The sequence below is a fragment of the Pagrus major genome, chromosome 8 (genome assembly GCF_040436345.1).
Source record: "Pagrus major chromosome 8, Pma_NU_1.0".
NCBI classification, from domain to species: domain Eukaryota; kingdom Metazoa; phylum Chordata; class Actinopteri; order Spariformes; family Sparidae; genus Pagrus; species Pagrus major.
This window is the reverse complement of record NC_133222.1, coordinates 21,766,199-21,827,146: the sequence shown is the minus strand read 5'-3', so window position 1 is coordinate 21,827,146 and position 60,948 is coordinate 21,766,199. Positions and strand designations below refer to the sequence as shown.

At 40.6% G+C, this 60,948-nt stretch overlaps 2 protein-coding genes across 2 annotated transcripts; both read right to left on the bottom strand.

Moving 5' to 3' along the window:
* Positions 1–7,700: 7,700 nt before the first annotated feature.
* Positions 7,701–20,046, bottom strand: cav1 (caveolin 1). The gene is made up of 3 exons (XM_073472552.1): positions 19,920–20,046; positions 18,787–18,954; positions 7,701–9,862 (listed from the first exon to the last, which is right to left on the bottom strand). The coding sequence occupies exons 1-3, from the start codon at positions 19,953–19,955 to the stop codon at positions 9,521–9,523; spliced, it is 546 nt and encodes a 181-aa protein (XP_073328653.1). The 5' UTR covers positions 19,956–20,046; the 3' UTR covers positions 7,701–9,520.
* A 3,610-nt stretch (positions 20,047–23,656) lies between these two features.
* Positions 23,657–29,293, bottom strand: cav2 (caveolin 2). The gene is made up of 3 exons (XM_073471786.1): positions 28,955–29,293; positions 28,491–28,678; positions 23,657–26,137 (listed from the first exon to the last, which is right to left on the bottom strand). Exons 1-3 carry the CDS (start codon positions 29,102–29,104, stop codon positions 25,987–25,989), a joined length of 489 nt encoding a protein of 162 aa, XP_073327887.1. The 5' UTR covers positions 29,105–29,293; the 3' UTR covers positions 23,657–25,986.
* Between the last annotated feature and the right edge of the window lie 31,655 nt (positions 29,294–60,948).

Sequence of the window (60,948 nt, the reverse complement as noted above, 5' to 3'; positions counted from 1 at the left end):
TAACCATAAGCACAGTGTTGCCAAAATAAAATTAAAAATGTAACATAAACTAGTGTAAAGTTTCAACATATCTATGGTTTGCACAAAAGTGCTGTGCAGTGGCAACATTTATTGTTGCAATTGTCCACACTGGTCATTTTTTCATTGGAAAAGACGCCTTCACAGAGGTTGATTGCTGGCTGATCTCTGGGAAAAGCAGCAGAGAGCAACAAAACCTGAGACAGAATCAACAGAGGAAGATCTCACAGATTCCCTCTGTGAGATTTGTTGCATTACCTTGTGGCAAAAGTGAAGTATGCTTTCAAAGAGTGCACTGACTGACTTATGGAGAACCAGGTGTGCCTTGAGGGGGGGAGCGAACATCTGTAAGGGGCTGATGCGGCGGACGCTGAGCCTGCGGGGGTGGATCTCTGCCAGCCTTCCACTGGCTTGATGTCATTGCACGCTTCATCATATTCACTATTCACTGCTGTAACAGCTGAGAGAGAGTGAGGCCAAAAATGATTCAGACTGTCCATCTGAAAGTGTTGGATTTTCCCTGTGTGTGTGTGTGAAGTCTTGTTTTCATGACAAGTTTGATTACAAAGGAGCTTCTGTACATTTTTCAACGGCCAAAGCAAATTCAAGAGATAGGGGAAAAACTAGATCACAGCATAAAGCATTACAAATGTGGTGCAACTGTGTAAAAAACAAACATTCCTATCATCTGAGTTTGTATCTCATTTATGTTAAATGACTCCTGTGTCTTTTGTGGTATCTTTTGTTTTTATGTGTATTTAAATAGACGTTATATAACTGCTGTAAGGTTCATTTCCAAGGAGTTGTAAAGAAAATCATTTAAAGAAATGCAGTCGGAATTGCCTCGAGTATACTTGAAAAATCACATTTAACTAAAAACAAATCCAGATACAATATCAACACAATAAAAAGGATAAGAGGCAACTCACTGTGCAATATGTGAGATAAAACAAAGCTTATTCAGACATGATGCTCTGCAGGGAAAACAGTCAGAGAGCTTGTTGTGTGTTGTGTGTGAGGTCGGGGCAAACCAGGACAGCAGCGGCTTCCCTGAAGGTTTGTTTGTTGAAACCAAATAAAGAGGACATGCCGGAGAACACAGAGGGCAGTGTGTGGGATCTGACCCTAGAAACCAGCTTTGTGAAAGGCGTCAGAAATGTGTTTCAGCTGCAGATGTCTGTTATCAGATCAGGAAGGACAGAGCTCATCTGGATTTCAGATGAATGTGCAGTCAGTCAGCGCCCACTGATGGTTTGTGAGTCATCAGCAACAGGCAGCACAATGTAAAAAATTAACTTGTGGAAACAGGATAAACATTGAGTAATCTTTAAAGATGTGTAGGTATCAAACCCCAAAAATTGGAAAGCTGGCCTTAAAAAAGAAGAAGTTGTAGAAGTCACAGCCAAGAGGAGGCATTCACATGACCCAGATAATTATATACCAGGTGAAACAAATACAAATTAATGAAGCAATGAAACAACATACAAACATACAAAAAATAGACATGCACAAAACAAATATATAATATGATACCCCAAAAGGCTGTGAAAATAATGGGAAGCCTATACAGAAAAAAATATTTGACAGAAAACATGTCAGAATCTTCCTCTGTATTCTGTCCCCTCCCCCGACTAAAGGTTTGATGAGTTGCTTCCAGTCGTCAGTTATTTACTTGATTACCTAAAAACACTTGGCATGTTATCCATAAATAGTTTTATAAATGATTTTCCATATTGCCCACTAGAGGATGAAACAAACAAGGGGTTGCTCTGAACATCCAGTGCGTAACCCTAGCCCTAGCCCTTGGGCAGATGACTAAATTGCAGTGTTGGTTTTGTCTCGCCCACTTTCAAAATTGTCTTGCGTTGGAAATTAGCCTTCCAGCTGTTACCACCGTTCAATCATCTCTTCAGACTTTTTACTCGTCACCTCTAGCTGAGAAATAGATTGAAAACCCTCTTAGACAAACGGCAAATTAAAACAAGTTTAACCAACTGTGCAAATGGTGCTTTACATGATTAATTCTTTGGTTAGAAAAAACTGACTTTCTTGAAATGCCCTTATGGCAGTCTGCTGATTAAAAGAGAAGTGGAAGCCATGCAGAAAGGTGAAACATTTTCTAACAAATTATTGGAAAAAGGATTGTGTGAACTTTTCAAGAAAGCAGTAAATGGCAAACACAGAATGCACATTAGCAAAGTAAACATGAAAAGGCAAATGCATAAACTCTCAAAAGGCGGTAATCCTGCAGCATGACAGTTAGGTCAGGTCAGGGTCAGGCCTTAAAAGATTTTAGCTCACCAAAGCTTACAGAGCTGAAATGACGTAGCTGTGAAAGTATCCTCTCAAGCACCATCTTCAGGGAAGGTGAGTGTCCATACTTGATGTATTTTGACAGCAACAAATCACACGGGGGGACTGAGAACTCTCTCTAATCATTGATGCGTCTGCCGCAAGAGGAAACAGCTGCTGATTCTGCATCCTTCCAGGTGGTTAAAAGCCACAATGTTTACGCCGCTGATCTCTGACTTTCCACTGACGTACACCGCTGACACCGACTGAGTCAACATGGTGTCTACCTTATGTTTGTTTCATCTGTTTTCTAGCTGCTGTCTCATTGTTTTACCACAGGTTGCTGTGGTGCCGCACTTTGTTGAGGGGTTATCCGTCTAACATGTCATAAATCATCTGAGGTGGGAAGATAAAGCAGTCAACACCTTGTACGCTCATAAAAAATATCAGTGTTGATTTATTTGTGTTTGATATGCAAAGCCTCTCACCACTCACAGTGTTATGTGAAACAACACAGCAGAATTAAAGCAATTAAGATAATAACTTTGCACCATTTGTGGTTGGGTTGGTTGTATTGATACACAAATATTAAAACTTCTTGTCCTTTCCATGACTCAATGCGGAAAGACCTGTTGGCATCAAATATTAAAATACAAGCATGGAAAATAAGTTGATTATGGCAATTAAGATACAACACACAACATTATATGGTCAAAGGTATGACGTTGTCCCTGTGCACATATTATATCACATATTTGTTTGAAGGCATGGGATATAGGGTGACATAATTTATATGCATTCCCCTGCGTCTGCTCCTAAACTTCTTCATGCAGCCTGTCATTCTGCCCTTAGCTTCATTTGATGGGATTGTTTCAGAACACATCAGTGTTAACTATTTGAGAAAGTTGGTTGGCAGTGAGAAGAAAATGGCACAGCACTCCGTCTGCAAACCATCTTTTGGCAAGCTACCTGAGTATCCATCATGTCTTTTTAACTGTAAATCAAGTTCACGCTGCGTGAGCTCTTGAGAAAAATTGGCCCTCGAAAAATATCATATCAGTCCTGAGATTAGGAAACTGACTTTGACAAAAATTTGCACCACACAAGTGGCACAATCTGCAGGAACTTTTTAAATTAGACATGTCGATCCCCTTTAATCAATTTCCATTGATAGACTTTTTCTTTGACTCGATGCTGTCTTTCATGTCCTTGGTGTTTTTGTTGTGCAACCTGTTGATGTATCTTCATGTGCCTCTATTGGTTTATATTTACTGTAATACTGCCATATGTGTTAAAATATATTTATGATATGTTGTGGAATGGGATTGTTAAATATATATCTTCTCTACTTTTTTCTACCAGGTCAATCTTATGAGGAAATCCATGTGCTCTGATATATGTTTTTGTTAAAGAAACACCTGGTGACAATGAAGCACAGAGCAACTCTCAGGAATATGCAAAGTGCCTAGTTCGCTTCTTGTTATTATTATTAAGAAAAAGGTGTCAGTTGAATCCTATTGTGTTATATTGTATTTAATATGTACTGTAATTAAGGCATCACTGCAAAAGAGCTTGATCTCAATGCCCTTTACTCTTTTTAAATACATTTAATATGAGTACCCCTGAACACTATTACATCTTAGACAGTGTTCTTCCAACCTCCTGGCAACAGTGGGGAAAATGTCCTTTCCGGTTTCAGTATAGAAATGCAGCCATGCACAAAGGTCCATTAAAAAACAGCACTTTGGTGTGGTATAACTTGATTTGCTTGCACGTATAACCCAGATCTAATCTGCGAGCCAGTCCTTATCACCCAATATCAGCATTAGACCTCGGTAATGCTGATAGTGCATGACTGGATGGGAGCAAATCCCTACAGCAAGATTAAACATCTGGTGAAACCAGAAGATTGGAGGCTGGTCTAAAATTGTCCATGGTTTTAAGTGTAGCCTGTCTACATATTTTCGGCCATAATGTATCCATATGCATTTGTCAAGTTATGCCACTAGAGGGAACTGTTGCATTGTAAAAAACTGAGCCAAGTCCCTCAAAATGTAAGTGAAAAGACATCATAACAGATAAAAAACAAAACCCCTTCAAAAGATTTTATAGTCATATGACATTAGGTGTAAAACTTTTACTTCCATCCACAAAGATTCTTCTACTGTATTATCTCAATTCATAGTCACAGCATGCTGTAGCCTTTCCCAGCATAAGATTGGCAAAAAACAACAACAAAAAAAAACACTACCCAAGGCTCAGCACAGATATCCAGACACTGATATCCATATTTATTGGTAGTTTAGAGTCTTTAATCCACCTGACCTGTGGAGGCCTGTGAGCTGGCAGAAGACCCTGAAAACATGAAGAGAACAGGATCAAACTCAGGAATGTCTCTCTGGGAGGGAACAGTACAGACAACAGAACCACCGAGCCAAAAACATCTGCATTATTGTTCTAACGTGTGCTCGCTCACTACAAATCATGTATACTGTACTTTATATTTAAGTCAGATGGTTTCCTTTCATTCTAAGCATCTACTGTTTTGCTTTCAATTCTGTTTAGTATGAAAATAAATGAGCAGACTCTTGAAAATTGAGTTGTTCAGCTGCACCAATCAATATGGAAGACAATATAAGTACAAAAAAACAAAAAACACATTGTTTTGCAAATGTGCGTTATAGGATTCATGCAAAATTGGTAAAAACTTGCAAAAACCCCACTTTCACTTTTTCACCAAGCAGGTAGGTTTGCAGCAAAGCTCAGTACCAAATGATTTCTGTCGAACATAGAAACTCACCACCACCACACAGAGGAGCATTTAGGTAGCAGCTGGTGGTAACTTCTCACTCTGGTTGTATCAGGTCACTGCAATTAGCTCACAAGTGCCACTGTCCAGTCCTGTCGTCTGCATGGAGGTAACAGAGCCGTCTCTGTGTTCTGTCATCCTCATGTTATGTCTGCTTTGGTCCTACACTGGAAATTTCCCCTCTGCAGTGAGCAGGTTTCACTCTGCCAGGACCTTTTGCATCCTGCTCACAAGTTTTCTGTTGTGATTCAACTCAGATGTGTTACTGAAATGATGTTTGAGTGCAACAGCCTCATTTAGTTTACATGGTTCGGGTGTTCAGATGATACCAGAATCTGTGTTCTTTAGCTTTCAAACACATTTTCCTTCTGGATACTTTCTTTCCTTTCTCTCAGCGTCTTTCTGTGATTTAAATTCACCTTGGCTGAACTTGACTATATTTGGTTAGATAATGCTCAATTGGCTGCCTCTAGCCCCCGAAACATAAGGTTTCCTGATAGTTGCTGGCAATATTTGATAACACAGAGGGTTGTTTATTGCAGTTTTTGAAGTTTGAAGTTTTTATTTCCCAAATCTTCTTCTGCCCATCTGGATCAAAAATGATTCCTTCAGCTGCACAACAAAGATTTCAACCTATTTCTTAAGTTGTGACTCAAGAAAAATATAAAGGTTTTACTATGTTTGTACAAAGTGGAAAATTCTATTAATACACGTAATAACATGTCGATAAAAACCTTTCAATAATGTTGATTCCAACTGAGCATTTTGGGCAACTATTATGTGTTAGATTAAGAAATTGTTGCAGTTTAGGGAGCTGATTAAAAATAATGTTTAATTATGCACCTTTTTTTTTTCCCATACTGTCAAAAGACAAAAAATGTGCACACTTCACATCGTCCACATACACTTTAGTACCTTTTGTCTTGAGTTAATATGTTTCTGGGCTTCCAAACTTCTAAAAATAACACTTTGGAGAAGACTGTGCACAAGGCCAGCTCCGTAAAAGAATGACCTTCACAGTTTGCTGTGGGAGAAGTTGACTGACGTGCACAGAGGCCTTGACCTCAACCTCATTCAACACCTTTGGGATGAACTGGAATGTTCTCTGACTGTCTCTACGGGAGCAGATCTCTGCACTCTGGTTGCAAAATCTTGTGCAAAGACTGAATCAGAAAAGTGAACATCAGATACACCCTCATGTTTTTTTTTTTTTTAAATGTTGAACGGTCACACATGGTTGTGATGTTTAGCTGTCTACATACTTTTGGCCATTTAATGCAGCTCTGTGTCTCCACTGTTATGTTAGTACGTGTGGGGCACATACTAGGACAAGGCCACGGCCATACACTGAAATAAAAACCTGGAGGCAGCATTCTATTGTGTCCATTGTATCCTTGAAAATCACTATCGTAACATTAAAACAATGCAGTACTGTTCAGTCGACTTCATTCTCAACATGTTACTGTTGAACGCTACAGTACACAATGAGAGTCCAGGCTTGCCTCGGGCTCTATAATTATGTGCCTGCTTTTGGTGTAAATTAACTTGAATGCAGTCAAGAGACTCGACTCCAGTCTCACGAGCGTTGCCTAAAACTTTTATTTGTTTCTCGAGGTAACCATGGAAACGTTGTGCCAGGCTCTGGGGGGAAAAAAAAAGCCTGTGAGCAGCACTACAGGCATTCGACCTCACTGACACAGACTGTGATACAGATAATACGCAGGGTTTGGAGAGCACGGCTGCTGGAAATTATTTTTCAGCCTGCCCAGCTTCATTTTTGTGTATATTTTTCCACAAGTAGCTTCAACTGGCCAGTTCCTGCAGTACACATGAATGAAACCAGTCACCAAGTTTACTGTGAATCGTTACACAATTAGATTTGCTATGACTCAATATCACAAGCAAAAAAAAGAACAAAAAATCTACTGTTTATTTCTGACTTTCATTTAAGGGCACATGTTAGTGATCACGGTATCCATCCTGCAGCCCAGTCACCAGGATAAAATGTTAGCAGTTAAAATTTCTGCAAACCACAGATGCGTTCAAATTTGTAGGTTATGTACCATAATGACATTTCTACTAAATGTATCATATCACAGTCACAGTACATGTTTATTACCTGACTTTCATGGCTGGAGGTTGAGGGGACAGTGACCACGATTCAAGTCTACGTTTCAGCACTTGTAAGCAGGCACCACTGGATATTTTTAAGGCGACCTCGGGTTAATTTCCAGCCATGTTTGTGGCAACGATAACCAGATATTTTTTGACAGGAAGTTATATTTGTGGCGACAAAACCAGGTGTTTTTAACAAGACCTCAGGCATCTCCAGCTGCATTTGTTGCAATCACAACAGGTATTTAAACACAAACTATGACGTTTTCCTAACCCTAACCAAGTGCCTCAACCTAACCAGACCATAAGCACAGAAAAATTGAAAATTGAACCTAAAGAAACGTAAGTTGCAACGCAACATTTTAACTGATCTGTGTTTTTGCAGAAACATACGTTGCCAACATTTATTCTGGTGTTTGGGTTGCATCCTGGTCAAGATAGATAAATGAAACCAAACAAATTCACACTGGATTATATTAAACTTTAATGTGCACAGCGTGATATTATACAGTAAAAGCAAGGAAGGAAAAAATTCTTATAAAAAATATCACCTTTAGAGCTTAAAAACACTCAATTCAAAGAACAGGTGCTATGATATTACCATCCCTGTGAGAAGACAGCAGGTAGACCAAAGGTGACGGAGTCGAAACGAGCTCAATGTCTCAATAAAACATAACCCCTCCCACCCCACCCCATTTCAGAAACCCCACCCAACCAGCTCTCCCTTCACCCATCTCTGGGGTGGGAGGCATCAGTTTTGATGCTTTTCAGCATCGTGTCCACAGTCAAGAAGCCGGGCAGCAGAACAAACTAATTAGGAGGGATTAAAAAAAAAGAGACACAAATACAGGAGGGTGCAAAGTTTGATCAGATGACAAATACAAATCAATCTAAAATCACTCATTCCACCTCACATTGTCCAATTCCAATGCATTAACCTGTGTAAGTACCACAGTGCGTAAGAAAAAATCTCCATGCAAGCTCTGAACTGCACATCCTAAGTGCAGTGTGTGCAAAAGTAACTGTGAGTCTTCTACTACCTTTGCGAATATATGAGGGAGATCTTCATGTGCTGTTCACTAACAATACTTACCCAGAGATTAGTGCACTGGATTGAGGCCACAGCCTGTAAAGTCTCATTTTCTGCATAAACACCCATACAGTACATACAGGAAGTTAACCCCTCAAAGTTCTTCATATCCATAGTGTAGAAAAAAGAAGAAGCATTCACTGTGGAGCTACGGTGATGAGTATTTAAAAAGGCATTGAGCTTCACTGAAAAAAAGCTAAATTGGTCAGAAAACCCACGTGGGAGTAAAAAAAGAAAAGTTCTTGCAAAAATTAAAATGCTAACATTCTCTGTCACACACTCATGTCACTGTGAGGATAATGGTGATGAAGGTGGAGGTGAAGTAAGAAAGCTGATGCACAGAGCAACTGAGCTGAGATTATTTGTGCATCTTAATGCTGTGTGGCGGGCGTGGCGGTGGCGGACGGCGAGTTGCTGGCAAGGCGACGCAGGTGCATGCAGGAACGAGGGCAGGTTCAGTGTGTGAGACTGCTGGAAAGCCGGGTGAAGGGGTGGGGGGTGGGCGGCTTGTTTCGGTGGGCGGGAGGTCATGCGGGGCAGAAAGAGTTGTGCTGCTGTGCTTGTTTGGCCTGCACGGTTGTTTTGTTTTTGCTGAGTCAGATAGAATTTGGCAGCGCTCACTCTTTCTCTCTGCTTCGACCTTCCCAACCCCCCGACGTCCCACCGTCCTGCCCTGCATAACGGCTCCAAAAAATAAACACAAATAAGCACGAGAGAAGACAGTGATACACCCTGACATCCCCTCTTCACATGAATCAATCAAAGAGATAAGCTCTCCACAGAAGAATGGAAGGAATTTACATCATGTGGCAAAACTAACAGGAAACAGACATGGAGCTCGATTGCTTGCTTGACAGAATTAACAGTGAGGAATAAAAAAAAATCTAGAGAACACAAACAAAATGACAACATAAACCCCGGAGAATGACAATTTGATTTCCTGTGCCCACCCATTTGGTTACACCAACACTGGAGAGAAAAAACAGCTGGTGAAAAATGGCGGAGTCAGGTGCCATGTGACCACGCCCCTTCACTTCCAAACAACCTCCGCCCAGCTCTGGAAAAGTCTCACCTCTCGTTTTCCAGAGGTCTATTTTTTCTTCTTTCCTAATCTGACTTTTCCCTCCATCTGTGTGGCTCCAGCCCCCCCATCCTCCCTCCCCTCTTTCCGTTAATCCTCCTCCTCCTTGCGGGCGCTACACCTCCTTGGTCGTGGTGACCCGGATGCTGCTGAAGCACTTGCCCATGGCCTCGAACAGCGGGTCGCAGAAGGTGTGCACGCAGATGGAGTAGACGCGACTGACGCAGTGGATCTCGATCAGGTAGCTCTTGACGCACGGCACCACGGCCCAGATGTGTATGAAGGACAGAATGGCGAAGAAGATTCCCCAGATCAGCGCCAGGGGGATGCCGACTAGCGCCGTCAGCAGCCGGTAGCACCAGTACTTGGTGACGGTGAAGGTGGTGAAGCTGGCTTTCCACACGCCGTCGAAGCTGTAGGTCCCTGCAGGCTCAGCAATCACGTCCTCAAAGTCTACCTGAAGAGGGAAGAAGTGGAAGAGTCAGAAAATGTGGGCAATAAATCTCTCTAGAATTACACACTGTATACACTGTATATAATTCAATATGTCGAAACTGTTTAACTATACAAGACACAATAAATCTACACTAAACATATAATACAAGGAACATTTAGCCGTTATGGCATCAAAAATATTTGTGAATAGTTGTGAATTATCTGTCTGCACATTTTTAGCAGGACATCAACAACTTAATTCAGAGAGAAAATATTGAGAGAGATGAATTGAAGTGTAGTGGCCGGTGGCTTGATAGGAAATACGAAAACTTAAAGCAGCTACAGGACACTTTCATTTTTGTTGATTCTGGTGCCCCCTGTGGACAAAAGCGGTATCAGCACCACAGTCTTGTGTTGTAAAGATCTTTTGGAAGTGGAAAAAAGAGGCAACACATTCAATTCACATACTCTTTTTTTAAACACAGCTGTTTGCAAGACTCATGGCGATGAGGTAATGTATCTTTTTGTGTCTATGTAAGATAAATAACTGCAAAAAAAGATGGTGAAACAAGGTAAACAGCCCAATTGCAGGCATTAAGAAGAACTAGAATAGCTATATAGAAATATAGCCCATCCTCTCACTTATCATCTTCTTCTCACTGTTTCATAACTAGTTCAAAGTTCCTTGTCGTATTTTTAAGTATTAATAAAGCCATTATTTTCAACTTACAAACCCTTAATACAGGGTGCTTTATTAGAAATAGATACCCTTGCTTTGACTTAATAAATTCAGATTCAGAAATTGACCATTTATAACAAATCTTTATGCAATTCGATAATGTAGAAGAGTCTCTTCCGTTTGAGGGAGGTCTCCGAGAAGAAGTGAGAATTCTATGGGAGACTGAATTCAGTCTTAACAAACACACACACAAACATTAGCGCATATGGAGGCGGTTGGGGTAGGTGGAAGGAGCAGCAGCAGCAAACTGAGTGAAGCAAAATGGGAGTATTATAATGATGATGTCAGCTTATAATGGTAGTGCTGTACACCTGCATGATTGTATGTTTCTATCAGCTGATAGCTGATGAACAAGCCACTGATGGTCAAGCATGAGTAAAACAGCTGATCCTAATCAGTTAATCCAAGTCCGACTGCAGTCCTTTGCCTGAGCTCCATTTTCTGTTAATTTGATCAAAATGTAATTTTAGAATGTTTCAAGCAGTAAAAACTAAATCTCTTCCACTCCCATTGTGTTTGGATAGCAGCAGGAACCTCATTAATGCATATTTTAAAACGTTCTGATATCAAAATGATTAATGGCACTAAAGTTAAGTAAGTAAAATCTTGTGAAAGTGAAAACCAAACACCAGAAACCATCACACACCAAAAGTGACATGCACCGACACATTCGCATTAGACTCATCATTATGACTTGTCAAATACCTTCATTCACCGCCAACAGCATTTCACAAGTACCCTGATATGGTGCTAATGAAACCACCACACAAACTTTATAGTCCTTCAAATCTGAACTCGTTATTTCCACATAAATCAGCTGCTTCACTCCCTGCTGATACGTCAGTTTGCTAAGATGGAGGGTGGAAATCCTGACAAGATTTACATCTCCCCTCGCAGTGACTGGTACACAGTCTAACCACCAACAAACCTCCCAAACCGCCCAAAGTACAGATTGCTACACACACACACACACACACACACACACACACACACACACACACACACACACACACTATCTGGCTCCAGAGAATCTTGACAACACCCAACTCCAGATAGATAGACAGATAGATAGATAGATAGATAGATAGATAGATAGATAGATAGATAGATAGATAGATAGATAGATAAGATTTCAGATTCAGGAATTAAACACTTGGAAATTGATAAAACAGCTGTTCTTCAGAGGCTAAATTTGGACCTAAATGATCAAACTAAAGAGTCAAGTATTTAGCTGTTCTTAGTTTAAAGGATGTACGCAATAAAACACAGTCAGGACTTCATCTGCTTCGTGGTTTAAAGACACCATGTCACAGTTTGATATCTAAATAATTATCAGGCTAAATCTAGTTCCTGGAAGCTTTTGCATCTGCCAGCGTAAATACTGTGTGTGTGGTATGTCTTTATTAGGAAATTCTGTGGTGCAGGAAGTGACGTGGTTCACATTTCTGGTTTCAGTGGAATAAACAGAAGGAAAACTGCTCAGTTAGTGTGACCAGCGGTCACCATGATTGGAGAAAGATCAGAAAGAGTGCTACTGTGCGAAAGAGGAAGACATCTCTGTACCGCCCACAGTGTTTGATTGACAGGTGATCTGTGGTGCGCCTCCTCAAGAACATTGTGCTTCTTTTCACTGTAAACATGTCTCTCAGGCCTCTAAAGGAGATAATCCCTGCAAGTTGGCATCACCTGACCTGAGGAACGGAGGGAGAAGTGGCAGCTCGCACACTGTAAACACAATGCCGACTCTCCCTCTCTCTCTCATCCTCTCCACAGGCTTCTGAGTGCAGAGTCAATATTTATTTTACAGTTACTTGGAGGCTGTGTCTCGTCTAACAGAGCAGTTGGGCTACTGAGGTCTAATGGCTGCAATATCAATAAGTCAAGCGGATATTATCCAGTGTCGCACTGACGGTGAAATGGAAAAGAGTTTGAGACACTATCCATTGTTGAAGACGTGATGTCCACTGACACAAGCTGACTGCTGACTGACTTAGATACTGACTTGAAACTCCTTTGAAAGTTTGCTGTCCTCGAGCTGAGAAGCACCTGCATTTTGCTGGAGGATGTGATGAGAACCCTTCTTCTAATAGGAATCAAATTCTATTTTGTAATGCCATATCCCCATGTTTGAATAGAGATATGTATAACCATGTAAATGGAATAATCTTGTTGATGGAATACCTTTAGGTAAAATGCTTATTCGCTTTCTTGCACAAAGTCAGATGAGAAGGTTGATGCAACTTTGGGAATATGAAGCAGGATCCAGGAGCCAGTTAACTTGGCTTGCAGTAGCATAAAGACTTGAAACAAAGGTAGCCAGCAGCTCTGGGGCTAACTAATTAACATGCTACATATAATTTATCGAATCAGTACAAAAAACATATAAACCCTTGTGTAAAAACAGGGTTTTACAGTAGGGCCAGTCCTGCATCACCTCATAAAGCCACAACATAACCTTTTTACACTTTTTCTCTACTCACATATATATGTTATAATGTAAATCAGTTGCACTGATAATTCAATATTAACAACTCACAATAAATATGTAATATACTGCCATTGATAAAACACATTTTTCAACTCGAAATCTTTCAACTATAGTGAGTGCAGACTATAAAACACATCTTAGGGCTTGAGTTCACAGTGTTTTTATATGATGTAAGAATACATGTCATGTTTTTCCATCCTGGATGTGTTATTTTGGAGCAAAGCTCTACAAATATTCCAACAGAGCTCCTTAAACAGCAGCCTGAGAGTCCAATTCTTTTACGCCGTGCAGGCAGAACAAAGCCTCTCACATGGCACCAACTGGCAGAGCTCACTCCAGCCTTATAATATAAATCTGACTGCAGCCACAAAACCAGCGCGGCCTCCGTTTAATTTTTCCACAGCTACAAATTTTAAAGTGGACCCACTCTGCTTCAGTTTCCAGAACTTTGATTGAGACTAAATGAGGGCCTTCAGCAGAGAGGCACAAACATGACCACAGCAGGACGGTGGAGGGTTTTGACTTTATATAGTGAAGCTGTTTGCTGCTTTTTTCTTTCCACAGTTTAAGTTTTCTAAATACCGTTATTTATGCAACATCACATGGAATAATTATTATCATTATCATGAAGTTTGGCACTTTAGTATCTAGTCTATAAAGAAAAATCATCACCTTTAATTTCAACAGTGTCTGACATTTGTTAGAACAACATTTGATAACCCTTTAGCTAACGTTAGCATTCAACCACTTTCTAGCTCACATTACTGTTTGATTACCGCCAGTGTGACTCACTTCCAGGCTTGTGGCCTTGACATTTTAGAATGAATTTCCATCTTTTCTATTGTATCGTGTAACACTATCAAACAGTAATGTTAGCTAGAAAGTGGCTGAATGCTAACGTTAGTTGTTAAACAGAAGCTAATGGGTTACTAAAAATGTTGTTTTGTCTTTAAATATGGCCCAATGTCCCTCGAGATTTTCACTATCCATCGTCTTTACAGTTGCAGGTCAATCAGGAAGCAGTAAAATGCTAACAATTTGTCAGATCCCCAACATTTATAGGACTTGCAACCAGAGCTTCTCATCCTGAGTGTGATGGCTGCTGTGTGAATATGTTACTACTTCAAGTTGAATCCTAATTGGAATAAAGAAACTCAATTATAACCAAATAGAAACATCCGCAGTATGAAAAGCATTTAAAACATAAGAACTTTGCTGTAGTTGGGCGAAAGCCTGGACCGCTGTGGTCCAATAAGAGGTTTGATATGAAACAACGAGTCTCGGGGTCAGCATGTGACCAGTTGGCAAGGCGACTGTATTATTGAGTAAATAAGGCGAAGGGCTATTTCCAGAGCTCTATCTCCAGGCTGTCAACTATGCTTGAATAGACAAAGTGGGTCTCTGGAGGAAAAGGTCAGAGCATACCACATTAATGGACCCTTTTGTTGGTTTGAGGGCTTTGGTAGTCAGGGGAAATGTTTGGTTTAGTTCAGGGGAGAGATTAGGATGATTGACAGCGGAGACATACTGTGAATGACCAATATGCAGGGTCTGTAAGCACATGTTACTCACTTAAAAAGACTTTAAGTGTACTTTTGATTCAGAATCCTCTTTTAAAACAATGAAGTGGCTACAAGTTTCTATCATTTCTCACATTAAAGCTCTAAATGCCAATTCACAAATTAATTGAGCACGCTTTTTGACCTAAGATGCTTTTTGCAGATTCTAATGTTTTTCACTGATTTCGTAAAGCCACTTCAGACTCGCCCTCTATAATTTTCACTTTTAGGAAGAACTACTTGCCAAATGTTTAATCAGTTTTAATGAATCAGTGAAAAAAGATTTGTTGGATGTTGTTTATGTGATGCAACCCCTCTTTTGCATGTATTTTTGTGACTTGGCCATTGGTTTTGGTACATTTGCATGACATTTGGATGAAAACAAATCACACTGCACTGAGTCTGAAATGGTTTCATAGACCTTTGACTTCATATGCAGAAATTTTAGGGGCAACAAGGTTAGTGATTACATGTTAAAGTGTGTTTACAGGTCTCAAAAAGTATATCCCTATTTCCCTATATGTAAAAGAAGTAGTACAAAGCCTTTTGTGGCTCCAGAGGAAGCTCCAAAATGACCTCCTGATGTCACTCAGAGACTACGTTGCATTGTGGGTAATGTCGGTTTTGAAAAGGAAGAAGAATGCATGGAATTAAAAGGAGGTAAATCTGGTTCTGCTGTATTGATTTTGTTGATTTGTTTATAAATTGTCAATTTTGAGTCCAACAGGGTTTAAGGAGTGGAGCCTACAGTACCCACAATGCAACTTAGACATTACTGGAGGCAGTTTATCAGATTACATGCAGCTTCCTTTCACATATGAGGTACAACTCTTCAAGACCTGTAAACCCACTTGAATGTGTAACTTTGTCGGAGTTACCATTTAAAACAAAAGATGTGTCTGACACTTTTATTTACTTCTTCCACTCAATAGAACACAACACATTTACTGTTATAACCTGCGTTTAGTCCGTGTCATGAGTTATCTCTTGTTGTGAATTGGCGCCATACAAATAAAGATTGATTCATTGATTGATTGATAAAAGCACAGAAGCCAGTGGTATGATTTCATTTTTTTTCTCGAAATGACAAAACGTATCTGATTGGATCAACATCCCAGAGTGATGTAGTCAAGCATGATCAAGAGTCAACCAATCATAGGCTTTGCAGTCCCAGAGGGAATGTCTCATTCCTTCAATTTGACCTTCGGTCTGCTGTCCGAGTTCAAACTTCTCACAACTCCTTCTCAAAAATTGTCTCCAGTGGGGGCATTTTTACTCCACTGACCCCTCCTCGCTGCTATATAAAGACTCACTTAATCTCCAGAGGCAAAATCTCTCTTTGCAGGGAAAACTCCACATGCATGTTAGTAAAGGAACTTGTTTGATGTGGGCAGGTGATTGAGGCCAGCTGCAGCCGCTACAGGAGAACAGCTTGTATTCCTTTGATTAAAAGAATGCATTGCGTGTGTGTTTGTGTGCGTGTACACTACATACAGAATGTCTGCATGCACAGTACACGCATTTACGTGTGAGTACTGCATGCGGGGGGGTGTGTGGTCACGGTGGATTGCAGAATGAGGCTCGCTGGAAGGGATTCCCTGCTTGTGCTTTTCATTGGGGCACACCAAACACGCTTCCAGTTGGCAGATCTGTTTCATTGACCTCAAAGCACCTCCGAGCTGCTGTATACAGCACACTGTAAAAACTACAGGCTCATCAGAGTTTATTCTGACATCCAGAGGGAGGCAGTGAGTGCCTCTGGGTTCCTCACGAGAGGACATAAACTAAAAGTATTTCTCCGCATGTGTCGGAGGTTTTCTCGAAAATACTCATAAAGTCTGCACAAAGGCATTTCGTCTGCTTTTCCAAACAGTTAAGAGCAGTGGTGGAGGAAATATTCAGAGCCTTTACTAAGTAAGTAAAATTAACCATCGGACAGTGTAAGAAAGTAAAAGTCCAGCATAGTGAAGCGAGTAGGTTGACCTGGGTTATCATTTACGATGCATTATCATCATCGCATTGGAATTTTCTTGCATTAAAACTATTAAACGCAGTGTTCGGTGGGTTAACTTTGACTATAAGTTGTGTACTTGTTTTGAAACTCTATAACCTGAAACCTGGAGCAGATGCATAAAGTAGCATAACTGTAGAATACTTGAATTAAGCAAAAGTACCTCAGAATTGCTCTTGAGTGCAGTGTTTGAGTTAATGTACTTAAGTCTCAGACTGTCAGCAGCTCCTAGCAGCGGTTTTAATTTCAACAGTGTGCACGCATGTGATTTTAGATCATTTCACCAGCGTCTGCTGAGTTGATTGGAGAGGGGCGGGACAATCATAAAGCTGCGTTCTATTCTGAGACTGGAAGGAGACTCTGAGTCACTGTCACAACGGAGGAGAACTGGGAGGGAGAGAAAGCAGAGCGGTGGAAGAATTCGAGACAGAAGGCAGAAAACAGGAAAAGTAGAGATTGAAATCCATTTTCTCATAGAACAACAAACAGATTTTACAAGTTGGATGAAAATGTCTTTGCTTCTATTCAAAACTATTTGGTGAAACTGTTAATGTTGCAGAACTGGAGGAAGGATATACTGTATGTGCTGGTCATCGTAGAGGCTACGTGGAGCACTTTTCCTTCTTTTTTTTCATACTCCAGTTTACAAAGTGAACCATCTTTCATTTACTAAACAGCAAATGTTAATTTATCACATGTGAATCATATTACACAAATGTATCACATGTGAAGCAGCATGTCACATGGCAAAAATTAACATCCTGGTACATGTGGTTTCAGACATTTCCCAAATGATGAAGTCACAAATTATAAGAGCATATGAGCTGCAAATACTTAATGTCACCTTTGGAAAACAGCATTTCACATGATGAAAACTGACATTTCACAAGTAAAAGATTCATTCTAAGGATTTCTCACTTTTAAAGTCATCAGTATCTAATAGTTTTATTTCATATATGTACAAATCACTATTTTTAAGGTATGTATTTACTCTGTTTCTGCATTTACTTTGGCAACAGGCCAATAAAGCTTCACTGAATTTATTCACAGAATCACCCAACAGTAAAAGGGCTTCTACTGCTACTGATTATCTTTCCAATCAACAGAATCAATGATCTCAGACTGTCAGTTATCAGTTGGAACCTGACAGCAGCCAATTAAAAGCAACACATGGGGAATTGCTCCACTGACTCAACTGCAGGCATGTAGGGAGGCAGAGGAGGGATGGAGGGAGGAGAGGACTAGAATGGGAGGAAAGAAGGGGAGGGGAGATGGGGAGTGGTGAGGGATATCCCCTCCGTCTAACCAGCTATTGGGTGTTTCCCTGTTTTAACAAGGCAGAGTTCAGGCATTTCAAAGAGCTGACCCCTCCTGTCCCACGCAGAGAGCCGTATGACCCCACTCTTATGAAAAAAACTGCCCCAGCTGGAGAGGAGGGAGGCCGGGCTCAGACAGCTGCTGCTCCCCGCTACCATGCAGACGCGTCAGGTGGCTCCCAGCGCGCCACTCCTCTGCTGCTGCAGCCTCTCTCCCTCTGCTAACTCCTTGAAACAAAATAAACGCTCCCTATTTGAGCAGTCAGGCTGCTCTCTTATGGAAAGAATTCTGCTTTCCCTACAGCAAGGCGTGCGCAACAAGGACTGTGGGAAATGTGTGTTCCAACAACAGGAAATTCGTAATGTTTCCTCTGTTGAAGCGAGGATGTTCAGGTTTTCAAGTCCGCTGCTTGTGCGGACGCGTAGATATTTACACGTGTGGATAGCTTGCCATTGTATCGCCTCAATGAACTTCAATACCTCTGCAAAGCTTCTTCCTAATAGGGGAAAGTCTCTGAGGGGGAACACTGCTGGAAACAGCACTGGAATACCAGTGCGCAAAAGAACTTGCCGTGCGCCTCTGATGCGCACATCCGCACATAACACCACTTTGACAGCTCCTACAGCTCGGCACAGGTTCCACAGCTTATTTAAGTTTACAGTGACTGTCAGGCGGCTCCACGGAGCAGAAGTAAAATACAAACTCTGCAGCAGGTATTCTGGTGAAGTTGCGGTTTCATTGGCCATATAAAATAGAGAGAAAGCTCACAACAGCTGCAAGTTTAACCTCAAATATAAAGCTCAAAAGTTTAAGCTCTCCAGGTTTGACTCACCTTGACAACGTCGTCGTTAACGCGCTTTGGGTCCCGGTTGACCAGGTCGATCTCCTTGGTGTGGACATCCTCCATCGTCTTTTCGTTCAGACTGTCGTTGTCCATGTCTTTGTTGTTAGGTTTGTATATGTTCCCTTGTTTTCTGATGAACGGCGAATGCAGAAACTCCTGTCAGGATCCGGAGGAGGCAGAGAAAGAAGAGAGTCAAGAGGAGGAGGGATAGTGCGCAGCGCGCTGAGAGGGAGAGAGACTGGAGCTGCGAGTTACCAGCCTGCCCCACAAACAGGGATGGGTTTAAATGAATAGAAAGTGAAGCACCACACCCCTCGATCCAGCCGCAAGGGGTCCTCACCACCCGGACAGAAACCTAATACCCTGACTTGACATGTAGTTGATTCAACATGTACCTGCGAGCATGGCAACAATTTTAAGAAATGCGTAAAAGCGCATATTCCGACTTATTAAACATTCTCTCTTGGGCTTTTTCTAAACACATTTAAGATATTTTTGAACAAAGAGGGATTATAAAATATATTTGTAGTCTTACTTGTGCACATATGGACACATGAAAGTATGTAAAACACGTTGGTTTCCGCGCCCATTGCTTTAAAAACAGCGTGCGTAAAAACCCTTTCAGCCCCCACAGTCCTCTGACCTTCGCGAACCTTTCAAGCACATTCTAATTTATTCTCACAATCATATGAGTTCCATAAATAGTGCTAAGGTATGTTCACGATTTATGACTGAAACAGTCTGTTACTAAAAGGTTGAAGGTTTTCTCTCCTTTGCGCATTTACGCACAAACATATAAACGTTTGACGCGTAAAAACAATAATCGGTGGTTATGTTTATAAAGGTTTTAGCAGGTAAAAATCTCACACCCACATGCTAATGTATACTCAGTGGTCCTTCACATTCCCTGAGCGTGTGTGGGAGAAGCGTTCATGACTAGGTGCCAGAGAGAATGATAACGCTTGAGACACAGCGTTCTGGAGTTGGAAAAACATCCAAATTTCCTTCATGAATGAAAATCATGAGCGAGAATAATCAGCTCCCCGATGAAGAAAACTCCGTGTCAGCTAAAAACGGTCAACTACAAATAGCGCCAGCAGTACATGAGAGCCATACTGTACCTCTTCTGTTTCGCCGTCCTTCGGTCCTCCTGTCATGCTGTCCTAAAGTTTGAACAGATAAGCGCGGTGAATCAGACAAGAAGACAATATAGGAAGCCGAGTGGGAGGCGTGGAGGCAAACTGAGAGGACTGGGGCTCTTCTCAGGGACCTGTATAGTGATCTAATTCCTGCCCAGTTCGTGAACGTGACTAGAATTTAATGCCAGAGCTGTGAGGGAAACCTCCGGTGTTTCCTCCTCGGGTCCGCAGAGCGCGTCTTAGTTGCCCGGGAGTCACCTGTGTGCAGAGACAGGGGAGTCACCGTGTAACCTGCCCGGCAGGAGGAGAGACTGACGCGATCCTAGACTAAAAGAGGTGTTTTAACTGGCGTGGAATAACTTTATTTGGGGATCAAGGCAGAGTCCTGGAGAGTATAATAACCTTTTTGTTCAGTGAAATGTGGGCGTTAATTGGGAATGGCAAGGTGTGGATATATGCCATACCTTAGCCTCAGGGAGACCAACTCAGAGCAAGAAGAGAGGAGTAACAGAAGAGAGAGACTCGAAATAAAAATGATATAAACACAAAAATTAGAGGTTATTTCAGAACTCATCAGAATTAATTCAGCTGTTTCAGAATAGAACCCTGCGTGTCAACACTTTCTTCATCTACCCTCAGAAAACAAGTTAATTCATATATTTTCAGCTTTGTTGAGCCCAAATCTGGCGAATTGAAGCTCTAGCTGTTGTTCTCAGCTTTACAAGGTTTAAAGCCATGCTGGTCACTCTGGTTTGTTTACATTCTTGCAACAACTCACCTGGGAGAGACACCAGCTGACACACTCAGCTGTTTCCAGCCAATGGACATGATAGGAACAATGTATGGGTGTGTGTGTGTGTGTGTGTGTGATGGGAGAGGCACTGAAATAAACCTGTTGGCACTCAATAATTGGTTGTTTTCACATCTTTTGGGGTTTGAACGTGCTTTTTATTGCTGTTTCAGAATAACTTGCACACAGACGTGTACTTTGTCGAGCAGTTTAGTTGTGAGCAATTCTGGGTTGGTATCTAAAAGATTTATTTACCACTCTCTAATAAGGTAAGTGTCAATCAGTATCAATAAGTGTTGATATTGGGTATATAAATTGTAACTAATGATCTTAATGATGTTTAATAAATACTTCACTAATGCTTAAAAGATCACTTATAAGAACTGGACTACAGTTTTAAAGTCCCGAGTTTGGCATTATATCTGTTGCCATGTTGGTTTTTGGAACCAGAAAAGGCCATATTTAATGGAGAGAGTGGAACTGGAGTGCATAAATATGCCTTTACTCTGATTGACAACTGCATTAGTAGTGACTTGTCAATCACAGGGTAGCCACACTCTAAAGCGTACTCTACCATATCATCCATTTTACTCTAAATGGGACCATAATTTAAAAAACTGAACATCATGCTGTATTGAAGAAGACTTGAAACTAGCGATTCAGACCATAACCCATTAGGGAACCATTTACTGAAGTCATAAATCAAATGAGTAGTCGGGCTGTTTTCTCATATGCTTGCATACAATCTGACCTTTTGCAACCAGTGGAGTTGACCGCTGGAGTTGGATGTTGTTCTCTCACTAAAGATGCCATGTTTCCTTCTGGCATTGGGAACAACAATTTTGTGGCAAAATAGTAACTACTCATGAATTTCTCAATTTCTAATAAGCCATCAAGTCTGCAGCTGTAAAATAAGTTAATTATGGAAGTGCTCCTAAAATATATATATAAAAAATCATAATAATAATCCAACAACCTACAACTTATAAAAGATGGATTGTGGTTCAAAAGCAAATGTCATGAATATCAGCTTCAGCTGCAGCAACATTAGTAAATCATTTATAGAACATTGATAAGTCAAGAGTTAAGACGTGTTACAAACAAACATACATACTCTTCTTTACTTTAATGGGTGTGGCAGTGAACACAGAATATCAAATGTGAACCTGTTTCAAATAAAGAGGTTAGGCTGCTGGGGACTACAGAGGAGGTGGCTACATCAGCAGTTTCATATCTTAGCAACATTCTTATCTGAAAACAATCCTGCACTATGTCAAATATTGTTTTTGCATTTGACTCCAAGTGAACTTTCAGGTTACAGGATGCAGAAAGTGGTGTCAACATGTAACGTGTGATGAGGCCTCCAGCACCCCAACACCACCTCACTTTATATTTTAGTTCCAAGGCAGAACAGGATCTGTGGGAACTTTTACACTGAAGCAGTTTCAGTTTTATGATTCGACTATGAAAAACATGTAAATGTGTCAGTCAGAGCAGAGACAGAACAGGTTGTTAAACAGTTGGTGCTGTCTCCGTGCCAGTGATGTTCTCAGTTCTGATGATGTTGCTGGAAAAGCAGTGTCATCACAGTCAGTGTTCAACATCAGGGTGACCTTTCTGATCTTAAAACAGTGATGGCCGCTTTTAAAAAAAAACAACAACTGGTGGTTCAAGAGTGACATAAATTCATATTTATAGGCCTGACAGTGAGTCTATACACCATGATGAAGCCTACAACTGGATTCATTATATTATGTAACTATCACAGGTGCTAGTTCTGTGGACATAAGACCGATAGGAATCAATGACTATCGCAGAGGAAGTGCTGGAGAATGATTAACCCATGGGCTATCGTCTGATGATGACTGAACCCCTTGGGGGAACAGCTAATTTTTCGGGGGTTCTGGTGTAGCCAGCAGATATCTGAATAACAAATAATGTATATCTAGGCCAAAACTTTCTCTATTTTGTGCAGGTCATTCTTTACAATCCGATTGGCAACTTGAGATCCAAGAACAACATTTCGGCTCAGCTGTTTGGACACATTTAAAAAAAAAAAAGAATCTAATAAAATGTTAAATCTTTCAAACCATAGCAAGTGGCATCTAACGTTGCATTTCAGCCAATACCATCTGTCTCTTTTGCTCTCTACACGGACTCTTTACCTGCATGCAAACAAAGCCTGCTCATACGTGATAGGTTAATATTACTTGTACTACAAGTGGTAACCAGAATGCTCCTCTGCCTACAGATTCTACATTCACACACAGATATCTGTTTATAGAGATGAACACAGTTGTAATATTAAAAACAGTATTGAAAGATGTAGTGGTAGTAAAGACAAAATACTTCTAATAGAAGCAGCAGTAATGGTAGTAGCAGCAGAAGAAATAGTCATTTAAAAATGGGTTTAGCCCTCCGCTGACCCTCTCAGGCAGCTTGTGTATGTCTGTAGATGGTGAGAAACTTGGTTTGGTCTGGTTGTTTGAAAAAGGCCAAAGTAGAACAAAAAGAATGTGTGCTTGAGATGCTGACGTCAGAGAACAAAAGACTTCCGTGCGTCAAAACTGAGCACCACTGAAGATAATAGCAGCCATTTAAGGACATTGCAGGAGGGTAACAGTTGTAATATAATATAATAAATAGCAATATCAGTGGTGGCAGTATGGCACTTCTAGAAATATGTAAAATCCTGCAGCTGAATGAATATTCTGTGCAGAGAAGTGTAACAGGTAGAAATGCCGTGCAGGCCTGCAGGTCTCACAGTGAAGCCTCGGGTCATGTTCCATCGACCCACAGCTCATCTTTGTATAGGAAAGTGTCTTATGCAATCTCAGCAAAGTGATTTACGAGACCTTTCTGGCACTCATCTGCAAATCCCAAGCACACTCATCTCCTGTGGCAGGAGAAGAAACCACACACAGAAAAATCACCTGGAGGAAATAAAGTCTTTATTTTGGTTGTGGAAAACAAATTTTCAAATAGGCATTGACAGTTAGAAATGACTGAGAAAATAAAATGCAAAGAAATCAAAGCATTCGTTTTAGTATTTTTTACTGACAGATACATGTCAACATTATGATTTATTTGTCTAAAATGGATAAATAACTTGAGAATTAGCTGAGCTGAGGTTGCTACGTGGTAATACTGAGGAGAGAAAAAGCTTTGGCCGCACACCTGTGTCTTCGACTATTGCACAACCCTACTTTGAATTTCCTCTGAAAGGTGAAAAACTAAACAGCTCTGTTGGCTGGCAGCATGTCAGCGGTCTAACATCAGTGAAAGGATTTGGGGAAAAAAAGCTGTGACTGGACTGCTGGCCTTCAGTTGGCAGCTGGAAACAAAACATCTCGTCAAACAGTGTCTGTCTGAGGGAAAATCTGTGACGCACTCTTTGTGATCTGGTTTAAAAGTTCAGCAGGTTAGCGTGTTAGCTAGCAATGCAATGTCTCCTATTTTCTGCATTTTCATATACGCACTATGACAATCCATATTTTAGTCCAGTGATAATTTCTCCACCTAATATTGGCATACCACTTTTCAATTCCATATTCTCCTGTTTTCTAGGTGCAATACATTTTGACTCAGTAGCATTTAGCCAGTAAAACTTCACTAATCATACATAAAAAATAAAAAAAATAAAAAATCAATATATCTACTGGAGTAGCTTGCTGGGATAAACTATAGTAAAAGACTTACTAGCCAAGTCTGCAGCTGAACTTTTTAGCCAATTTAAGTTCATTATTTTGTTTCAACAGTTTTTCTGTTTGGTTCAATCTCTGTGATCTCATCAACCCTGTTTTAAGAGGCAGCAGTTTTTAGAGAGCAAGAGCACTGATAAACCCACCGTGCACGACCTGCCCAGCAGTAAACCGCAACTTTAGCAAGTAGCTTCTAATGGAAGTGACACAGTAGTAGCAAAACAGTCAGATGTTTTTTCTCAGAAGTAAAACGGATAAGAGAAACTCTCCATATGAAAGCAAGTGTTGCTCCATGTCTGGAGGTGAGAATCAGTATCTACTTGACACTTAGCTTCGTAACTTTTTCACTGATTCTCTCTGTAATGATCTCTAAAGTTTAGATTGCACAGCTGATAGCAAGTGGGAACCAGGCAGGCTTGTACCTAAAACTCAACTGCATCAAATCCACTGCAAATAAGGGAGACGGATTCCACGATGCAGTCCGCTGACTAGCAGTGCTGTAGCAAACAACAAGCACCTCTAAATTAAGTACGAGTCTCGAACAGGATATGTGGTACGCCTTCACCACGCTAAAGGTATCGTTGTGTAATTAATAAATATGAAAGCCTTCGATGATATCAATCCTGTATTCTGACATAGTTCAGTAACGTTTTGAAGCAACTGTATTTTGCATATATAGGTTCATATTAAAGCAAATGCCCAATATTATTGCCAATGCACTGTGAATTCAACGCAGCAATTACAGTAAAATAAGCCTGAAAATGTGCAACAAGCTGCATTTTAGCACTTAATATTCATATGAAGTTCTCTTCAGACTATCTACTCTGATTCAGTTAATACATTCAACTTCTAGCTGAATTATTTGCAATATATACAATATATAAAAAAAGCAGAAATATTACATCTCTCAGCAAGTCAGCAGTATGTTTGCCCTAACAACAATATTACACTCCTCTCCACTGATTCTCTCAGCCACAAAGTAAAATGGAATGACAAGAATTTTTTTTGGTCACAATCAGCAAAACAACTCCATGTTTGGTGGTGCACACGAGCTTTTTATAAAGTCCAAAATAGCATCACAACCATTTACTTCCCCATGGTGATATGACTAATAAATCATAACTGACCGCGATCGTGGATTTGTTGATTTGCAGGTTAAAGGACAGAAAGGGGTGCACTTGGTTTAAAGTCAATGTTTGTAGGTAATGTTTTAACAGCATTAATTGACTACATTTCTATATGTATTATCAGGTCCTATCTAAACTTTGATGGATATTCGATTATACGTAACATAAATATCTATAAAATGTTCAGTTTTTCACCAAATTAAGCTCACTGTGAAGATGTCTTTTCTCTGCAAGTTATCAAATTACCAAGCCCAATTTCTTTTTGATCTACAGTTGTATGTATCAATAGTTATGTGTAAAGTACTGTGTGCAGGACTCTTCAGGATTTCCTATTTTACTTTATAAAGAGCTCATGTACTCCACTACAAGCATCATTCACTCTTTTTTTCCTTTGACTTCAATCTGTCCTACGTTTCAAAGAGGTGACTGCATCAGTTCTCGCTGGTCTTCACGTGAATGGAGGACAGGCACTTTCCCATGCTGTGGAAGAGCGGCGTTATGAACATATCTGTCAGACTCCTCCACACCACCTGGACCGATGGTAAGAGCATCAAGAAGCACTGGATCACCGGCATCACCAACCTGGAGGGACAGAGTCAAAGGGTCACTTCATGCTGGGAAATGATGCTTTCAGGAAGTGCAATAAATGGTAAGTACATGAGGCTACTAGTTTATTTTATTATTTTTATTGGATTTTCTTAAAAGGTTGAATGTGTCGGATTTAGTTGGACGCAGTGGTGAGATGGCAGATTGCAACCAACTGAATACCCCTCATCTCACCCTCCACTGAAAACGTAAAAGGTCCTCCCTAGAGCCAGTGCTTGGTTTGTCTGTTTTGAGCTACTGTAGAAACAATAAACAACAATTCTTGGCTACAGGTGATTAAATACTAATGAATAATAATAATTATGAATATCATATGCCGTTTCTGCTCCTAAATAAGTCAAAGTCTCAAGTCAAACACCATGTGACTGAACTTTCACTTTAGAGTCGTATTCTAGAAAATGTTGCCCAGCTGGCTTTGCTTTTTTTAGCCCAAGGATGCTGCTGATGGGGAGTTGTAAATTCTACTTGCGAACGTTGCAGGGTAAGTTAACTGAAAATTAAAATTCAGTCATTCCCTACTCAACCCCATGCATATGGAGAGTCAGGTGAAGTTTCACAGTCTATGAAATCATTCTCCTAAACAACTAAAGTAGACTGAAGTAAGCGACGGAGACATGTATGGAGCCATTTTATGTTTGTTTGTTTTTTGTTTTTTTTCAGGTGTTTTTTACGTTTCAAAAAACAAGTCCCCATCCATTTCAGTTGTTTAGCAGAATGCTGCAATACTGTTTTGCTGTAAAGCTCCAGAAATGTTGCATGGACTACACAAGAGCGAAGCCAAACTGTCCTTGTGTCGCAAAAAAGCAATATGAACGTGTGTACGATCTTTGACCCTGAAAATGACTAAATACTAGGCTTTTTCTTTTCTTAATCGTCATTTTCGGGACACTTCATTGAATTTCTGTGACATCTATTTGCTCTGATTCTCGGCCCTGTCAGCATCTGTGGTGATGCCATCAGTGTTTCTGCAAACTGTCTTGAAACAATTTGTCTTCACAATGATTGAGATATGTTTTGAATGCGTTTACAATAATTAAAAAGACATTTTCCAGTCAGTCAGAGGGTTTTGTATGATGTTTTGACACATATTTGCCATCTTTTTCAAATAACTGATGACTGACATTTGTGTTATCTTATCGGCTACTGTTCTTGTCTTATCTTTTAAGTGGTTTGTATCTCTGTTTTAAAAGAAGGCTCTATTAAGAGTTGCATCATATTGTTAAATTCCAGCCGCCTGTGACCTTCGCTCCAATGTATTCCCTAAAATGAAAAGAGTTGAGAAAGCTGCGTTCTCCTTTGAAGCAGCACCCCTCTGCGTGATCTCCCTTCCTGACATTCCTCACATATTGACCAGCTCGGCATCACCTCTCTGTCCTCTATTGATGAATCCCTGCAGTGACTTCCTCCCTCAAACGCCGCAGCTGAAGGAATCTTCCAGATCTTGTGACCTCACCTGGGTGAAAGGTCATGCGAAAGTAACTGCAGCTCTCTATCTGCATGTGAAGAATGTCCCACTCTGGTCTGCAAACAGGCCTGTGTGTTGTGTTAGAATGCCAGCTATCTGGCTGAGGGCATGGGGCGTTTTATTTTCCACTACCAGTGGAACTCAAAATTCCTCCAACTTTCCATAGAGCTCTTACTTCACGGCATAAAATGTCGTTTCATCAAGTGTTAATAAATGGACTCTTTGGCTTGTGGTTGGGAACGTATATGCATCTGTTGCAGCTGGTTTAACTTGATGCAGGCTCGTTTAGCCGGCATATGCATGACATAATTATCCAAATAAAGGTATAAAAACAAAACGCTGACAAAACGCTTCAACGTTAAACTACATGTGACGTTAATTTTAAAAATAACCTGTGTCAATGTTTTCCTAAAGAGCCAGAAACAGCATGCTGGAAAAAGGCAGTGGGCCCCTCAGGAACAGTCCCATAATGATCCTGTAATGTTCCCACAGCAATTTAAACTGTGTTTAAGTGATATCATCATACTTTAATAGTGTTTTTAAAGAATTTTGCATCACTTTAATACTTTTAAAACCTTCATATTGGAAGTTATAATGTGTTAGCAGCACCAAATATAAGTTTAATGATGATGTTTTGATATTTTCAGTTATGGAACGTTTTTAAAAATCTCTTTAATATATTTATTACAAGTATTTGTCATATTTTCCAAATATTTTATGTCTCATACGATGCTTTTCGTGTTATTTTTTGGTAAAATAACTTAATAATTCCTTGTATGTGTAACATTTGGCCCTGTGCCAGACAACCTCGGCTCAGATAAGCACCTAGCAGAAACCTGCAGGTTGAGAGGAACTTCTTCCTACCAGATGTGGATGCAGCTGAGCACCCCGAACACCACTCCGAGGATGAAAGCCATGGGCACGGCCAGCAGCGTAGTCAGCACGCGGTAAAAGATGAATTTGACCAGCTCGAAGGCGGCGTGGCTTCCTATCCACACTCTGTCGAAGCTGTGTGTGGAGATGGGCTCCGCGATGACATCTTCAAAACCGATCTGTCAGATCACACAAGGCACGGACACACAATGAGCATGGAAAATAATCAGCACCGGCAGGCAGTCAGGCAGGCAGGAAGGTCTGTGGAGGTGATGGATTGACGCGCGAGAGGTGACTTCCAGGTATTCACGCTTCAGATGACCGATCTCACAGTTTGTTACAATAAAAACAATGAGGTTACATTGCTTAGTAACTGTAGATAAGTCAACTTGACAACAGCCACCTTGTGTAGTTTCACTTTCAAAGGGAAACTCCACTGATTGTTCGGACTTTACCTTCAAGTGCGCGTTGATATCGTTTGGATCTCGGTCCGGCGCCGCCGTATACAGCTTCCCCTTCTTCGACAGAATGGGCTCTATCGACCTGTTAAACTCATCTTCGTCCATAATGATGCTGGTGTCCGATTTCTCCTTTTCCAGACCCATGTTGTACAGTCAGACGGTGCAGGGAGAGCAGCTGGTGACGGTGCGCTCTGCGCTGTGCGCCGGACTGAGCGGCACCCCGCCCCGTATGGAAAGCAGCGCAGCGTGGGGCCGAGGAGACACAACAAGCTCAAAGTCACTTCCCCGCACCATTTCACGAGCTCAGTGATGACTGACACTACTGTGCAGTGTACTGACCTCCAGTCATGAGCCATGGGGTCCACAGGGTTTGATGCCAGCTGTTTACACCAACCATCTTTCATGTGATTAAGCATGATCAGAACACAGCCTGCAGGTCTCTTTTTCTTTTTACAACTGAAGGACTAATATTTTTTTTTAAAAGTGGTTAGTCATGTGAAGGCTTTTCTTACTCTAACATGATGTTTTGGAAAATTTAACCACCTGTAAGTTTCAATTATTCAAACATCATTGAACAATTCCCCTCAGGCCTTATTGTGCTTTGGAAAGAAACACCCACATGTTTACCCACACACACACTTTGTAACTATAAAAGCCTGGTTATTATTGTTGCTGTAGTTGAACCCACTGTTCTACCTGTTGAGTTGATTTACCACAAACCTCTTGTGTGGAGTGTGTGTGTGGATTTATTACTCCCGGGCTGTTTCGTGCTCTGAATACACCAGCCAACATTGTTAGAATATCTGCAGGTCCTCAGATGTCTAAACAAGAACCACAACAGGATGAAATGTTCCTCAGGCAGCTGCTTCACATGATGGAGATGATTTCGTCTGACCTCAGCCCATGACCCCTCAGGAACACATATGTTTATGGAATCATTACCATAATAACAAAGACTGTGTGAGGTTATAGAGTCATATTTTTGTTTTCAGGTGTGCACATGTGATATAAGGGTCCAGTTTTCTTAAAGGGTTACTCCACCAATTTTACACATTAATATATGTTTACAGGTCTTACTTCTCGTACTTCTGCATATGTGAATAAAGTAGAATGCATACTTTTTGTGGCTCCAGAGGAAGCTGCATGTAATCTGATTAATTACCTCCAGTGATGTCACTCAGTGGCTATGTTGCATTGGGGGTAATGTAGGTGCCAGGTTTTGAAAAGGAAGAATAATGTGTGGGATGAAAAGGTGATTTCTCTGGTTCTGCTGTCCAACAGTGTAATAGGAGTGCAATTCTAGACCGGTGGACTGGACTTTCTGTTAACCCACAATGCAGCCTAGCCACTGAATGACATCACTGGAGGCAATTTAGAAGATTCCAAGACTTCCCAAATCTAACCTCTTTATTCTATACGGAAAATTCTATATTCACAAATGCAAATGGGCTAAAGATGAAACACAAATACAACAAATCAACATAGAAATCAGACATTATGCTGAAACATTACATGCCCTGCAGAACTGTAAATCACTGAAAACCTTAGGAATATGTAAGGATCTATGTCTTTTTCTTGAATGTATTCATTGCATGACACATGATACCTTTATGTTTGTTTTCTTTGTGTTTTTGTGTTTGTTTTACTTTAAAAATTGTTCTTTTTTTTGTTTATGGGTTAAACATGATAAAAAAAAAAAGACTCCCTAAAACCACATGCACTTTAGTATGTAAAATTTGTGGAATTAGCCTTTAAAATCTGCGTGAGTGTTTTGAGGGAGAGCGCTTGTATCTAAGTATTTCTGCAAATGAAACAGGCCTACATTCACACGTGTATACAGTAAACACCACAAAACATGTGTGCATGTATAGTGTGGGAACATCAGAAACACATCTATCAACATATTCCAAAACTCTACAAACCTGATGCCAAATTGTCATTGTGACAACAAACTTTCAGAGTACCTGGAAAAATTAATATCTTGGAGATTGATTAATACCCTACAGTCATATTTTCTTGACTTTATATCATGTTGAAAGAAACCCAAAGCAAACAAACAACAAATCAACGCATAACTGAAGCTGCCAGATAAATTGCAACATTTAAAAAGTCTTCCAAAAATGATACTCAAGTACCTATACCTTATAATTGTATTTACAATAATTACTTGAGTAACAGAGAAGACAACACTATTCATTTTCTGTTGAGTATAAGTAAATCAGTTCTCAAGCTGTTATGGGACAGTGGGACGCACTATTGATGAGCCCTTAAAGGAAAGGGAGGGGTGGAAAATGAAATATTTGTAACCTTCTGCACCGAGGACTACATTCACCTCTGTAAAGATTTCCCAAAAAGACGGACAAAGAAAAAGTGACTGAGTGGTGCTCGGGGAAGTTTTGTCTCTGCCATGTGTGACTACTGTCTGAGAAGAAGATTATCCTTTGTAGTTTGTGGGATTCTTTTATGCACCTCTTGCCTCTAAGATTGCAATACAAACAATATGAGGTGCTTTCAGAGGGAAGGTACAAGCGAGTTGCATGACAGTTTTATTCATTCACATCACTCAACAAACTAAACAACAGAAAGTTTTGCTCCTTTGAGTTTGGCTTGTCAGATGCTACCAAGCATAACAAGCTAACTGGCTAGATTACATTTTTTAAGAGCTGTTAAGAGTTTGAAGGCTGGATTACATCAGCTCTATCCTCTCTCACTCACTGGTCTCAACTCTAGTGTGACATAACTACTGTATATGGTCATGAAAACTGCAGCTCTTTGATTAAAGTTTAACTCAACCAGTACAAGCTGTTTCCTGCAGAGCAGCTCTCTCTGTGCAAAATGTTTGTCATACTAAATCGAAAGCATGCCTGCAGTCCTCTGCACTTTGCATCTCATTTGTTGATGCGGCAGCTCCAGCATCCTGACCATTGAAAAGCATCCTGTAAACAACAGCCTCTTTTGTTTAGACACCAGGGCCTGGATGTAATGAACAGACAGTAGAAAAAAAAAAAAAAGTAGGCCAGGAAAGTGAGTGACAGCAAAGCAGAAACACAGCAGGCAGAGGGACGCTGGGCATTCAGAGCGGTCAGGGCGATCCCTGGCTCCAAGCACGGCAACAATACAACACCACAATGCTCCTGGATTAACACACACAGAACGATTCTGACAGACAAGCATTCAGCGAGAGGAGAGGAGGTCTGGCTGGCTGGCCCGAGGGTGAGGTGGGGTGAGGACGGTGTTGACATGAGGGCATGTGAGAGTGTGGAGGAGAGAGCAGCAGAGGAAGTTATTGCCTCTCGGTTTGTGTTACAGTTTGGATACCAATGCTGTGTGGAGATTTATGCTCAGCTAATGGTTGAGACTAATAAGGGTGCAGATGTTGGTCGGTTAGTATACACAAAGTCAAAATTCTCCCTTGACCAACACTTTGGTCCCTGGAGGATGTTTTCTTAAGTTTTGGTGGGTCTCTGGTCTGCCGTAATGAGATCTAACACCACCCTCACACCAAAAGTGCACAAAATACTCACTACTATTGAAGTGGGAGGTAGCACTGAAGTCTGACGAGCAGATCACTAAATTTCCAAGGTACAACCACAGTGCTGTGATAAAACTGCCTTTGCATGCTCTATTGAGGGCAATTTGCACACACATACACACACTGCAACGTAACATAATTGCATTTGGCTCAGATGCAAGTACCACCCCTCCCCCTCGTCCCAAACACAAGTGTACACACACACAGACAGATGCACAACCACTCCAGACAATTGCACACCTAAAGGCAACCGTAATGTCACCGGGTTCAAACTGAGTTAGAACCTGTAAATGCAAAAGACAACATAACTTGAGCCAGCTGACTATTATTAAAACAGTTTGCTAATTGAAAAATGAGCCTAAGAAAAACTTGAAACAGGAAAAGTTGGAAGACCCTGCCGTGATAAAACCTTGCTGTGTACGCCGTCTTCTGCTGCTGCTGCCGATGCTGCACGTCTGTCACTCAAACTTGAAGAGGGACTCTCCAGAAGGGCCAAACACTGCCACAAAAAACCTGCTTGTGGTAAAAATATGTAACAACCACAGTGATAAAGAACTACCATACAGAACAAGCTGCGGCGGTAGCATCTGTCGATATTCACACCAGTGCACAGACAACATGCTCATACGAATCCATCTCTCTCCACTTCCTTTGTGTCACCATATTTGTCAGTGGATGAGCCACTGGAGTTAGTAGATAGTTACACTTTGTCCCTCAGGGTCCCGTCGGTTAGCTGTTCTTTTATCCTGAGGCTCCAACCAGCTGCAGTGTTACATAGCACATATTTGCTTCCTTCGTCGTGTCTATGTACCATTCCAAGATAAAAATGAGATTAATGATAACCTGTGTTGATCCCACTGTCTGCAGGTTATATGAGTGTTAAACAATTTATCTATCATGTGGAAGGCAATTACTGTAATGCTGATAATACAGACTCTGCTGGCCTACTGCAATCTATATGTTGCCCTCAGTGATGAAAAGTAACTAAGTATATTTACTCAAGTACTGTATTTAAGTAAAAGAATTGAAGTACTTGTACTTGTAGGTTATAGTGTCTTATAATCACACAATAAATGTGTTTATGATGCTATTATTAACACTCATATAGTCTATAGACTCATAAGGGTCTTATCACCTATTAACTAATCCTTATTACAAGGATATTAATATAAAGTGTTACCTAATACATCAATATATAATAATATATCAGTCACAAGTGCATTTTTTCTGCATAACAGGTACTTTTAGTTTGACTTTTTATGAATTAGGATTTTGAATGACTTTCACTTGTAATTGAGTATTTAAACATTGAGGTTTTAGTACTTTTACTTCATTACTTCATTCTCATGGGCCAAGGCCAAATCTGGTGAAATCTGGTGTATCCTTGATTGCAAGTCTCTGGGAACTATTTCCATCTTCTTTCTGCAGTTTCATTAATTTGGGTGTTGCAAGAGTATTAAACGTGTTTGGGAGTACTTAAGACCACGCAAGAATGCAGAATGACCTCTGCTACTTCTTGGATCTCAAGGTTGTCTGTTTCTAAACCAGACATTGATGAATTTTCACACAGGTAAGTACATGTGACTTCTCCCTTGAGGGTTTATTTTGAATTTTTGAGGTAGATTAGGCTTACTGAACACTGTTTGTCAATAAGATGACCCAAATTCAAGCTCACTTGAACTTGACATTTACCTTGAGATTATGAGGCTGTCGCTCTAACTACACTGACTGACCTGCTTTGATCCTGCAGGCTAATATCTAATGAATTCACCAAACAGCCACTTTCCAGGACATCCCGGCCTGCGTTCCCTGGAGGATCTGCGTCCTGATGTGAAGCTGCGTGGAATGTTTCCTCTGATTTCACAGGGAACAAATGCATATTTGTCCAGGAGTTTCCAGGGGGAACAATGATATCAGCACACCCGCAGCGAACAGGGATTTCCTGTTACACCCAAAGGACCCTCATCTCTATGGTCTGAAACACAGATCACCTTAAGTACACTGAGAGGAAGGGTGTGTTTGTGCCTTTACTTGTGTGAATATTACATGTGCTATGTGTTTGCACTCAAGTATGCATGTGTGTATTTATATTTATGTGTGCATGAGCAGGTGTGTGTGCTGCATGAAAGAAAACACCCAAACTTTCCTTCACTCTCTGTCTCAGGACGTGTTTTTGCAATCCAACACTCGCATTTATGAAACATGTTCTGACTTAATCTCAGATTTCATCATACAATAGTTTCAAAAGATTAAAAACAAACAAAAAACAGAACTAGTACAAACAGGACAACATTGAATAGAAGTAATTCCATCACAGAAAAACAGCAGATCACATCTACAAAACTTATGAACCTAGGGCAGGTTATTATTTTCATTATGAACTGCTATCTAAAACATCTATTTCCCAGATTAGGGAAAGGACAAAGGAAAGCTTTTTATTTATTGTAGAAACTTGACTTAAATCACTAAGATATTTACATCAGGATAATTTTGTCCACAATAAATCATGATTTGAGACAAACCAGAAACCTTGTGTGTGAAAACACATGATAAATGAGAGCCAGACTGCTGCACATATAAACCCAAAATTTCCTCAGTGTGAAAAATGAATATACAGTTTGTCAGTTCATATTTATATAGGAAGCTTTTACTCGATGGAGCAGATTTGTCTTACAGAGCAGCAGAGGTTGCAGATAAAAACATTTAAAAGCAGAGCGTGTGTGACGGTCCATGTATAAATACATGTGCCTGGGTGCGTGTCTATATGTGTGTGGGGGCACACACACCTGTGGTTACGTATAGTATAGTATATTTATCTGTACCCATAGTGTTTGTATGAGGTTGTCCGTTTAATGTAAATTCTGCCATGATCCTGTTTGTGAATGCCTTCAGAGCGGTATGCAGTGTTCTGTGTCTATTTATTTCTGTCAGTTCAGGCTTGTGCAGGAGTGTCTGTTTTCAGAGAGCCAGAGGTTGCTGACTGTACCCTGAGGTTCACAGATTGAACTGATATTCTCTCTGGTTAAATGCGCCAGATAAACTTCTAAACTGTTTTGGGGTTTTGTGCTGAAGAGGCGGGCTGAACCAGCCTAGCGTTTGGCATACCCAGAAGCCATTTTCTCTCTGATGCTGCCGTCCCTGCAAGTGACTCATTCAAAATTCTTTCCAGTAATAATGAATATTGCTTTCTGGCACAGAGAAGTTGGTAAAGAATTGGGTCTGTTAAAAAGAGAAAATGACCCTCACTAAATGAAACCAAGGCCTTGTATGCATCAGTCTGCCACAGAGAGAGGTAGCGAAGGTTCTTAGTCAGGACTCCTTACTTTGGTCTAATTTAAACGGCTGGGAAATATAAAGATGAAACAGGCCAACACTGACGTGGAGGTTGGTTTCTCACTAAGAAGAAGCAGATAAAATCAGTATCAGCTTCTGTCTACCTGACTCTCCAGTTTTTCCTGGCAAGTTACCAAGCCATAACTGGAGTCATAAATCTGTCTGGTTGAGTCTCTTCATTGAGGCCAAGATTATTGTCCTCACCATCACTGTTCACATTCAGAAATGCAGCTTGGCCACGGCTCTCATTGTTTTCCTCTTTAACATGTTATCTGTTGGAATTTTATCTTTTTTTTCTGTCTAATAATCCATAAAATCAATCAATCAATTATTGATCAGCTACAGTATACACATACTGTATGTATGGACATTTGTTGCTTTCTGGGCCAAAATCTGTTTCAGATGCTGTTTATTGTATCCAAAGAGCTGTTTTTTTTGTTTTTGTTTTTGTTTTTTGGCACAGACAGATATTACATATGTGGTATACTGTAAATCAAATTTGCCTTATATTTCATAAGGTATAATACAACACTGCTGTGTGTGAACGTTGGAAATTTGACTGAGTTGCTTAATAAAACCCAGACACTGATAGTTTCCATACAGTGCAGCAAGAGCAAGAACATTGCTCCCAAGCTTCATAAACTTTTATGACAGTTTGTGACATTATTCAGTCGTTGACTGAGCTTGAACATCTACTCACTGATGTGTTTGGTCTACTGGCTATTTAGCAACGGGCAGACAAATTAGCTGAACCCCAGCCTTGGAAATGCAAAACAGGCTTTTGGTTCATGTTAAATAGATCGTTATCTTGAACATGTGTTAATGTTTTAACATCACCTTCAAACTGGACACAAAAAGATGATGCTTTTTAGGAAATAACTCACTCAGACTTAATGTACGTACTTCAGTCGCAGAAGTACACCAATTCAGTATCAAAAATAGACGTACGTACATGCAGTATTTATACTGTTGTGTCTGCACCTCTCTTCCTGTTCAGCCTTCAGATGTGGTGTATGGATGGAGAGATGAGAGGGGGAGAAGATGGATGTAGGTTTTGGAGGGGAGGAATGTCTTGACAGGCCCCGGCATACTGAGACTCTGACTGTCACATTTGTTCTAGGCAGTGGAAAAATTTCACAACAAGCTCGAAAGCCCCTCAAACCATTTTCCAAAATAGCCCCAGATCTGTCTCGCAATATGTTGGACGCCATCTGTAAACTTTGTCAGCGTCACCTGTCCTTCTGCTCCCAATCTGCCGGCTGGAAAAGTTCTTCTTTGATTTTCATATGGTCAAGGACAGCACAGGACTCTGCTGGCATTTGACCCCAAATCTGACAAAGTAAATGTCCTAACCCTTCTTACCATGGCTTTCTTCACTTCTTCACTAATCTTTGATTATTGACAGCTCTTTTTTGTTTTCTTTTACCCTACTCAGTAAGGATTTAAAATTTCCCAAGTCAGTGCTTTGTCTTTCTTAGAACCACTACTGACGTAACACCAAACAACATCACAACTTCTGTGGGCTTTCAAAAAAAAAAAAAAAAAAAGAATCACGCTTGGATGAGGTGGAAAAGTTGGCACATCAGTAATAACAAAATGAGACTGGGAAACAGACTTAGCCAATAAATGGACGTGACCTCAATGTCACATCAGTGAAGAGATGAAAAATGGTGGCGGATGGGACACGTGAAAGATCTGTGTGGACGATGAGGAGTCTGTAAAATTATTACATGAACTAATAAATTCAATATTCCCATCACATTTTCCACATGGCTTTACAATATGATTGAGAATATTATATGAGATTTGATTGACACTCAAAACCCAACCCATCACTAGAATACATTTAGGCAATATCCGTTTCTGCAAATCATGGATAGGTTGCAACTTCATGTTTCTTTAGGCTCAATTTTCAGTTGTATGTATTTGACAATGCTGTGCATGTGGCCTGTTTAGGTCTAAGCACAGAAAACCCTTGGTTAAGGTGAGGAAACTATCCTGTTGAGGCTTAAAATACTTGGTTCCCAGTTGGAAAATGTCCTAATGTCTCCTGAAAAAATATCCAGTGGTTTCAGGCATACAAATGATGAAATGTGTCAAATGCTGTCAAGCCATCACCAACCCCTCTGCCTCTTGGTACAAAAAGTCAGCTCATATAAATGCAATGTTATCGTGATACGACACATATTGTAGAAATGTTGACATGATTTTATGACACGTACAAATTTGAACACATGGTTTGCAGAATTGTAAATTCCAACATATTATTCTGGCGACTGGCCTGTGGAAACCTGACTTGTGAGTGCCTTAGTTAATTCATGAATTTCAGAATGACTTTTCTATACAACATTACAAACAGAACAATTCACTTTTAAACTCAACCTTCTTACAACAACAGATTCAATTAAATAAGTTATTCTTGTATCCCACGGGTGATCATGTATCAGTCACCCTCCTATCAGCTGCTTCCACACAGGTCGCCTCAATGCTGATCAGGTCTCTGGCAACAAAATTTCCTGTTGTTTTGAATAAAGGGAGCAGGCACCATCTGCTGCCATGGCGAGCACAAAACAAACATCATAAAAGCTGATGGGAGCAGTTTTCTGTTATATTTTGATAAACCTGCATGTGTGCCTGTCACACAGGAAGTGAGCATGGAGTGGACTGAAGTCTGTATCCTCCTGACCCTAAACCAGAGCTAATTCATGTGTAACCAACAGTATGCCACGTGTTGACAACTCATTAACTGCAGGCTTCCGTCATGTGTCTTCCAGTTTACTCAGACATTTTCACACTTGATTCACACTGATTAAAGTTTTTTTTTTCCTGTATGCAAGGTCTTTTTCTCTGAGAGATTGGTATGTTTGTTGAAGCTGTTGGGGAGATCGGGTTCAGTCCTGAACAGCCTTTCATCCAACTCAGCACATCAACACGTGTGATGATTAAGGGTTAACTTCTCTCCAAAGGCATCCGCACTGACAATATACAGTAAACTGTGAATTGTTGTGCATTGAGAGTATTGTGTGAAGCTTTGAATGAAACCATCTACCAAAACCGCACTAAAGAAAAGTCAGCATTGTAGCTTTGATCACATAGGGAACTATTGTTGCCAGGAAAACACTTGAATAGCTTTTTGATCACCTTTCAGTCTGCCACCCTTTTGCTGGGAGCATTCCCCATAAAACTGCCTCCTGTGTCATCACCCTGTCTAAAAATGGAAAATATTACCTCTCAGGAGAGGGCAGGAGATCTGTGTGCACCTGTCGCTGCTAATTCTCCTTCGTTGAAATATAAACACCTAGAAGTGCAGAGACCCCGAGGGGAAAATGATCACTTACGTCTTTGGATGTATGGGTTATTATACTCGTATTTAGTGAAACTACACACTCGCTAATGCAGTTAGACAGAAAATAGCAACAGCATCATTTGCGCTGCATTCCCTCTAATCTTTTGGTAACACCCTGTCATCCCAGGACTGATAGAGATTTCACGCCTGGTGCCAAAGGGATGTAATTTCCTCTCACGGATGGCAGACAGAGAATTACTCTCTTAAGTGATGAGTGCTGGCTCCAACCAGGTGGGAGACACTGATGTTTTTCTCCCTCCCTGAAAGTGATTTTGTGGCAGTGCATCACGTGAACTTGAAGGATGACAGCATTGGAAGGTATGCAGAGCAGCTGTTGGATCATGCACAGTACCACACTGGTACAATGTTTCTAGTGATGAGTCAGCCTGAGCCGACAAACCCGATAAACAAATGGCAACGTTTTTTTTTTTGCTGTTTTGGAGAAAAGCAATTAGGCATGACAAATAAAAAGGTTTAGTTCCAGGTAAAAGTGTCCTCACTCATTCCAGTAAACCTGAGCTGTTGACCATCTGATGTTATCATATGACCAAGATTTTCCTTGGAAGTGGACCAAAACAGCCTCCTTGGCCTTGAGAAAGAAGTGGTGAAAGATTTGAAAGCAAGCAGAAATACCACAATGTAAACGTAAAAAGCCTGCATTACTAATACTATTTAAAGGTCCTATTTTGTAGAAAGTAAGACTTCCATGTCTATTTAGATTATAAATCAGGTCTATGTGCTAAGGTATCAAAAACACTAAATTCAGAAACCTTTAAATGAGCCATCAGGAATTTGGTAAAGTTATGATGTCACAACTATACAGTCACCCCCCTCAGCCACGCACCCAGCACAGACATAGTTGCAAAACACTGACCCATCTGATGTGTAAACATGGTGGCTGGTAACTTCTCAGGCCTGTGAGAGCTGACCAATCACAGCAGACTGGGCATTTCAGGAGGAGGCGGCCACTAACATGGAGTGTCAGACAGAGGGTTAATAGAGGTGTTGCAACAATGGACGGTATGAGAAAGGTGATGTGTTTTTCTAACATTTTAAAAGGTCAAATATTGACACTTTGGGATAAGGGCTGACCTGACTATCAATCCCAAAAAAGGCAAAAAAGTATTGCCAGCCAATGTACTTCAAGCATGTTTATGCAAATTTTGCAAGACTAAAAAACGAATGAAAAGTTTAATTTAGCATAAATAAAACTTACTGTTGCTGAATTCTTTACAGACAGAGGTTTTGCTGCTGCAGCCTTACTTGATCTGTTATAACCAGTGGCTAATGTTAGCAAACTCTATAATAGATTCAGTTTTCTCACTACAAGTCTCCTCTATACCAAATTCTAACATTGACTGCACCATTATCCCATAATTATGCCTTGTGGTCACAGTGGCCACTGTTTACCAACAGTTACAGCTCACTTTAACTATCACATGTGCAAGTGCTTATTATGCAGAATGGCCCCTTTCAGACTATTATTGATGCGTTCAAGTATCATTTTAATGTTGTGGCTGGTCAACATGGTGCTGCGTCAAACTACTAGAATATTTAAAGGTAGTTCTGTGATGCATCCTTTTGTGAATTGAACATATGCTTAGCATGTAAAGGCCCAAACTGTATCTGTCAAATAAATGTAGTGTAAAGAGTACAACCACCAATCACCCTCTGGAAGGAGATGTTGTAGAGTATAAAGTTGCACTAAATAATAAAAAACAACAACAATTAAATTACAATTTACTTAAGATAACATGTCAGTGTTTCCACTATTTTGGAAAGTGTTGCATATTTTTACTTTATTGAGTCTCATCAGGTAACCACACCATACTTTTAACTCTGATCCATTGTGTTTTCTAATATACAAGCCTGGATGTCAGACTTCATCTTCAGACAGCAACAGCACATTGAAACATTGCGCAAATTGAGTCATAGGTGAAACTGTTTATGAAATAGCTCAATGGCACAGCTGCACATTTCACAATGCTGGTGGCTTTAACAGTGCCAACTTTCTTCACACTTGGTCCTTATCAGTTGTTTTTTGCTCCACGGTTGCCAAAAACTACACTGCACAAGATCATCTGCCCCACGTCTGTTCTTGTGTGGCACAAAAGGTCTTCTTACTGAGTACTACGTGATAACACAACTACGCCATTTGGTGGGCATGTCAATTCAAAACACCAAACAGTTTCAGGATAGGAAAAAAAAAACGTGATCCAAAACACGAAAACAGTCTCCTTGCTTATTACACCCAGTACCCATACCAATCACAGATAAACAATTTAATTACTTATATTTTTTTCTTTATTTGGCTTGTTTGCTGTTTGTTCTTTCACTTATGTGGTCCAAATTATTATTGGGGCCACTGAAGTGTCCATCACATGTAATACTAGAGAAGAAATGATGCATGAAACTTGTTTATGTCCCATCTGGCCACAGAAATTTGAATATAAAAGAGGAAAGAAATCCCATGACATCAAATCTCTAACATTTAAAACACACAATGTGTCACAGTGACGTTTTTCCAGGAATGGGGATTATATAAACTCTATCACTAACGAGGTTTCCACTCCTTCTGACCATAAAGCCTTACTCATGCCTTCAACCCTGACACAAATATGGGCAGGGTATGACACACCCAGCTCCTCCATGAGAATCAGCACATCCTCTGCAAGACTCACACACACATCTGCACCAGCCCACACATCCCGAACCACAGCAGCTCTGACTGGAAGCTCTGAATAACTGTTTAAAGATGTCTACTTTTTCCTTTCCTTTCTTTTTATTTAGCCCTGTATGCTCCATCACCCTCCATCAGGCGGAGGAATGCGAGGGCTTGGCTTTTACTTGGCAAAAACAAGTTTTGCGAAACTATGCGACTGACGAATCTCGCAAACACATCAGAATAATTCTCCTGACAGACGTGTTGTCACTCTGCTCACTGATGCATCATGTGTGGTTGTTTACTTCGGTTGCAACAGCTGTAACAGAGCGGCAGAGAGGAGCAAAAAATAAAATTACTTTCAATTGAAATGAACACAGTATCCCTCCATTGATAAACCGATAATCCAGGGTCACAGTTGGCTGGAGCCCATCGGAGCATGCATTAGCTGAGAGATGGAAAACAGGTGCATCGAGAGCATTGACAAAGGCGTTCGCACAGTATCACATTCACACTGGAGCAGCTGAGGTTAAGGGCCTTGCTTAAGGGCACCTCAGTGGTGGTAAGAGGGTGCCTTTCATTTTCCCATCCCAGATTTATCCTTGGATTTGAACCAGTTACCCTCCGGTCACAAACACACCTTTCTAGCCTTAAGGCCTACACTGTGATCATGGCAAATAAAATATGGTACATTTTGGGCAAAATAAATTACCTGGTTAAGTTTAGGGAAAGCCAATGGTTTTTAAATATTGAGTGCTACCTGCTACACACACATCTGTCAGTCCATCACCCACACCTAATCTTTCTACCTTAATACATACAAGCCACACTTCGGCAATCCCGTCGCCAGAATACATGTTGACGATGTAAGTTTATGCAAACCATGTATATGTTCAAACTTTACATTTCTTTAGTTTCCATTTTATGTGGTGACAGTGCTGTGTTCATGATCTAGTTAGGTTTAGGCAAGAAAACCACTCTGTTTCAGCCATTTGTGTCTCAAACAGATGTCTCAGGCTTGGCAGCATCAGCTGTCATGCCACCGCCATCCATTCTGCCTCATGGCATCAAAGTCAGCTCATATAAATGTAATGTGAACGTGATATGACATATCGTAAAAATTTGGGTGTATCTGTGGTTTGCACAAACGTACAATGGCAACCTTAGAAAAAAGGGCCACATTTATGAATGGCTTGCAAATATTTTGTTGAGTCCTTATCAAACTGTCCCATGAGCTAGAACTGGCCTCTGGGCTGGATGATAAAGCTGCAGATAATCCTTTAAAAAAAATAGACCTCACTGACTGAATAAGGTCCTCTGTTGCCTCTGTAAGCAACATCATCCTAAATATAACAAATGTATTGAGTTACTGTTTTGGTTTTTGGGTTGACCATTGTGAACCTTGCTGCTATGGTGATAATAAACAGATCAAAGTGCCTCAATGGATCAATAAATTAACAGATAATCCTTTAGAAATGCTGACTGTACCGTCTTCTATTGCCTTTGTAAGCAACATCACTCTTACGGGATCAACAATGCTGCAGATAAACCTTTAAAAACACATTCTTCAATAACTGTGTCAGGTTTCCTGCTCTCGGTGTGCTGAGGTATTCTCATTCCTGAGGTACTTCCACACCTGACACACACATGGAGGGTGTGGTGAGCTGAGGAGCCACGAGCCAATAGACACACTGGCTCGCTGACACACACACACACTGTGCCTCCCCTGTAGTTTTCCACAGAAATCTAAAGCAGGGACGTGAATGATGCTTTCACACAAGATGGCCACCGCTGGACAGCTTTCAAAATGGCACAAAGCTTTCCTTTAACACTGCGAGGGAAATCTCTGGTTTTAATGATGCTACTTTGTGGCAGGGTTTCCCCTTCAAGACAGAGCATGCGGCCCAGTCCACTTTCTTTAATACAGCGCTGCATTGTCTGTAGCTGTCAACACACTCTAACCCTTCACTTTTTAAATGGCAGGTATATTCTGAGATGTTTGCTTTGATACTCATCCAGTCAATACATGCACAGGGATTTGACTTGTGGCAATGATCCACGTTTTACAGAACTTTCAATACGTTTATTGTATGGTGAGAGTTCCTCCAGACCTTGAAAACTCTTGGATATGGGGTAAAAAAAAAAGTCTGCAGAAATAAACAGATAGCCTTGATTCTCTGTCAATACTTTATTAAAACTTCAGCACCCAGATTTTATTTAATACGCCTCACTCACTGGAAGTCACCCGTACATTATATCAAGGCTTCACATCCTGAAAAATAAAGCACTCTGACAGAGGCTTGAGTTGATGCAGCAGCTAAAGAATAAAACAAAGGATTCATTATGGTGTTATGAGTTGTTACATCCGTTCCCAAAACTTGCCATACTTGAGCAGCCAAAATGCATCACACAAGGTGAGAAATGTAATGTTCGGTGACACATTTAGGAAAATCCCTGTAGTATGTGGGGTCTGTGCAGGTTATACTGCTCATACTATAATCTGGTGTTCTACATATCTTTCAGGTTTCGTAGAGTTTGTGGATGCAGGAAAAAAAGAACTTAAAAGAACAGTTTCACAAAAATGAAAACTGTCATCATCTACTCGTCCCCATGCTGATGGAAAGTCAGGTGAAGTTTTGCAGTGCCAAAACATTTCTGGAGCGTCACAGCAAAACAGTGTTGCAACTTTCGCCAGAAGCCCCGAGATCCCCTGAGATTTTGAACAACGTTATTTACACCTTCAAAGCGCAGTTTAGCTCACGCTACCACTCCAGACAGGGTCCATGCTAAAACCTTTAGCTTAGCAGCTATAGTGAGGATTTCAGCTAAAATAAAATGTCTTTTCAAATCAATCTGAGATCTCTGGACTTCCGGAGACACAAGCTGTTTCACTGCGAAGCTCAAGAAATGTTTTATGGACTATGAAACTTCACCCGACTTTACATCAGCATAGGGTAGATTGGGGCGAGTTTGAGTGAACTGTTCCTTTAAACTTATGACATATGAATAGGCTTGAAACTTTTTCCTGAACATTAGCACTAAGATTTATTCAGGACCTCTCTATATCCTACTTTTCTCCATACAAATACCAACACTTCACATCCTGAGGAAAACAGGAGGTTTGAAACTGGTACAACTGAAATTGGAAAATAAACAATAAACGTAACGTTGCTGAATGGCACCAAACGTTCCAGTGCAACAGGCCTCTACAGGCTACTCTTTGTTTACTATCGTCTGTCAGCACATCTTGTGTTTTGTATATTTGCATGGCCTGGGAAGCCCAGCCCGTTTCCCTGGTAATGCTGATGATAAGGACAAGTATCTGGTTCCCATTTAATCAAAATGATACGTTGTGCTGAGGAATCTCCCTGTGGCGGACAAGTGGAAGGAGTGGTTGCTATGCTGCGAACAGGCGGTTGCCATGTTGGGAAGCAACCGCAGGGCCAGTCAAACAAACATCCCTTCTCTGAGTCACAGGCGGCCTCCCCCCTCCCTCCCCACTCCCTCCGTCCTCTCACCAGTCCACGGAGTTCCCTCGCTAAAATCGTCCTGACTCGCCGTTAGTCTGTAATTATGCCTGATTTCTCACTCGCTCACTTTCAGTTCCTCTCTTCTCCTCCTCTCTCTCACTCTCTCTCTGCAACCACACCATCCGAGCCCAGACACTGCCCACTCTGTTACCTTCTCTCTGCCTTTCCCTGTTCCCTCCACTCGCACACCGTTCTGACAAAACAGCTCCTGGACGATATTTTTAGGGGGTCGACCCCTCCCATTTTCTTTCCACCTTGTTCCACAAACAAGCACTCCACTCCACTTCTGGAGGAGGGAAACTCAATTCACTCACTCATTACGGCCTCATCTGGCATGCATAGTTCAGCCCGCTGACCAAGTGCAGCTGTTTGTTTTGCCGTCTTAGTCAACAGAAGAAGAGATGAAGACCACATCGAGAATCTGCCCCCATTTGGACTGAATTTGCTTCGTACTTTTAGGATGGCGGTCTTTCTGAGAGCGACTTGAGTGTCAGTAGCATGAATTTTGGAAAAGGATTATATAGGTCAACCTGTGATGCTTGACAGGAGACTTTCGTGGAGTGGTTTCAAGGAGTGTCATGCATCATCATCTATCATGCCTGATTTTCATTGACCCCCATTTGACGAGACTTTGGCCCAGGGACTTTGCACATCACGGTCAGATTTCAGAAATCCGCGGTGGAAGAAGTATTCAGGTCTTTTAGATAATTAAAAGAAGCATTACACGATGTGAAATATTTTATTGTAAATTAAAAAAAAGCTAAATATGTTTTTATATTAGGTATAGGTATCCTAGTTGAATGGTGACTTTTGATGGTCACTCAACTAGGTTGTAGAAAACACACAATTTCCCTCAACTACAAAGAACAAGGACAGCTAAGAATCTCAACAGGGCCTAAACAGAGCAGCGTTTCTGGCTGAGAGTCTGTTTGGATGACGTCTGCAGTGAGTCAAGGACAGAATCAGAGTGATAATCAGACTGACCTGGGTGCCGTTCCCCACCTCTCTCACAAAATGGCGCCATCACACCCTGATTGGCTCCTAATTAATGAGATCTCACTCACTGATTAGGGGCCAGTCTCCACACCCTGCACACAAGTGATCTGAATCCACTGCAATCAGTCCAGAGGGACCTTGGAATGCAGCTAAAACAAAAAAAGACAGCAAGTGGGGCTACTACATATTAGTTCAATTACTTATATGTTGCTGTGGATATAAAATAAAAATTACTTTAATCTGTGGGGTAATTTAATTTGTAAGAAGGCTGCCATGATATAGATATAGATTTATCATCACGTTTCATTTCTTTATTTTTTTATATTCATTTTTTAAAACTGGTAACAGAAATATATGTTGTTTTGGATAAGAAGTACAATATTCCCCTCTAAAATGCAGTAAAATAGATGTTTGAGTAAACAGACATGCTACCTAAAGGCTCTTAAACATGTTGAAACCACTGATACAGCACTGTCAAATCCTAAAAATGCACCCAAAATAAATTAATGACAAAATGATCAACCCATGCGACCCCAAAATAAGGATAATTTGCTTTATAGTTGATACAATAGCACAGCTTCTACGGCCTCATCGACATCTATTAAATGTCAGAAAGTTTACTGGATGTTCAGTACGTGGTTACATCCATTGTTAATGTCAAAGGTCAAACGTCACGGCCAGTGTTCCACCTCGCTGTCATCCAACCTTTGTGTTGGAGGGCGTGGCTCTGGCCTTTTGGGTCTCATTGTTACATTCATGCAGCCGAGGAACATTCTTGGAAAATAGGAGTGTAAGAGAGAGAGAGCAGATATCGGACCTCATGTTTCCTCTGTTTAGGAATGCAACCTGCAGCGTTGGTGGGAGGATAGGCTCGGCTCAGAGTTCAAAGGCCGCACACAGTGACTCCACACCAAAGGAGGAAAATAAGGAGGAGGAGGAGGAGAGGGAGTAGTTACTGTAGAGGAGCAGCCGGTTAGGGGTGTGCAAGGTGTCTGGAAAGAGAAGCTGGAGATAAGCAAGAGACGAATGGAAAAGATAAAGACAAGGACAAGACAAGAAGTTGCTCCAAAATGACAAAGGCAGCACTTAACTTTAAGTCTTACAAAATATGGAAGTCTATTCATGCCAAGACAAGTACAAAAATGTACAAAATCTTGACTTATCTAATAAACTTGACTTGGCATTGCCTCGCAGCTTTAATATTGTTATTTTTTCATTAATTTCTTGTCAGTATCGGGCTTCCAATGAAGTGATTCGAAGCAGCTGATGATTTGACAGGAAAGGGGAGAGAGAGAGGTAGGGGACGACATGCAGCAAGGGGCCGCATGTCTAAGAACTCAGACTTGTACATATGGGCACACACTCTACCAGGTGAGCTATGGGACACCTCAGCACAAAGTTAAAAGCATTGAAACCATAGCTGGTTTGATGTTTACACTTGAGTTTGGACTTGAACTTATTCCATAGCAAACCCCTCTATCTAAGTCATCAATCTTCAACAACGACAGAATAAATGTAATCTCCCTGTCATGGCAGCCTAACAGTAACTCTTGGTATAGGAGAAAGAAATGCAGGATAAGAAGTGATGGAAGGTTGCTGTTTTCTATCCACACAGAATCCCTACTGGAAGCTGTGGCGCACCACTTTGTTGTGTCGGCACTTTTCAGTGTAGGTATCACACAATAGTTGAGCCTTGTAAATAGAAAAAAAACGTTGCCTAGGGACATGCACAATTTGGCAGAACTGTGCTGACAAGTTGGGAATGAACTTAAACTCAATGTGGGAGGGGCAGACAGGGTGGAGTCATTCACACAGAGGATTTTCAAAGAACACAGCTTCACCACAGACTGATATTTGTGAAATGAATATGAAGATAATTGCAGTTCTGGAAAATGGATAAAAACAGCTTTCATTGAAGCACTCCCTAGTTATACACTATTAGTTATGTCTTGTCAGAGAAATGACTTTTTAAATGATTATTAATAATACCTAGGTATCTTATACAGGTGCATATTGCTATGAAGAGTCAGCAGCTCTATTTAGAGCAACCTGTCATACTTAATGCCTTTAACCTTTGTTCATGGAAGTCTTTTAATAAATAAAAACATAAAGAAATATTCTGATAAAGTTATAAATTTATTATAAAATATATTTTTTAATCAATTTCTGACTTTTATCGACAATTTGCTGTTCGAATGATTTTTTTTGGATGATGATGTTCTTGATGTGGTGCCCAGTCATGTATCAACACAGACACTGTACTTAACATAAATCCTCCCACAAAAGATAATTTGACCAAATCTCACACTACCCTTGTATAATATACACTTGCTTTATATAGATTTGGACTGACATCATTGTGGTTTGCCGTGGAAACTACAGTATGTGGTTGTACTCTGCATAAATACTAGAAAACCACTTTTATACCACACACAGCTGCTGGAAATAACATCTGCTGACAGTTTATTTTTGATATGAAACAATATACAAACCTTTTCTGATAAACTCAGAAGATGATATGTGATGTAAACAGTGCCTCTAGTAGAGAGAAACTAGAAAGAAGAAAGAATCATCTGCTGGGAAGATGAGCAGAGAGAGAAAGAGAGAAACTGTACGCTGTTTGGAATAAAAGATATTGTTTCTTACAAAACCTCTGAGCAGAGTTTATATACATATTATGTATATATATATATATATATATATATATATATATATATATATATATATATATATATATATATATATATATATGTATATATATATATATATATATATATATATATATATATATATATGTATATATATATATATATATGTATATATATATATATATATATATATATATATATATATATATATATATATATATATTGATTAATAGTAACTAAAACAAAAAATACCTTCCTCAAGAAAAAAAGACTGAACCCTATACCTCTGGCTGTGTCTCAGGAGGTAGAGCAGTTGTCCACCAATCAGGGGCTTTGTGGTTCAATTCCCAGCCCCTGCAGTCTATATGTCGAAGTGTCCTTTGGTAAGACATTGAACTTCAATTTGCTCATGTTACTGTAAGAGAGTAGTAGGAACATTTTCTCATAAGCTTACATCAGACTTGTTTTTGACTTGCCCTTCCCTATGTGCTTCACTTTTCAGACCTGACAACTCCGTCCATATTTTATACAGTCAATAGCTGCAACCCATCAGTGGGTGTGGTTTTGTTTTTTGTGAGTATGTGTATTTCTACTGTGGGTTTTTATGTACAGCACCATGTATGTCCTTGTGTTTGTCCTACAGTATGTGATGCAAGTAAAGGTTTTTTTTGAAAAGACAGACAGGAGAACCTGCTGACCTCTCCTCATCACAGCAGTCAGGCTCTGTTTGACTGACAGCTTTTCCTCACACAGGTCGTCCATGTTGTGTATCTGTGGACTGTGTTTCAGTGTTTACTGGAGCTGTGCAGCGCTGCTTCGCTGTGTATCATCCCTGACGCCTGCAGACTGTCAAACTGATTAGACGCAGCCATTTGTCCAGACACGAGTTGCACCTTACTGCAATTTGTACACGCGAGCATCAGTGCATGTTGACATGTTGTGTGTTTGTGTGCATCAAAGCTAGAGGCCAGTTTTTCTTGGTCTGCTTTTGCTGAGAGACAAATCCACTCAGATTTTCTTTGAAACGTTGTTGAAAACTTACATTTGTTAATCCTCATTTCATTTTTATCATGCATAAACACCAAAGAAATTTTCCTTCCACATCTCATTTTCTCCACTCAGTGTTTGTCAAACAGTTGGTGAGTCATTATTCAAAATCATTGTTGCAAACAGATGTAAAATGGCAGCAAACTAAAACATTCAGCTCCTTTTATAGAAGACATACTTTATGCATTGGTCATACAAAAATTAAGTCCAGCAGACACGTTACACATGGACTCTGACATTCTACTTCAAACTGTGTGTGAGAGAATGTTTATTTTGAGTGTCAGCTATTTTTAGAGTAAATGTCTGCACTTTTCTTAAATTAAGTTCCACATTTAACCCAAAAGGTCAAAACAGAGAAAAATACAAATCTGGGCTCCTCATGGGATCAGGCAGGGCTGGGAGATGAAACACAATCTGTTATTTTCTGGGCACAGAAACAAACTGGTTCACTTCCAAAGACTTCTATTACTCTTAGAAGACTGTCCAAACTGAATTTTTCATGTAAAATGATGATTTTCTTTCACATTTCAGGCATTTCAGACAAAAGAATGACCACCCCTGGGACTGTTTTCTAAAATTATTTGATATTTTGAGCTTTTCATCCCCTGTTTTGATGACAGTACTGGACATGTGACATTGTTAATGAAGACCTATTGTTTATATTCTCTTGGTTCTTCAACTGCAATTTCAACCCCATTGAAAATATCAAACCTTTTGGGGTTTTCTCATGCCAGTTTGGGCACGTTCGCATCAATCCTATCATCCATCAGCTTAATCGCTCCCACTAGACAAATTAAAAACACAAACTGTGTTCCTTCTGAAAACAAAAACAGAACTATTTGTTGACTCTTTCAACACAAAACTGCCCTACCGCACCCTTGAGCATAATCACTCAGCAAGAGCTACACATCTTTGGTAAAGAACATGGGCAAGTTTCGTGCCAGAGCAAAAATATTTGTGATTACACAATTGGTACCTCCTGATACGAGACTGTTAGTACTGAAGAAGCCACAAAACGAAAAATCAAAGCACTTCTGAAATCACAGTAAGTAAGCCATTGATTAAGTAAGCAAAAATATACAAAAAAGTATCCAAAGGTATCTGCACATTAGTCTGTTTCAGTGAGAGTTCATACTGCTTGTAAAACTGAACAGATATGATGCAGGTGTTTTTTTCCATTCTGAACTAATATGACTGTATTAAACTATAAGTAACAGGAAAAATGTGGCTAAGCTAAGGATTTTCAGACAAAAACGACCACATACGCAGGTCAAACAACATCTTCTTATGACCAATATTTACGTTTCTTGTAAGGCTGCGACCTCTAGTGGCTGTTGTAGTTATCAGGGCAGGAAAGGAGGAAGTCAGATAAGGAAGTATACAGAGCAATATCGTCTGCATACGGAAGAGGTTGGGGTGGACGGTCAGGTAAAGCAAACACGTAAAGTCAGCAGTGAGTCCTCTTTACTTACCGACATAGTTAAGTGACGTCACGTACATGAAGTTACATACATAATGGAGGTGTGTTCGTGAGTGAGACAACATCCACCCCAGTCACAGTCTCATCATCCTGCTGCTATCTGGCAAAAGATACAGAAGTATCCACTGCCATACCACCAGACTATAGAGCAACTTCTTCCCTCAGACCGTACATTTATCCTCTGCACTCCATTGTATGAAATAGTTTGCTTTTATGTTTTTATGTTTTGTAGCATAAAGGAAGTAAACTCAGTTTTGTTCTACAACCCTGTAGTAAGATGACAATAAATTAACCTTTACATTTATCTTTATTGTTGCTATGGTTACTCACAGCTTAATATACCTTGCCCACTCATAGAACAGGTACAAGTATTTTCCGTGGATTATCAATCTAACTCTTACTGATGTTTGGGTTAATGCATTTTCCCAAATGGATGAGAACCAGTGGGAAAATGAACAAAAGTGCCTGTTCAAAAATGAAATACTTGACTGTCATAATGTTAAACCAACGCCAGCTTGTGGCTCAGTAACAGCTGTAACCTCACCACTGTACACAGTGAAGAGCATGACGTTCATTTGCTGCAGTTCAGTTAGGTAGTTAAAACACTCTGAGCCTTAGATGAGCTCACGCTTTAGGAATCTCACCTCTTCTCTTTGAGTCTGCCTCGCTCTCAAACCGAAACACACACACACGCACGGACACGCACACATGCACGCACCCACACAACACAAACGAACGCACAGCATCTCATTGTGCCAGGGATGTCAACATCGTGCCAGAGCGAGACAAGCCTTCCTCAACATTCCACTCAGGAAGTGGTGTACGGCAGATAACGAGCAACTGGGAAGAGGGAGTCGTGTGTAGCTGAGTGTGCATGCGTTCGTGTCTGTGTGCACATCAGCCATAAAATCTTGGATAAGCAACACAAGCGGCCAAGCTAAGGCTAATTAATAACAACCAGGAAGTGTGAGATTTGTTTTCTTTGTGCAGCTGAACATGAAATTAGAGGTGTTATCTCGGCCCCTCAGGTCTCCGGTCGCCATTTTTTAATTGATCCTTGTAGGAAAACTTGAGTCAAAGGTCAGGCTGTGGAACACCAGCTGTGGAGCTGGTGGAGGTCTTGATGAAAACACATATTAAATACATTCAGGAATTCAAATTGTTCTGACTGATAGTTTGTTTGCATATGATGTCATAGATACATAATTTCGTTACTACAATGGTATTACAGGAAGCACTCAAAATAAAGATAGTTTCCATCATTTGTATCGGATAAAGCTGATCTGTACGGTGACCACTTTGACAAAGGTAACTAGGTAACTTTGAGGCTACTGTAACTGCTTCCCTACTTTGTCACGTTAAAGGTATTGATTTTTCCTTCCTTTGCTGGAGTTTTTACCTCTGTAACTGAACAACAATTCATATTCAACCATAACTAACTTTCCTCCATCTCGTTTATTCTGCTTTTACTTCCACCCTCCATATGAGTTTCATTCATCATCGGAATTATGCGACTGCAAACAACCTATTACAGCTGAGTAGGCGGGAGAATGGGGACGTCATTTTCCAACTTAGCTAACCAGCCAGCTAGCCACATCCATGAGGAATTACGACAGAAATTGGCTACAAAAATGGTGGCAAGCATAGAAGACATCGTCGAAACTGGGTTGGAAGGTTTTTGAAGGTCGAAAGTTGAAGTCAACGACTAGTCTGACAAAGAATGTAGAACATCCAGCAGCTAAATAGCTATATATTTCCCGAAGGAATTGGTGTAGACCAAATAAAAGCTGAAAAGAAAGTCAATATTGGAGTTACATTTATCAAAGTGAATGCTAATCTTTGCCAACATGTTAGTCATAACTTTGTAAGAAAACAACGTCAGGGTGGCGTGGGGTTGTTTTGACATTACTCTGCCCTCTAGTGGCCGGAAATGTATTAATGAAGCTTCAAATAATGAATATTTCTTTAAAACCATACATTACCAACTTTTTAAGAAAACTGTCAATGGAATGTTGATGAGTTGTTACAGTGTACTGCAAGTTTTCTTATGGTATTGTTGTCTTTGACAAATGCACACATTTTTGAACCAACTGAACATCCCTGTGTAATATTTCTAGAAAAAAAATGTGTGCAGGTGGTCAAATCAAGTGCCCCTCCTCTGTACTGTGGCAATGAGTGGGTGGGTGGGTGGCATTCAAGAGGTCTCCTTCACCCATGGGTGACTGAGGAACAGTAATGACCTTCCATGTTTTACTTTGTTCAGCCTGTCAGTCTGTGCTTCATTAACCGTCAGTCTGTCTCTACAGTTGTTTTGTTCTTCTGTCATTTTCCAGCCCCTTTGCTCGACTCTTCATCCCGTCACCTCTCCATCTCTCAACACCATTTCACACCATTCCTCGCTCACTTGTTTCTTGTCACCCACTCTCTTTTTGTTTCTCTCCTTTTTCTTTCGCGTCCCATTTTTGAAAAAATATCTGTCATTCCGTCGTTACATGCCCTGTTAGCGCTAACTTCAGCAGACTGAGGTGTAGCTGCATTGAAGTGTCTGTATAAAGCCTCCCTCACCTCTCACACACCCCTCACCCTCCTCCTCCTCCTCCCCTTCTTCCCACAATCCCCTCTGCCTCTCAGCCTAACCGACCGACGCAGAGTTTCCTGGCTTCGGTTCAGGAAATTGCCGCTCCAAAGAAGGAGGAGGAAAAGGAGGAGGAGGATGGAAACTTAGAGACGGCTGCTTTGCCTTGGATACAATAATAAAACACACACAAACACACACACTCACGCACACATTCAGAGAGTGAAATGCACACACTGCCTGCCTTTGTAATCAGGCAAACTGTCTGGATGTCTCTGTTATCAGGAGATAGTGTGGGAAAATCTCAACAATAAAATTAACAATTTGGGGGCGTTCTCTCTTCTTTTATCTTCTTCACTCTGTGTTGTCTTATTCTTGCTCTCCTCTCTAATTATTTCTCTTCTTCCAGTTATCGTTCTTCTTTGCAGCCCGTTTTCTAGACATGAATTCTGTAACATTCTTGGCTTCAGCTGTCAGTTGAAGTAATGTGTTTTTTAGCATTACATCATCGGCCTCCCGTACATTAATGTTCCGTAACAGCGCTGTTCAAACTGGAAATTTACAGATATAGAGCTGCAATACTAGTGCAATATTTTGCACCTGGGAGCAGTAGCACTGGGGGAGAACAGCAGTGTATTGCAAAGTAAAAGTACTCAGAATTGTGCTCACAAACTGGGTTCATACTTGATACATGGGGTTAACGAGCAGGGGATGTGACCACTAGGGATGCTTGCTTCTCATGGTTGTCACACATCTTCATGCTGTTGGGAAGATGGATGTTTTCTAGTTCACAAAATATTTCTGGAGCTTCACAGCAAAACAATGTTGCAGTATTCTCCTTAACAACTGAAGTAGACGGAGAAATGTGAAAAAAAAGGCAATTTTATGCAATCTCATCCTCAATACTCCACATAATTTGTGTGTGTGTGAAGCTTCGGGAACTAAAACTGAAATGTCATTAGTCTTGTGTTGCATAATGACAATAAAATTAATCTTGATTCTTGAATCTAAACTGCCGTCACATTTCCATGACATCCATCCCTCTCTCCCTTCTTCGACTTTTCTTTTGGTGACGTCTTCCTCACATCTCTGTCTTCTACTCTCACCTGCCTGTCACGCTACTGTCCTCCCCTGTTCCTCTTTATTAACAGTCCCACTGTTTCTCCTTTCCTTCCCTTTCTCCGTAACTTTTTTTTTGTCTTGATCCTGTGGTCCTCAGCGGAGGAAAGAAGAATTGCATTTTTTCCTCTCTGGTTCCTGAGTTCTTGTGACTCAGTCTTGCCTTTGAATAACAGAGTTCCCTTCTTCCTTTCTGCAGAACTGGCCAATACAGTATGTGTTTTCGTCCAAGAAAAAGAGCAGCACAAAGGGTAGTTAGTTACAGAGGCTTTACTTTATACTGTGCAAAATACAGAGTGTTGTCTATAAAGATTCATGGTTGGACATTTCTTACCACCTTTCTCAGGAGACATTTGGACATTGGTCATTTTATCAGATAACCTTGATTCTTTTCAGTGCACATCTTTTTAGCAGTGATTTGATCTTTCTTGCTGATTCAAGCTCCATATCAGTCAGAAATCCCCAAAATATAGTCCTCTAAATTGAAAGCAAATTAGCATTGACTCAGTGGTCACTTGGTCTTCATCTTGTTTCTGGATCGAGTTTTGTTTCTAGAGGTTGGTGGGGAAGATAAAAAAGAAACGCATCATATCAGCAAAAAGAGAAATAAGAAGTACTGATCAAAGGATTTGAATTGTTTAGTTAAGATGCACAGAATATACTCTTTTTTAAAATGTTGGGGCCTGTTTATTGAAAGAACAAAACTGTGGCTAAATGAGGTTGGAACATAAAAATAATATTATTTTTTATGAGGGAAAGATTTGGTGATGCTGCTTTCTGGAAGTGTACTTCAACCAGTCATCAAGCAGCGACCATCTTTGACTCTTAGTCTTCATCTCTTGCCTCGCTGATGCCAACAGGGCTTCCTCACTCCGCATGCTATGAAAACCAGAAGGCCTTGGTCCAAACTTGGCATCTAAGAACTAACACACATGCAGACACAAGGTCACGGATATGCATGTATACACACATTCTCTCTGATAAACACACACAACTGTAGCCCAAAACACACAAAAATGTAAACTTTTTACTTTGTCTGCTAAAAGTTTGCTAATCCACTAAAAAACTGAATCACTCAATGAGCAACTTGCAGACACACACACACACAAGGTCACGTACACACATGCTGACACAATCAGTGTAAAACCACAGTGCAGTGAGCCAGATACTCTGCAGATGACGTAAGTCCTGGTCTGCCACGAATACCCCTTTAAGCTGCTTTTCTGTCAACACTGGTGTCTCCCCTTTTTTTCCTCTGGTTGTAACTTGTTGGCAGCACGTTGCTATGACAACACTTGGTTGCCATGACGACAGTGGCGAGGAGGTTACATAACTGGGGGATGACTGGCCTCCCACCCCACCCCTGCTGATTCTGTGGTTTTGGAGGCGGGATGGGTTTGGACTCTCTCCTGGGCTCTGGAACAGCATGGCCGACTCACGCCAGACGGAACGACTTCTGATCCAAAATAAGACATCAGAGGAGAATAAAGTTCCACAGAGAGAGTAAATGACAAGCTGTTATATGGTTTACAGGCCCAATTCAAACTGAATGGCCTGAGTGATATTTTTAACTGTGAGAGAAATATGTTTGCTGGAAAAATGGTGTGACAGTTGTAAACCAAGGTGAGACAAGTACCGAAGCAGCAGTTTGCAAACTGTGGTGCAGAAAGTCAATAGTAGAACATAGTAGTCATCATGGGCATTCACACTATTTAATTTTAACAATTGTTGTGCAACTAAAAAGCTGTCAGTGACGATGCAAAATGTTGACAAGTATGTGTCTGAAATATTCTGGAAAACATCTACTGTGAATCAGCAGCTGGAAAGTGTCTCTTACATAATAACAGTAATGATTTTTAAATTTGGGCTCACAGACCCATTACTCTAAAACTTTGGGAACTACTTAAAAGCAGACGAGGCAATTCATTGACCTGGTGTCAAACACAAATTAGCCACAGCTTAGCACATATCCCACCCCAAAGGTTCTGTAGGAAGAAACTGATTTGTGTTAATGGCTACATTTTTTACTGCGTACAGTATCTAGAACAGCCACAATTCCATCTTGAAAACCTCAAGCACAACCAAAGCCCCACTGAGAGAGTATTGCATTTGTCACATCAAAAGCAATGCTGTTTAGCTCTTAGTCATTATCAATACACCTTTAACTGTTTCTTGATACAAAGTTAAGCCAGCCATGCAGTTGAGCTCCCAGCCATTCGTCTAGCAATGCAGTTTAGCTCCCACCATTATTCATTCTCCTTCAGTTGCGTCTTCAAACAAAATAATGCCAGTAATGCAGTTTAGCTCACAGCCAATATTCGAGCAATGCAGTTAAGCTCCTGGCTATTATTCATACTCTTTCCGTAACTTTTTCATACAACAGTTTAGACGTCTGAAACCAGAAGTGCAAAACCGTTAAATGAATATGGCACTTATGGAAAGAATTTAGGACACTTGTATATCAGGAGCTCAAAAGGGAAAAGGGCATGAGGCGGGAAAAACTTGCGATGTTGTCGGCCACATGTGAGGGAATTCCGTAGGATGTAGGAGAGTTTGTCAAAAGCCTGACAGGGAAACCCTATCATCCCATGAAATTCCTTCCAAAGCCTCTCACCACACACACACACACACACACACACACACACACACACACACACACACTGAATTGTACAAGGACATGCATTCAGGAGGACTCACACACACACTCTCACATACTCACACACTCTTACACGTACACACAATAGAATTCAAGTGAACCACATGCTAGACAGATATAAGGAGGGAAAACCCTTGGAAAAAAAGACAGGATAGAGGCAGCCGACTAGCGAATGGGAACGTCAGCATCGCCACATATCTGAGGACACCCCTATGGACACGTGGTGCAGTCCAGAAGGGCGAGTGAGCTGATGGAATGTATTTTGTGAGGGTGGACACGTACGGGTCGGGAGCAGGGATTTCCTCAGTCTGTTAGTGGAAAGCTGCTTTGCTAATGGGGCTTCAGTTGATGTGTGTAAATCTGTTCATGAGCCCGTCCATGCAGGCACACACCCTCATCCTCTGGCTCACACCGTCCCATGTCAGAGTATTGTATCCCGCCTGGTAGCAGTGAGGATATGACGGCATGTTTTGGAGCTCTGGATGTGAAAACGATACCCCAGAGAGTGTTCTCCTGTTACCCAAATAGGCCTCAGCTGGCTGCTTCCGTGTATTGTCACCACAGGGGGGAAGAGAAGTGGAGGGGGGTTACTGTACAGTAGAGACTCTTGGCAAGGACTCCCCAAATGGATCCTCCTCAACAGCTTAATTATGAGGGAAAATATCAAAACATGTGGGGAGAAATTATCCCAGAGGGTGTAAACTACACTGTGTACTTTTTCCTTTGAGTTGACAGGGGAAGTTGTGTCATGGACTACTAAGAAAAGAGTTGATGTGATTGGACAGGCTTCCCTTGTGCCTGAAAACAGTCATCGCAGAACAATCTGGGTACTATGACCTAGCTGAAGCCTCGCAGGGTTTTCTCTGAAGGATTCTGTAGACTTAGGGCTTAACTGAACCTTTTGTTTGGGCTTCATACATGCAGGTCCAATTGGTTCAGTCATTATAAGTCAGGCTCAACAGTCTCAGTTTTTTCTTTTTTTCTTTTTATCAGGAGTCTAAAGGATTGTCTTTTTAATCTTTTTGCCTCCTGATCCTGGGAGCACATGGCACCAGCTGGACTCTTATGCCAGTTTTAAGATCTAAACTACCTTGTTGTAGTGTGCAGATGCAATGCGAATAAACTGTATGACTACCAAGAAGAACGTAAGAGCATTAGGATCTCAGTGAATTTTCCCTGGATAAACAAAGGTTAAAAACAAGAGTTGGGAGGCAGTCTGTGATATGGAAGCATCAGATGTGGGTGTGCCACATGTGGTCTAGGTCTCTCTCCCTTTCTTGTTAATGGGGTAGCTGGCTTCAGGCCCAGAGCAATCTTGGTTTCTAATTAATTCACTTTCTGGGTTAATCTTGTTCTGCTCATGATCAAAGTGTGGCCTAACGTCCCCAGTTGACCTGCTTATTCTCCAAATGTTGCTCCATGGCTAACGATCAAACTCTGGAGTTAATTTGGAGGTTTCCATTGCTGGCTAATGTCTACTTTCTTTCTTGCATAAGTGCAGGGTAGGAAATGAAAAGCTTTGCCTATTTGCTACCATATAAACCATAAGTTAAAGTATGTGCATTTTCTGGTCCAGAAATAAATCTATATCAGGATATATGTAACTGTAATTCAGAATTGTGGCCTATAAATAATTTAGTAAGGGCTTTTGAGTCCAAGTAAATTTACACCATAGAACTTGTGATTTATATTTAAGGCATTTTGGAGTTGTCCTTGTCTAGTAGCACTGACCTGAGCATGTATGTTTGCTTGTTTATATTGTCAGGTTTTAAAGGTGCTTTGTTCATGATTTCAGAAAGGAGCTCTACTCAAACCTTCAAATGTTCCATATCATACTGTAAATACATGTCCCTCAGCTGGTTCTTCATACAAAGTGAAGCCAGGGATGTAGTTAAGCTCCCAGCCATTATTCAAGCAATGCAGTTTAGCTCTTAATTTAATACTTCTTCAGCAGCTTCTTAATACAGAGTGAAGCCAGCCATGAAGTTCAGCTTTCATCAAGTAATAAAGTTAAGGTCTAAGCTATTATTAAAGCAATGCAGTTTAGCTCCCACCATTTTTCACACTCCTTCAGTTGCTTCTTAATGGAAAATAATGCCAATATTGTAGCTTCACTCACAGCCATTACTCAAGCAATGCAGTTAAGCTTCCGGTCATAATTCAAGCAACACAGTTTCTCCCAGCCATTATTCATACTCCAACATCTTTTCTACATTGAGTTTTATTCAACTTTTAAATCCCATTCATACTAATTAGACCTTTTCCACATTTAAAACTCTTCACAACTCTTCAGCTACAAAAACTACTTTCAGATTAACGTCAGATTTTAACCCTAACCCTTTTAAAGCGAGCAATGCACTTTAGCGTCAACTTTTCAACATCGAACATTCAAAGTAAAATTTCTTTAAAAATTGCTTCTCAAGTTTGTAATTCTTCATCGTCATTGAGGAGCTGTATAGCAGAGTGTGCAGCCATTTTTGGTCCATGGCTCTCTTAATCACACATGAATAAACAAAGCTGTACTTTTCATGCCGAAGGAGACTTAAAACATACATCAGCTAGTTGCAGAGACTCTAAAACTACAAATTTCAGCCCCATAATGGAGCTAGAAGAAAAGTCACAAGATCACCAAAGTCAATAGGACACATTGTCTGGCAACCATGAATGTCACTGTCAATTTCATGATAGTTCATCATATTTAGCCACTGAAGTGGAAAACTTAATACACACGAAAACACCAACAGAAAAACTAGAACTGAATATAAAGTTGCTGAACCCAAATTTAAACCAACCACATTAAAAATGTGTCAAAGTAAAATTTAAAGACTATACGAAAATAAGCTAAAAGAGTAAAATGAAAAAATATCCCTATGATATGTTATGACACTATTATACAGTACACATGTAAAGAGTCCCCTCTAGGTTAATTGTGTGTGAGGAGTGGAGCAGCTGTCAGACTGTGTAAACTTTCCATGTTAGATGAGCAAACGTCCCTGACACAGACCTCATTTGGTGGAATGCAGAGAATGCCCTCAACTGGTGAAAGTATAAACAGCTGGAATAA

What these genes read in the sequence shown, in the direction of transcription:
- cav1 (XM_073472552.1), bottom strand. Translation starts at nt 19,955, where the DNA reads ATGACAGGAGGACCGAAGGACGGCGAAACAGAAGAG. An exon ending in AGGACGGCGAAACAGAAGAG is followed by an intron (nt 18,955 to 19,919) that starts GTACAGTATGGC and finishes GGATCCTGACAG; the next exon opens with GAGTTTCTGCATTCGCCGTT. An exon ending in TTAACGACGACGTTGTCAAG is followed by an intron (nt 9,863 to 18,786) that starts GTGAGTCAAACC and finishes TTCCCTCTTCAG; the next exon opens with GTAGACTTTGAGGACGTGAT.
- cav2 (XM_073471786.1), bottom strand. Translation starts at nt 29,104, where the DNA reads ATGGGTCTGGAAAAGGAGAAATCGGACACCAGCATCATTATGGACGAA. An exon ending in ATATCAACGCGCACTTGAAG is followed by an intron (nt 28,679 to 28,954) that starts GTAAAGTCCGAA and finishes GTGATCTGACAG; the next exon opens with ATCGGTTTTGAAGATGTCAT. An exon ending in CTCAGCTGCATCCACATCTG is followed by an intron (nt 26,138 to 28,490) that starts GTAGGAAGAAGT and finishes CTGTCCCTCCAG; the next exon opens with GTTGGTGATGCCGGTGATCC.